A 71,512-nucleotide genomic window follows, 5' to 3' on the forward strand; every position below is an offset into this window, starting at 1 on the left:
TCCTGTCAATTGTTATTGAGAACCTGTCATCTCCCTGAAGAACACACAGTGGAACACACAAAAGCACACTCTACGGAATGATTTAAAACGGTATTATATAGCCTCCTCCAATTATAGTCAAGAGATGCTGTCAGCACCCGACTGAGTTCACATTTCCCACTCCTTTCTTCATGCAACTGCCACAAGTGACATGCAGTTGAAAAGCCCATCACACACGCATACACACAAGGGTGGGAAAGGGGCCATAGGGTCAAGTTCATTGCATAAACCACTTCTGCAGTCAGACCACCAGAAGGGATAGTAAACACAAAGCTATATGACCTCTATACAGTGTGTGTGTTCTATTGTGTACACTTCCTTTGGTATAGAAAGGACAAGATGTAAAGTATATTTGTGTTGACAGAAAACAGAGTCAAGCATCTAAAGGTTCTGGGTAGACTGAGGGCCTTGGCCCCCAAGGAGGATTCTACTACAGGTTACTTCAGGGCCTTTGCCTCCCACCAAGGTTTTAGTGTCTTTATTGGAAGAAATGACAAGGAAGTTTAACTAGGCATCAGTGTGACTCAACTATTCCAAGTTTGGTTACAATGTAAGCTAAAACAAGTTCAACATAGTAGCCACAGTTCAGTTCATTGGCTGTGAGGTGTTGACTATTTGTTTCAAAAAATAATATTGCCTGTTTCAGTTATATAATTCACTGTTACATTTATCAACATGAAACATAATGTTATGCGTTGCATTGGCAACTATTCTGTAATTGCTATCAGTAAATGTAGTTATACTTGCGGCCAATTAATTGCAGCAGGCTTTTAGCCTTTGCACATAAATTAATTCACTCGGCATTAACATGCCTGTCTGTCTGTGTCTGTGTGCATGCCGGAGCGCTAATGGATGTTGCCCAGCCCCACTGATTATAACAATGTTACCAAGTACTTCTTTATTGATGCAATGAGAAAACCTAGTGGCTGAACGACACACTGATATATTAGATGTATTCTTGACATAAAATCAGCTATTTCTGCCACTATACAAGCTCGCAATGAATGAGCAACATGTTGAAAGGCCACTCAAAATGGTTGTGTGTAGAAAAGCATTACGCCGCCCACACATGTTCAGCTCTGTGATTTTGTGGCTCATTTTGTCATTACCCATGTCAACACACCTTTCGCTCTTTGCCAATAATAATTGTAGGTCCTATCCTCCAAATAACTGTATGTTCCGTTGCCATTGCATAACTGCAACAACCTATTTTTAATATAACATTTTTCTCGCTGTTTCCGCCTCTGGAACATATAGTTATTGCGTTGTTTAACTACCTGAAGTTTCTTAAGAGGATGAAATAACTACTAATTACTTGTGCTCTCCCTACCCCACACACACACGCACTACTCCAACCCCAAACAGAGTCGCATTTCATTACAATAATCAATTATTTAAAAGGCCCCCTTTCATCTGGGCCCAAGCATCACAGATGTCACCAACGTCAATTGCCATTAACCCCCCTCCCTGCTTCCATCACGGTCAATTTCAGTAGAGGCATTCATTTTTAAAGCGGCTCTGTCATCCGGATTATAAAAGAGCAAGTCTCAATGCTGGTGGTAACATTGTTGAGCAGGTCCAAAAACTGGGTTGGTTTCAGGCTATGTAGCATTTTAGTTATTAAAACTAAGAACCATGTTTTAATGTGTGCAACCAAAGGGGACAAATTGTGGAACTAACTATTATGCACTATTTTCCCGTCTTGGGAACAATCTCAATGCACAACAGTGCATGTCATTTGGGTAAATTCTTTGACGTTAGCTGGCATGGGACTTTATAAAACTGCTTCTTTTGGCGTCTCGATGCCACAATATAACAGCAAGATCAGACTTGTAAAGTAAGCAGTTGGTTTGACTCAAAGAAACACAAAGTGCGCAGCGAGTGTAGCCTATTCATCAAAAAATGTAAACAATGAAACAATCCAGATTATGACATAGTCCCGCTGTCTCGCCGAAGATCAACTCAGGCCAGGGCCCACTCCTTTCTTCTTGTTCCTTACCTTTGTATCTCTCCAGAACATCTTCGTACGCCTGTGCGAATTCCTTTTCCTGGGAATGGTTGGTCGGCAGTAAACCCGGGATGAAGCCGGCCATGGTGCCTCTGTTACCGGTGGCCAGCAGCCTAATGGCCCACTCCAGCAGTAATCCAGGACGGTGGATCCGGGTCCTCTCCTCGCCAACACAGCTGTCAAATCCGTTTTGCCTTGAAAGCCACGGTGGATGTGCTGCTCCTCTCCGGTGTTTGCTTATGAATGTTGCGATTCGCAAGGCCAATTAATTGGTTGAAGCAAAAGTGAAGCGGCTCACTTGACAAGTCTAGTCATCCATAGTTTGCATGCAATATGTGTGAAAAAATAGCCAGCAGAAAGCTCCAACCTTGGTTTTATCCTATATAAAATAAATGTCTGTCTATGTGAATGTTATATCCTACCGATATTTAATTGAATATATCGACCCATTATTGTCCAATGTGTCCGCCAAACCGCAGGAGCATCGTTCGCCGTGTTCTTTGAACTCAACCCCTTCAGCTACCTTCCTACCCGGCGAATGTTTTTTATGTGTGTGCGTGAGCGCGCCCCTGAAGCGTGTCTGCGTAAAGGCAAGTGGGGGTCGTAGTGGGCTGGCTCATTCCGAAATCAGAAGAGAGGCTCCACTGAAATAGTATCTGGACGCCGGTTCGTATATCCCCTTTTGTCGATGTCTTTATTCAATGAAACCGATTTAGCTCCTCTGCGTGCTTCTTCCCAGCGCAATGGCCGCTTCTATAAAGTCACGGTTTGTATGCTGCGACTCTCCGCCTGCCTCTCTTCCTCCCTCTCTCTCCTCTCGCGCTCAGGTTTCTCTATTCTTCCTGCAGTGGCTGTCATCCATCCCTCTCTACCGGCCACGCCAGAAACCTACACCAGAGGAAATGTATCGCTGTAGGTCAATAGATGGCTGCCGTGGCACACATGTGCGTAAAGTAGGGTTGGAGCGCCCCTCGGTGGTATCCCGACCGGTGTAACGGCACCTCCTTTTACTTAAAAAGATGGCGTGTCCAGTAATCAGCTTTTAGGATAGTTGCTTTTGTCTTGGACTGAACCAATGCTGAGCCTGCCATCTAACGGCAATGGAATTTAATGCCATGCCAGTTGAGACCAGAAAAGGTCCACAGTTCCAACAACAATCCACACCCATCACAACCTTTCTTGCATGGAGACTAAAATCAAGATCGTAATTTAGGGCACTCCTATCCAATAAGTGCACACAATAAGGGGGCTGGCTGCACAGCTACCACCGCACATTATGTGTCAGGGTGCCACACCAGGACACACAGGTGAAGCCAATCATTCAATAAATACACAGAAACATCAATAGATATCAATGGGCTGGATCCATTGTCTCATATAATCTCAGGGTGATAAAGATCCATAACATCCCATAGGCCTAATCCTAGAAGTGGCTCATCTATAGCCTAGTATAATCAATGAAGGTAAGGGGATTTAGACAGGTGAGACTGATGTGTTGTGTCCGACATCCATAACATGGGAGGCTGTGTGTAGTAGACCTATGGGTGGGGCAGGACACGTCTGTGTGTATGGGGATCTCAGAAGTCCAGACAAACATGTCAGTAGAGGGATACCTGCCATAGAGCTTTCTCCAAGCCCTACCCTGACCAATACTGTACTGTCACAGTGCATCCTAGTCTGACCTGACATCAACCGGACATCATCTCTCCATAGCCATGAGCTGTTATGCATCATCAGCATTTCCTCAGTACTGTGAATAATATAGACATGACTAGTAGAAGAAGATCAACTTTATAATCCATCCGCAACTGATTGGTTCAGTCTGAATATTATGGAATACAAGAACATTACAAAATCAATAGGGATAAGAAATGATGAGAAATACTTATTTTTGTCCCCAACAGGTAGGAAGTGAGGCAAAGAGGGAGTGAGAAACGGAGAGAAATAAAGAGATGCTGAGTTCAGGCTAAATTATTCAGAGCAACTCCATGGAGATATTTTCTTTCTCTCATTCTTTTTTCTCAGACGTCTGTCAGTTTCTTACTGTCACCCCCCACTTCTTCTCTCTTTACAAACACACACACATCCAATTATCCACAGTCAGGAATGCTTTGCATGAATACAAACATACAAACTCACACAATGTAGCCCTTCAGCCATCAAACCTGGCAAGCAAACAGACACCACACACTGAGTCCAGTCGCACTGACTGAGTCTAGAGTTTCGGAAATGAAAGAAAAGCAGGACAGCGGATATTGTTGTTGACCGTCCATTGGCTCCCGCAGCAGTGCACACACACACACACACACACACACACACACACACACACATAGACACACACACATACTGTAAACACACACACACACAGATCACCACCAAAACAGACATATGATAGAGTAATATAGACAAAAAGAGTTGAGGAAGAGGTAATAGTGATGGGAATGAACTCAAGGAGGGTGATGTGACTCGGATGACATCCAGTTCACGTTATATCCGTAGATCCACTGACTGCTTGACCTCTGTTATCATTTTAAGGATGCAGTGTTTCTTCTTGTTGTATGTAGGCTATCCATTGATAGCTCCTGTACTTTGGAATACAGACACATAGCATAATCCTTTACAGGATATCTTTCCAGATGAACTTGGATTCACCCCAAATGGTTTGACATACAGTACTGTCTAATAAGATTCCCTCCATAAACAGTACTATCTTTACCATCATCAGATAATTAAAATAGCTGATACAGTCAAGACATAGGATATCCCACCAATCACATATATAGTGCCTTCAGAAAGTATTCACACCCCTTGACTTTTTCCACATTTTGTTGTGTTACATCATGGTTTAAATTGAGATTTTGTGTCACTGATCTACACACAATACCCCATGATGTCAAAGTGGAACTATGTTTTTAGAAATTTTTAGAAATTAATTACAAATGAAAAGCTGCAATGTCATGAGTCAATACATATTCAACTCTTTTGTTATGGCAAGCCTAAATAAGTTCTGGAGTAAACATGTGCTTAACAAGTCACATAGTAAGTTGCATAGACTCACTCTGTGTGCAATAATAGTGTGTAACTTGATTTTTAAATGACTACCCCATCTCTGTACCCCACACATACAATTATCTGTAAGGTCCCTCAGTCGAGCAGTGAATTTCAAGCACAGATTCAACCACAAAGACCAGGGAGGTTTTCCAATGTTTCGCAAAAAAGGGCACCTATCAGTAGATGGGTAAAAAAAAAAGCAGACATTGAAAATCTCTTTGAGCATGGTGCAGTTATTAACTACACTTTGGCTGGTGTATCAATACACACAGTCACTACAAAGATACAGGCCTCCTTCCTAACTCAGTTGCTGAGAGGAAGGAAACCGCTCAGGGATTTCAACATGAGGCCAATGGTGACTTTAAAACAGTTACAGAGTTGAATGGCTCAGTTGGTAGAGCATGGCGCTTGCAACGCCAGGGTTGTGTGTTTGATTCCCACGGGGGGCCAGTATGGAGAAGAAAAAATAAATAATTATGCACTCACTACTGTAAGTCGCTCTGGATAAGAGCGTCTGCTAAGTGACGTAAATGTCAATATGAGAAAACTGAGGATGGATCAACAACAATGTAGTTACTCCACAATACTAACATAAATTACAGAGTGAAAAGAAGGAAGCCTGTACAGAATACAAATATTCCAAAACATGCATCCTGTTTGCAATAAGGCACTAAAGTAATACTGCAAAAAATGTGGCAAATAAATTAACTTTTTTTCCTAAATACAAAGTGTTATGTTTGGGGCAAATCCAACACAACATATCACTGAGTACCACTCTTCATATTTTCATGTATGGTGGTGGCTGCATCATGTTATGGCTATGCTTGTAATCAGCAAGGACTAGGGTGTTTTTTAGGATAAAAATAAACGGAATAGAGCTAACCACAGGCAAAAACCTAGAGGAAAACTTGGTTCAGTTTGCTTTCCATCAGACAGTGGGAGACAAATTCACCTTTCAGTAGGGACATTTCTTTAAAACACAAGGCCAAATATACACTGGAGTTGCTTACCAAGACGTTATTGAAAGTTCCTGAGTGGCCTAGTTATATATTGGACTTGAAAATCTATGGCAAGACTTGAAAATGGCTGTCTAGCAATGATCAACAATGAACTTGACAGAGCTGGAATAATTTTTTAAAGAATAATGGGAGAAAAAAAACCCCCAGGTGATTCAGAATAACCAACTCATCAGCAAGCTTTGATTATTTGAATCAGCTGTGCACCCAGGGGGGGCCCCAGGACCGAGTTTGGGAAACCCTGCCTCAAGGCAAGTCTGCCAGGATCTTTAGAGAGGGACCAAAACATTATTTCCCCATTATAACCCCACCTGGTGGTCATAAGTGCCAACTACAACTTTCTATCTGACCCTGCGTGATAAAAGAAGCACTAATTAAACATGAAGAAATGTGCTCGAGTCATCTTTGTTTTATCACGCTGAGTCCAGCTGCAGAGAGTGAATGTGGCGTATGAGACATGCACACACACACACACACACACACACACACCACACACACACAGACATTCACACACAAACACACAATATGAGGCATGTTGCCTCACTACAGCAACCCAGTTTCAAAATCTTAGCCTATTGCATTTTTTTACGCACTGATTTAGCCCGCTAAGTGGCTAATTTGTCGCTAATGTTCCAAAGCACCTATTAGGGCAGAAGATTGAATCAGGTCTATTGCGAATACATATGGCCCCTTGGCTTGGGTTCTCAGGGTGTTCTGAGGTTGTGTGTATGGGGCCTCTGTTGACCTGTGTTTTAACTAGCCGACATAATTGACTTATAGCGAGGCATTCCGACTCCCTTTTCCCAGTCCAAATTGCTCAGATCCAGACTCAAGAGACAGATTCCAACATCTGTAAAATGTAATACTTCGAAGGCCCTCTCTTTCTCTATGTTTGCCTTCCACATATACTCTCTCGACCCTGTCTCTTTTTACATGTCTTCCTCCCATCCTCCCCCTGTTTGAACCTTGCCCCCTTTCTCTGTCTGCCCTCCTTCCATCTTCCTCTCTGTCCATTCTCTCTTTTTTCTTTTAAATGTGGATTCCTCTTTGGGTTCAGTATATCCCTCACTCTACCTTTCTCTGTGTCCTCCACAAACGCTCTTTCTTTTCTCCAACTTAAATTCAAATTCAAATGCTCACTCTCTCTGTTTCACTATTTGTTTTGGCTCCTTTATCTCGCTTTTCCAGTGTCTTTCCTGCTCCCTTCATAGCCATGGAAACCGGGAGACCGGGAGAGTGTGCATGCAGGTCGACATGGCAACAGGGGAATGGGGCCGAGCCAGGCTAGGAGCTGTCCTTTGCGATGCCTGGTGAAAAATGTTTGAGCAAGAGCTCAGGCAGGCAGTCGCCTAGACGCCTCAGTTCCATGCAGGCACCTTATGTCTGGGGCCTGAGTACATACTGTATGTACATACATTTCCCCCACCGCATTCACTCTGCCTCCACACACTCATTACACATGCACGTTTACACATAGGCTATACAAATCAGCAAATATCTAAATCCCTCAAGGGAAGAAAATAATTCATAACTCGATAAATAATCCACAATAGCAGGACATCTTTTTTTGAACTGTTTTGAAAAGTAGACAAATGTAGCCTATGTTCTATGTACCATGCAGATGTGCCTCAGCTGCTTCCAATTTCCACATGCCAATCTGTCACAAAACCTAATTTGTTCAAATTAATTACATTTAATCCAAATATATTCTAATTATAAAATGGCCAGACATGCTAATATAAACAGTCACAATTGCATTTAGACTAGTTTATATTGATTCTCACTTCATTCTCATCCTTCATCATCAATTGCATCCACAATGAAAACCAATATGAAATATAACAGTGCCTTGTCCCCTTGAATAAAGATGATATTCTGAACGCCACCACACAACAACTTTGCCTCAACGTTTGAGCCAAGACGTCAGTCAAAGGTCCTGCTGCCAATAGCGTGTTCCACTGTCAACGCTGAGCCAAAAACTCTCTCTCATAATCAAATTACAACAGTAAGACAGACACAGCCTTTTCTCTGCCCACTCATTCACACACACACACTCTCGCACGCATGCACACACACACTCACACATACACACTCAGCCCAAACCCTGGCAGGCTGGCACCACAACACATCAGGACAGCTGTGAATTCTTAAAACCAGGAGACGGTCAAATGACGGTCAAATGACCAGTATGGTGAAAACCTCAAAAACATGGTTTCAAATGAGAAACAAAAAGAAGACGCATGTCACCTGAAACGCATGTCACAACCGCTTCAAGTAAACAGGCAACCAAAAAAAGACCTGTTTGTAGCTTTAGCATGACAGTTTGGTTTTTCTCACACTCCTTTCTTCCTCCTTTCTCTTGACCTCTGACCATTAATTTGTTGAATGCCTCCTCTCTCCTTCACACTGGTTAGTATATACATAAGTGCAAACTGTTTAAGTATTAAACCTGTGTTTAAAACTTAACAGTGTTGAAACACTTTAAGTCTTCAAATGTTTTGTTTAAGTGGATTGCAGTTCACCAGTCCCAATTTAAATCTATTATTTTCGATGGCTCAGTCTGGATACCTGCTCGTTCTCTGCTTTCGAGTATGATCCATCTCTTTTAGTGCACGACAACCCCACTGGGCACACACTGGTTGAATCAACGTTGCTTCCACGTCATTTCAATTAAATAGACGTTGAATTTAAGTCTGTGCCCAGTGGGACACTGATTGTGTTTGTAAAGAGTAATGAAATTAACAGAAATAGCAGGCGAAGAGCAGTTTGCATGCCTGAAGAAACAAACCATACATAACCATTCCTTTTTCACTGTATCTCAGTCACTCCTTCCATCACAAACACTTTACTCCCTTATACAACCCAAGCTGGAACAATGACAGGTTCATTTATGATTTTTTTTTTGAAATCCTCAAGCCTGACAGATTATTTTCTCTGATATCTTTGTAGCGGTATTAGAACCCTTTAGTAAAAGTACAGTACACTCTGTTTAAAAATATATATGCCTAGTTGCTGCCAATTGGAGCGCTGCTATGATATATGGTTTTTTGCACTCCCAACCCACATCCACATTCATAAGGGTATAGTGGGATGGAGAGATATAGCCACATCCTCGCCACTCCCTCCCATACAGCACAATCATTACAAAGATACCTAGTTTTTGAATTAGATTAGACTTGACAATATTCCAATGTGTAATAAAATGCTTGACGTTGTAATGAAAACCATTGCCACACATTTGCCTTCTGTCTTCACCCACTGAAGGGGGACCATTATCAGTTCCCATCGCTGCAGGTATAACCTGCAGGTATACCCTCTGCAGGTGAGTGTTGTAGAAGTATATATTTCCCAAACGTCTTACCTGCAACACGCACCACTGCCCTCTCCGCCGGGTCCAGCACCGAGTCGTGGGTCTTCCTCTTCCTCCTCTCTCCTCTCTCATGTCTGGACGGTCGGTTCCAGGGTAGGGTGTCCCCAGGGGGGCCTTGGGGTCCGGACGGGCAGGGGGACAGGGAGCCCCCCGAGCGCTCGCTACGCAAAGACCGCTCGCTCCTCTCGCTAATGCAGGAGCGCTCGCTCAGTGTCTCCTCGTCCGAGGACTCCATCACGCCGGACGGCTGGAAGAAGAGAGGGACTGGAGTAAAACAGGAGGAGAAGAGATAGGGAAGAGAGTGGGGGAGGGGGAGAAATACAGTCAGGGCAAAAGGGGGGAAGAAAGAAAGGAGGAAAGAGGAGAGATAGGAAGTATGAGAGATAGGCAATGCTGTATAATTCATCATCCACAGTGTAATCTGGCATAGCTCACGAATAATGCAAGGCTTGTTGTAATGTCACGCCCTGACCTTGGAGATCCCTTTTATTCTCTAGTTGGTTAGGTCAGGGTGTGATTTGGGTGTCCATTCTAGGCTTTCTATTTATTTGTTGGCCGGGTGTGGTTCCCAATCAGAGGCAGCTGTCGATCGTTGTCTCTGATTGGGGATCATACTTAGGCAGCCTTTTTCCCACCTTAGTTTGTGGGATCTTGTTTCTGGTTAGTAGCTGTGTAGCCTGCAGAACTTTACGTTCGTTTGTATTTTGTTGTTTTGTCGGTGTTCATTTAAATACATTTATATGTTCGCCTACCACGCTGCACCTTGGTCCGAGCCATCTATCAACGAGCGTGACAGAAGATCCCACCACAAACGGACCAAGCAGCGTGGCTAGGAGGAGCAGACATCCTGGACACAGGTGGGGAAGACATTCTGGACATGGGAGGAGATATTGGCCGGAAAGGGACCCTGGGCGAAGGAGGAGACCCAGGCAGGAAGGGATCGCCTTCCATGGGAGCAGACGGAGGCAGCGAGAGAGGATCAACGGCAACTCCGAAGGTCACGACCACGACGGAAGCCTGAGAGGCAGCCCCAAATATTTTTTGGGGGAGGGCATACGGGGTGGTTGGCGGAGCCAGGTTTCAGACCAGAGTCAACTCCCCGCACTCGCGTTAAGGAGCGTGGGACCGTTCAGGCACCCTGTTATGCGGTGATACGCACTGTGTCTCCAGTGCGCATTCATGGCCCGGTGCGCTTGGTGCCCGCGCCCCGCACTTTCACTTGCCTAAAGTGAGCGTCCAGCCAGGACAGGTTGTGCCTGCTCCTCGCACCAAACCAGTGGTGCGTGTCTCCAGCCCGGTACGGCCCGTGCCTGCTCCTCGCACTATATTTAGGGTGCATGTTCCCAGCCCGGTACGGCCCGTGCCTGCTCCTCGCACCAGACCAGTGGTGTGTGTCCCCAGCCCGGTACGGCCTGTGCCTGCTCCTCGCACCAGACCAGTGGTGCGTGTCCCCAGCCCGGTACGACCCATGCTTGCTCCTCGCACCAAACCAGTGGTGCGTGTCCCCAGTCCGGTATGGCCCGTTCCAGCACCACGCACCCGACCTCCAGCGAGGGTCCTCTGCTCCACCCCGGTGCCAGAGCAGTCCGCTCCATCGGTGCCTAGTCCAGCTCCGGTCAGCTGCTCCAGTCCGGTGCCAGAGCAGTCCAGACAGGGCTTGCTGCATCGCGGGAGGACTGCCGAGCGGGAACCAGCCGTCAACCCCTCTCCAGGGTCGGGGCCTCCCACACCAGGGTCCAGACAGGGCTTGGTGCATCGCGGGAGGACTGCCGAGCAGGAACCAGCCGTCAACCCCTCTCCAGGGTCGGGGCCTCCCACACCAGGGTCCAGACAGGGCTTGGTGCATTGCGGGAGGACTGCCGGGCCGGAACCAGACGTTAACCCTCTCCAGGGTCGGGGCCTCCCACACCAGGGTCCATACAGGGCTTGGTGCATTGCGGGAGGACTGCCGGGCCGGAACCAGACGTTAACCCTCTCCAGGGTCGGGGCCTCCCACACCAGGGTCCAGACAGGGCTTGGTGCATCGTGGGAGGACTGAGAGGGGAAACATTGCGCTGGGGTTTAGACCGGACCGGGTGTGCAACAGGGAGGCAGGAAGGGAGAAGAGGTTAATACCTACGTCGCGCCTGAAGCCGGAGCCGCCACCGAGGCTAGATGCCCACCTGGACCCTCCCCTAATGAGTCAGGTTGTTGCGGCCGGAGTCCGCACCTTTGGGGGGGGGGGGGGGGGGGTACTGTCACGCCCTGACCTTGGAGATCCCTTTTATTCTCTAGTTGGTTAGGTCAGGGTGTGATTTGGGTGTCCATTCTAGGCTTTCTATTTCTTTGTTGGCCGGGTGTGGTTCCCAATCAGAGGCAGCTGTCGATCGTTGTCTCTGATTGGGGATCATACTTAGGCAGCCTTTTTCCCACCTTAGTTTGTGGGATCTTGTTTCTGGTTAGTAGCTGTGTAGCCTGCAGAACTTTACGTTCATTTGTATTTTGTTGTTTTGTCGGTGTTCATTTAAATAAATGAATATGTTCGCCTACCACGCTGCACCTTGGTCCGAGCCGTCTATCAACGAGCGTGACATGTAATTAGTTTAAGTCACCTTGGTTACAACACGATGTGGTAAATTAATGGTGATGACGATAGGGAGGATGGAGGAAGAATTAGGTTAACAGAACTGCCAGGTCTCAATGACACTTAATTAATTGAACGAGTTCAAAGTAATATGACAGCAGAAAACCATTACTCAACTTCAAGATGAAGATGATTGACATAGAGGCAAAGAGGATGGCTATCACAGCGTCACTGGAGCTGTTATGAAACTGCATCCCACTTCAATCAATAGTCAATTAAGGAGAAGGACAGGAAAAGGACGAAATCAGGTCAATCAAGCAACTTTCAAGCAACTATCAAGCAACTTTGGTGACAATCAAGACTTCAGAGCAGTATGACTTCCATTTCTCTACATTCATAATTGATGATTGACGGGTGGGTATTGGGGTCATGATGATGATGGGTCAACAGACACTGCTGCTGAGTCACTGAAGTAATGATGTGGAAAGACCCAAGGGACAGGTTGATCGAATACCCTCACTCCAGGTTCTATTAATACAGTCTGGGTCCTGGTCGATACTGGATTCTCTACTCGAGTCATTCAGAGAGAGGAGCTGAGGAGCACTGAGTTCTTCTGTGATCAGCTGCATGTGGATGGGACCCACGGGAGCATGGACTAGGGCTCTGTCCATCATATTGGGGATCAATACCACTCACCTCAGCACAGTGGTGTCTGCCGACTTTTAATGGGTTTTATTGTCTGAAGGCTGACCCTGGAACACCCCAGCCCATTCTATGCTAAATGACTGACACAATTTGATTCTGGTTTTGTTCAGCTATTTTTCAGACCAGTCCTTTGCAGTTTTACATCTCATGAGGGTCCTAGTTGACCACAAAACCACCATGGTTTTCAATTTTTATCTAAATAAGGAAAACTATTTTTAAAAGGAGTTTTGGCCTTCTATCCATAATCAGCCATTTGCAATTGACTGAAATCATACAAACTCCCTTACTACTACAGCTTTGGTTAGGTAGTGGAAATATTTCATTGATATGTGAGTAGTAAGTCAAACAAGCTAACTACTATTTCCATCTGTGGTAACTGTGGCGAATTTCCTTGTACTAGTCTAGCCCTGGGCAGAATGCCTACCCCACTTCCTCCAGCATGTCTCTGAGGTACCAGGAAGGGGTTAACCCTTCCCAGCATCCTCAGCGTGCCGTTGGATCACTCAGTTTCCCTGCTGCTGCCTGAGAGTGTTGGTTCTGAGGTGACCGGAGCCAGTGGTTTATAAATAGAGACAGAATGGGGGGTTCAAAGCCACGCTGTGTCATTATGCCTTCGTGTGGCGTCGCGTGAAAGGAAAAGACAGCTTTTGAAAGAAAAAGCTGAAAAGTCAGAAAAACAAATCATAATTCAATCATTTCCTTTCCAATACAGCCCCCTCCTTTCTCCCTCTCTCTGTCACAGTCCTCTTCCCTCTCTCTCTCGCTCTCTGTCTCTGTCTCAGTCCTCTTCTCTCTCGCTCTCTCTCTCCCCCTGGCAACAGCTGTTGGAGTTGGACCGTGTAAGGATACAGAACAGTTGACTAGATTGATTTATAAGTTGTAACTAGGCCTCCGGATTTGCATGGCCATGGATACAGGGTGTTCCCATCCACCGCCGAGACTGAGTGATTCCAAAACAGCATTCCTTCATAGTCTATGGACCGATTTACAGATTAACAGCTGTTGAAGCCTCATTGATAGTTGAACAGACAGCAGGGTTACCTAGGCATAAAGGCATATAATCCACATGGTTTTGTGTACGTGCATGAATGATCTTAGAGACAGTTGAGCGATCCTCATAGATATAGGCCCCCAGCTATGAGTAACACTGTCACACTGACTAGACTCTCAACCCTGACTCACTGGTGATCCAGACACGCTCCGATACAGAGAGCCACTGTCAAAAGTCACTGCCATTGAGGTGCTGCTGGAGTTGACTGTCTGAGGGAATGAACATGGGATGGAGAGAGAGAGGGAGAAAGGAGAGAGTGTGTGTACTCCATATGCAGGTTAGCGTTTTTCTTGTTCTGGAGGCAGCTCTGCAGAGTGGTCACGAGCTAGCACAGCCACAAAGTCATAAAATCTGATTTTAACCCTAACCTTAACCCAAATCTTAACCACACTGCTAACCCTAATGCCTAACCCTAACCTTAAATTAAGGTTAAATTATTTTATTTTTGAATGTTTACAATATAGCCAATTTTTACTTTGCAGCTGGCCTATCTAGGGGAAATCGCTCAGTTCTGCCTCCAGGACAAGTCTCATGGCAATAAACGTCAACCTGCACCGCGCATATGTGCGTGTGTGTGTGTGCGTGCGTGCGTGTGTGTATGAGTGAAACATCTATGATAATGAGACCATATGTCATCATCCGATCATCTCACCACAAGCAGTGATCAATATTTACAGAAAAGCAAACTACATTATCACTTTTACCAAGAGGATGCTCTCCTAAAAGATGCTGGGGTCAGGGATGGAAGCATGCATTGCTCTCATGGAAGTACTCAATTTATCCTCTGAGAAATCTGTTTTATCGGTTGTTCAAATAACCTTCAACCACAGCACTATATTGGTTGGTTTATCATACTGCACACACCGACTGTTATGTTGTGTAGCTACCGGTATAATGATGTTGTGGGACTATAATGATTATATCTCTCTGGTGTCCCAGCCTGTCATGACAAGACACACAGAGCATATCAAAGAGCTGTGGGACGAACGAGGCAATTCAGAGGCAAATGGCCAGATACGATCTAGTAGACAGACAGACAGACAGACAGACAGACAGGCAGGCAGGCAGCTGGCAGGAAGACAGCAGGAAGGACAGCAGATACAGACAGACAGACAGACAGACGGACAGTACTGACATACACTGTCTGACATTGCTTCTTTTTTTAGTTTTTTTACTGCAAAGCCAACACAGAACAGTTGAAGGTGCCACCTCAGTGACATTTTATTTCATATAGTTTCATGATGGTGGTTCCCCGAGTCTTGAATATTTAATGTAATAAGGGGGTGTGTCCATGGGCACTGCAGCTGAAAAGGTCGTGAGAGTAGTAGCCATAATCTTTGGCAACGAGTGTGAAGTGTCACACTGGAATAGGAGAAAAATATGACTATGGTTTAAAATGGAATATTGATGACTACTTGATTGTTTATTTACTTCGACTAGTGTGGGCTAGACAGACAAACTGACCGAGTGTTAGCTTATGATTTATGATCAACACAAGGCTGCTCACAACAGGGAAATACATATGACCATCTGGTGTGTGAATCAACGGGGGACCCCTGAATCTTGCTTTCACCCCTAGCACAGATTTTTGCTATTTTCCAGACAGCCTTTTGTGTGAGGAAGGCTGAACATAGACAACTTCGGTAAAAACAGACTATAAATGTAGAACGTTCATTGATGCCGCTCTAGGGATGTATTTCGATGAGTGCACGGTCCCCATGGTATTATCCCCTGTAATTAATGGACGATCAATGACATTATCGTAATCAGGGACACCTACTTCTATTCAGAAATCGAACATAAATTACAATAGCTTGAATAACCAGCATATGGCTATGGACTTAACGAAATTACAATAGACCATATGAATGTATGTTCTGTAGAAGAAGAGTTGATATCCGTTGTGAGGAAAAGAGTAGCAAGTGCTTTAATATGTAGCGGTAAGGGTATGCATTTGAGCATCGGTCCTATTTGGAAATGTCGTGGGGAGCGAAGGCAATGACCATACTGGAGCTCTTTGTCCACACTGCCTTCAAAACGGGCTAATAACATTTATCTGTTTGTGATGCCGGTGTTAACAAAATGCGTTTTGTGTCTTTCTCATTAGTAGAATAACATTGTTAGGCTATTGGACTTACACACCCTTCCAACCCCTTCTAATTTCTCATTTTCAAGCACAAAGCATCTAAACCAGGAGCAAGCATGGATAAAAATCGATTTTGATAGGCTATAATAAAACGATAGGCCTATGGGATACCTAATAATGTTGTTATCTAACCAAAATAATAACAATTCCCTATACATTTGTATGTATATCCTAATAGATTAATTAGACCAATAATTTTATGAATTACATAAAGATCAACTTATTACTATGCAATTAAGAACAGATATTGGACATCAGGCTATGGGAATAGATTTAGCACATCGGTAATAAAAATGCAACTGAAAACCAACCATAATACATGTATTATATCATATGTATTTCACAATCTCAGACGGCTGTCAATATGATTCAGATTACACATGCTTTGTTCCGCGACACCGAAACCTTACCAGAGAATAGCGGTCCCCAAGTCAGAGTATCCTATACGGTTAAAGAGACAGGGATGCTGTGGCTCGAGTCCCCCTCCTCACGACAACCTTCTCTCCTCTTTCGGACGCACGTTTAGATACAGACGGTCTGAACAGGGCTGCTACTCAGCCGTTTGTATGGTTTGTACCGAACCGGGACAAGGAAGAAATGAATACCACGACTGTGATTCGGTAATGGCTGTCTATTCCCCTCCTTCCTTCTCCCGTTCTTTCCTGTCTCTACAACCCCCCCTCGCTCCCTCCCTCACTTTCGCCAACTTTCTCTCTCCTTCTCTCTCCTGACCTCATATAAATGGTAGGCTATTTCACGGGTTTAACAATTAACCCATAGCTATTGGAGATGTTTATTGTCGCGAAAATGGAATTTCGGTGTGTTCCAACTTCTAACGTCATCTGGGGCTCAGCTGAACGATTCGTGCACGGGCAACTGTCACGACGCACGCAATTTTTGGGAAGAAAGGGGCGTTTACATTTGAGGATGCATAGCAAACACGAAATAGCTGTGTTTAGCTACAACTTTTGCAATAGGTTTTGCTGTCTTTGCATGTGATCATATTAATCCTTAATCCTTTGATCTATCATCCATGTTCTCCCATTTCTCCTGACCCCTCCTCCCCCCATCTCCAATATGGATTTATGTAACTAAATAAATACATATTTTCTGAGTTTTGTAGGTTAGTTTGTAGTTGCAGGACCTTCCCAGTCCTACAGGACAGGCCAGCTTGTCCGACCGGGAAAATAGCTTGTAAGAATGGTCCTCCCTCCATCCGCCGAGCGGTCAGAGAACGCAACGGAATGCTGTCCGACAGTTCAGGATTAACTAAACTCGCTGCTGATGTTTTAATCAAACAAAGGCTAAGTGAAATTCTGTGTGACTGGCCAAATGAAAAGCAGTGCAAGTTTGCAACCTAGACTGGAGACTTGCTTCAGAAGGTAGTATAACTTTGGTCTGTAAAAAGTAACAACATTAGACTGCTTAAATTTACTGATAGGCCTATAATAAAGTCTCCTTTAAAATCCCCTTTAAGTTAATCAAAATAAGGGAAGAACACATTTCTGTAATTGGCAATAAAACAGGTCAACTGCAAGGCAATAAAGCAGCACAATAGGCCTATAGTTTTGTAAAATAAAATGCAGTGCTAACTAGACAGGCCAAAATCCCCTAACCCAAAAACTTTATTAAAACCTTGTGATGACTAGCCTAGATCTAGCCCATTTGTTGCTTTTCACCTTGTCCCACGGCCTAGATATAATGTAACCGCCAGACTCTGACGTGATTCAGAACAGTAACACTTTGGCGGGAGTCAGGACATGAGGCAATCTTTTGGCACATATGAAAAATCCATCTCTGGTATCTCTTCATAAAACATTTTTTAAAAGATCCTTGTGATTAAGGCAGAGGCTAACATCACTCCATAATACTTAATTTTCCACTGTATATCAGCAAGTAATAAACCCTTTATTTTTTGTTGCCACTAAACACATGACGGACATCACTAACTTTTGTCAACCTTGTAACAGAAGTCTATCTACTTTAAATGTAATTTGACATGATTAGGTAGATGGGAGGTTTTGTAGTTATTACTTGGCTTTCGGCGCCACCTTGTGGTGACATGGAGAATCTCGTAATCTTATAAGGGCTAGTGAAACACTTGGTAATTGAATGAGAGTGTCAGAGGGCATCCATTCATATTTAGCTTTCATCAGGAGAAGCGGTCCCTTGGGAGCATTTCTCAACTAATCCATGGACTCTGTTATTTACCAGAATTAGGTCATAGGGTTTAGAGTTGAGTGCATTTCAGATTTCATTAACCCCCCCACTTCCAAAACAAGGCTGGTTTATGGAGAGTTGTTATATCAATAAGATATTTCTTATTATGTAATTTCTTTACACATGTACAAATATTTACACATGTACTCATGTTTATTTTTTTCAAGAAGATGAATTATTCACAAAGTATTTACACCCCTTGACTTTTTCCACATTTTGATGTGTTACAGCCTGAATTTTTAAAATGTTTTTTTGTCACTGGCCTACACACAATGCCCCATAATGTCAAAGTGGAATTATGTTTTTCGACATTTTTACAAATTAATTAAAAATGAAAAGCTGAAATGTCTCAAGTCAATATGTTTTCAACCCCTTTGTTATGGTAAGCCTAAATAAGTTCAGGAGTAAAAATGTGCTTACCAACTCACAAGTTGCATGGACTCACTGTGTGCAATAATTGTCTTTAACATGATTTTTGAACGACTTCCTCATCGCTGTACCCCCCCCACACACACACACACACACAATTATATGTAAGGTCCCTCAATTGAGCAGTGAATTTCAAACACATATAAACTCAGCAAAAAAAGAAATGTCCCCTTTTCAGGACCCTGTCTTTCAAAGATAATTCGTAAAAATCAAAATAATTACACAGATCTTCATTGTAAAGGGTTTAAACACTGTTTCCCATGCTTGTTCAATGAAACATAAACAATTAATGAACATGCACCTGTGGAATGGTCGTTAAGACACTTAACAGCTTACAGACGGTAGGCAATTAAGGTCACAGTTATGAAAACTTAGGACACTAAAGAGGCCTTTCTACTAACTCTGAAAAACACCAAAAGAAAGATGCCCAGGGTGCCTGCTCATCTGCGTGAACGTGCGTTAGGCATGCTGCAAGGAGGCATGAGGACTGCAGATGTGGCCAGGGCAATAATATGCAATGTCCGTACTGTGAGACGCCTAAGACAGCGCTACAGGGAGACAGGACGGACAGCTGATCGTCCTCGCAGTGGCAGACCACGTGTAACAACACCTGCACAGGATCGGTACATCCGAACATCACACCTGCGGGACAGGTACAGGATGGCAACAACAACTGCCCGAGTTACACCAGGAATGCACAATCCCTCCATCAGTGCTCAGACTGTCCGCAATAGGCTGAGAGAGGCTGGACTGAGGGCTTGTAGGCCTGTTGTAAAGCAGGTCCTCACCAGACATCACCGGCAACAACGTCGCCAATCGGCACAAACCCACCGTCGCTGGACCAGACAGGACTGGCAAAAAGTGCTCTTCACTGACGAGTCGCGGTTTTGTCTCACCAGGGGTGATGGTCGGATTCGCGTTTATCGTCGAAGGAATGAGCGTTACACCCGAGGCCTGTACTCTGGAGCGGGATCGATTTGGAGGTGGAGGGTCCGGCATGGTCTGGGGCGGTGTGTCACAGCATCATCGGACTGAGCTTGTCATTGCAGGCAATCTCAACGCTGTGCGTTACAGGGAAGACATCCTCCTCCCTCATGTGGTACCCTTCCTGCAGGCTCATCCTGACATGACCCTCCAGCATGACAATGCCACCAGCCATACTGCTCATTCTGTGCGTGATTTCCTGCAAGACAGGAATGTCAGTGTTCTGCCATTGCTAGCGAAGAGCCCGGATCTCAATCCCATTGAGCACGTCTGGGACCTGTTGGATCGGAGGGTGAGGGCTAGGGCCATTCCCCCCAGAAATGTCCGGGAACTTGCAGGTGCCTTGGTGGAAGAGTGGGGTAACATCTCACAGCAAGAACTGGCAAATCTGGTGCAGTCCATGAGGAGGAGATGCACTGCAGTACTTAATGCAGCTGGTGGCCACACCAGATACTGACTGTTACTTTTGACCCCCCCTTTGTTCAGGGACACATTATTCAATTTCTGTTAGTCACATGTCTGTGGAACTTGTTCAGTTTATGTCTCAGGTGTTGAATCTTGTTATGTTCATACAAATATTTACACATGTTAAGTTTGCTGAAAATAAACGCAGGTGACAGTGAGAGGACGTTTCTTTTTTTGCTGAGTTTACAACCACAAACTCCAGGGAAGTTTTCCAATGTCTCGCAAAGAAAGGCACCTATTGGTAGATGCGTAACAATACAAAAAGCTGACATTGAATATCCCTTTGAGCATGGGGAAGTTATTAATTACACTTTGGATGGTGTATCAATACACCCAGTCACTACAAAGATACTTGGTTGCTGGAGAGGAAGAAAACCGCTCAGGGATTTCACCATGAGGCCAATGGTGACTTTAAAACAGTTACAGAGTTTAATGGCTGTGACATGAGAAAACTGAGGATGGATCAACAACATTGTAGTTACTTCACAATACTAACCTAATTGACAGAGAGAAAAGAAGGAAGCCTGTAAAGAATACAAATATGCCAAAACATGTAACCTGTTTGCAACAAGGCACTAAAGGAATAATGCAAACAATGTGGCAAAGCAATTCATTTTTTGTCCTGAATACAAAGTGATATGATATGGGCACCCGAGTGGCGCAGCGGTCTAAGGCACCACATCTCAGTGCCAGAGGCGTCACTACAGACCCTGGTTAGATTCCAGGCTGTAACACAATCCGGCCGAATTTGGGAGGTCCATAGGGGTGCGCACAATTGGCCCAGCATCATCCGGGTTTGGCCAGGGTAGGCCGTCATTGTAAACAATAATTTGTTCTCAACTGACTTGCCTAGTTAAATAAAGGTGAAATAAAACAATATACAAGAAAAATACAAAAAATTATGTTTGGGGCAAATCCAATACAACACATTACTGAGTCCCACTCTCCATATCTTCAAGCATAGCGGTGGCTGCATCATGTTATGGGTATACTTGAAATCGTTAAAGACTGGGGAGTTTTTCAGGATAAAAAAAAAACATAATGGAGGTAAGCACAGGCAAAATCCTAGAGGAAGACCTGGTTCAGTCTGCTTTCTATCAGAAACTGGGAGATTAATTCATCTTTCAGCAGGACAATAACCTAAAACACAAAGGCCAAATCTACACTGGAGTTGCTTACCAAGACGACTGAATGTTCTTGAGTGGCCGAGTTAGATTTTCAAGTAGATATAAGTCAAAACTATGGCAAGACGTGAAAATGGTTGTCTAGCAATGATCAACAACCAATTTGACAGAGCTTGAAGAATTTTGAAAATAATAAATGGGCAAATGTTGCACAATCCAGGTGTGGAAAGCTCTTAGAGACTTACCCAGAAAGACACAGCTGTAAAGGTGCTTCAACAAAGTAGACTCAGGTGTGTGAATACTTATGAGGTATCTATTTCATTTGTAATACATTTGCAACAATATTTAAAAACATATTTTCTCTTTGTCATTATGGGGTATTGTGCGTAGATGGGTGAGAAAAAAATATATTGAATCCATTTTGAAATCAGGCTGTAACAACAAAATGTGGAATAAGTCAAGGGGTTGGAATACTTTCTGAAGGTACTCTACAGGTATGTGAAGAAAATATTCTCACTACTCTCAGGTCTGTAGTCCTGTAGTACTTCACCTGTAGCTATTTTTGTCCCAAAACAAGTAGGCTAATTTGAAATCATTATGTCAGTCTCAATCTGGGGTTGTAAATAATGAATACATTCACGCTCAGAAAATATTTTCTTGTATTGTGTAGTTAGTATGGTATTACAGATAATTGAATAAAATCTGTAGTATTAACACATTCCAAACCAAGATCATAAATATAGTGAACATCAAACTTAAACCTAAGTGCACATTTTATAAATCACCTTCACATTTCTGTCCCTTTCTTCCAATCATCTCTCCCTACACTGTACCTAAAAATGGTGAAAGAGGAAGTCAATATACAACATTCACAGTCAATAATATTTATTTGCAAACTTGTACAGGGGTAGACACGAACAATAAAGTGATATCTGAATAAAAATTATTATACACAAGTTGGGGACACACCTTGTGGTCAACAAGGTCAAATGGGGTCAAGGCCTGTCATCAGCCTGAGCGCCAGTGTGGTGAGCTGGGGTCTGGTAGCTGCCCTCCTTCACCATCTTGTCCCGCTGCTTACGGATCTCATATAGCCTCTTGTGCTACAGACACAGAAAGAGAGAGAGAGACGCACGGAGAGTGAGAGAGATATCCACGTCAGACACTTACTGCACATTCAGAGGGAGTATTGAGAGAGGCTGTCAAACTTTTTTTGGGGGGGCGCAAGCTCAAAACTTCTTAGAGGTATTTGTGTGTTTTTTCAGCTCATTGCTGATCAAAATCACAATTATCTTCATTGATCAACTCAATGTATTTTTAACAACAAAAACAGTCAAACAACAAAAGCATTTCCTATAAGTCTTGACAACAATAATTTGCTCATAATTTGGTAATCAACATCAAAGCTTTCTCCTTCTCCAACTATTCATGAAGTCAACAGAAAAAGGTAGAGCTGGACAGGATGGACTAGGGGTGTGAATGTTTAAACATCAAAGGTTTAAAGGAAATTGGGATCCTTAACGTTAAGAAAAATCCCTTACCGAAAGACTACGTTTTTTTAAACGTAGATGCAGAAAGTAAACAGCATAGTGGGTCAATTTCCACAACAATAAGAGCGTTGAAGAGCAAGGCTCAACTTCTCTGCTGTTTTGGTGCCCTGGCTACCACGATGTGAACAGCGCGAAGCGATGTACATGTGCAGATACGGTGTGAGAAGTGTTGCATCTTGTTCATCTCAACATCCTAGGCTATTCATTGATGACTTGCCCTGCTTTACTGAAGATGCGAGACATTGCAAGCCAAGAATTGCGAGATACAGCTTTTGATTACCGATAGATGGGCCTAGTGCACGGTTCTGACTGTCTGCCTGGTGGCCGACCTGCCTATACTGTGCCCTTCCCTCTCTCTCCGCCATTCTCTTGCTAGCTCGCTATGAAAGATGCGAGTGTTTGTGTTCTCGGAAGTACGGCAACTAATCAGTCTCCTCCAAAAATACTGAATCTTAGGAGTCGATTCCGCTACGAATCTTGACACTCAGAAATAGGAGTCGACACCGGGAGTCGACGTGCAAGGAATCAATTATTTTGGAGTCGACTCTACACTACTATGTCATCGTCGTTAACAGTTGGAAAAATGGCAGAGAAAGGCAAGCAACAGCAGCAAAGTCCTGTATGGCAATACTTTGAGAAGTTAAATGAGAAGGAAATGCAAACTTTACAAGGTGGAATTGAGGTACAGTAATGGTAGTACAGGTGCAATGCTTAACCTTCTGAAAGGGACGCACCGTGAGACCTAGACCGTTGCTGGCAGCAGTGCAGCTGCATTGTGAATTCACGTGGAATTGTATGAATTGGAAAACCAATAAAAAAATATGTTTATTTAAACTTTAAGAACATGTTTCTATTTGTCACATCCCTAGGATGGACACCCAGGTAGGATGACAAGCAGTTATTTTATCAAAGACATGGACATCAACTGACAACTCTTCAACAGGTCTTGGTTGATGAAATCATAAGTGTTTATTGGGAAAGGACATGAAACCCACACACAATCTATCTTCACAGTTCACACACACACTCTTCAGCTCAGATATCCTACACTCACCGTCTTCTCTCTGTGCATGCACTCATAGAAGTCCTCAAACTCGAGCTTGCACTCCTTCTTGGCACGGGTCTGACCAATGCCATCTGCACACTCGATCCACTCCTTCTCAAAGGCGTGGCAGCGCGGCGCCCGTTTGTATGGTTGCTCTCCACCCTGGATCAACATCCATTTGTCCATGTTGATGCCCAACTTCCCCTGGAGGTCGATGAACGGCATGATGCTGCAGGAGGTGGGGGGGGGGGGAGAAGAGCAAGGGTGATGCTGAAGGTTTCTGAATTTGTCCAATAAAAACTATCTTTTTAGTTGCAAAACTGTTTCCGTTTGGAGTAAATTGTTTCCGTTGCAAAACGTTTTACAACTGTTTGCTAACGTTACGTCTTCGGCTAATGAATACACCCAATGTGTTGGAGGTGGATGAAATCTGTATGACATTTCTCATTGGTATAGAGCGCCCTCTAGCTGTACATTATTGTTCATATAACTGGAGGCATCAATATCAATTCAGGAACAATAGCTAAATGTTCAGTAAAATTAGCTAACTAACGTTACTAGCTCTCGTGAACCCAGGGGGCCATACCCAGCCATATGCGCTAGCATTACAGTACATGAATGGGAAAGCTAGTTAAAGTGGAGCTGACAGCGTTTTAACTACTTTGCAGATATGAAACAGACAGACAGTCATAATATCAGTAAAACATATTCCCAGTTCATAAGAGGTTTTAAAAATAGGTTCTATTTGACTCAACATTCCACGACGTACACTATATGACCAAAAGTATGTGGACACCTGCTCGTCAACATCTCATTCCAAAATCATGGGCATTAATATGGAGTAGATCCCCTACTTGCTACTATAACAGCCTCCACTCTTCTGGGAAGGCTTTCAACTAGATGTTGGAACATTGCTGCGGGGACTTGCTTCCATTCAGTCACAAGAGCATTAGTGAGGTCGAGCTCTGATGTTGGGTGATTAGGCCTGGCTCGCAATCGGCGTTCCAATTCATCCCAAAGGTGTTCGATGGAGTTGAGGTCAGGGCTCTGTGCAGGCCAGTCAAGTTCTTCCACACTGATCTCGACAAACCATTTCTGTATGGACCTTGCTTTGTGCACGGGGGCATTGTCATGCTGAAACAGGAAAGGGCCTTCCCCAAACTGTTGCCACAATGTTGGAAGCACAGAATTGTCTAGAATGTCATTGTATGCTGTACCGTTCAGATTTCCCTTCACTGGAACTACAGCAACAGACCATTATTCCTCCTCCACCTAACTTTACAGTTGGCACTATGCATTGGGGCAGGTAGCGTTCTCCTGGCATCCGCCAAACCCAGATTCGTCCGTCAGACTGCCAGATGGTGAAGCATGATTCATCACCCCAGACAACGCGTTTCCACACTTGGTTGCTCCTAGACGTTTCCACTTCACAATAACAGCAATTACAGTTGACCAGGGCAGCTCTAGCAGAGCAGAAATTTGACGAACTGACTTGTTGATAAGGTGGCATCCTATGACGGTACCACGTTGAAAGTCACTGAGCTCTTCAGCAAGGCCAGTCTACTGCCAATGTTTGTCTGTGGAGATTGCATGGCAGTGTGCTCAATTTATGTAATGTTCCTTCGTTAGATTTGAGCTCATCTTGCTCTGGCTAGCATTAGTTGTTGATCTTGTTGTTGATGTGCATAACTGAGGGAGAGAGAGAGCCTACTTTTTCATGGTTGTTCTATCAATAGGACTGTAAAGTTCCCAAATGTAAGAGGACTCCCATGGTATTGACATATTTGAAGAAATCCATTCAGGTATATTTTGTGGCTTTTGGCGAATGCGTTCTTATGATCTAAAGTCACGCTGTGTCCAGTTCAAAGTGAATGATGGCAGGTCTGTGTGGCAAATGGCTTGTTTGCATAAAGGCCTACTGTAGCTCTGATTGGCTATCACCGGTCTGCTTAGACTCTGTTTTTATTTACTGCAGTGTCTATTAATTGTCCAAACGTGGTCCTCTGTAGCTCAATTGGTAGAGCATGGTGCTTGTAACGCCAGGGTAGTGGGTTCGATCCCCGGGACCACCCATACCTAAAAATGTATGCACACATTACTGTAAGTCGCTTTGGATGAAAGCGTCTGCTAAATGGCATATTATTATTATTATTATTATAAACGCACGGCTGCTTTCCCACTATATTGCTATAGAATTTTCACAAATGCCTTAGTATTTGTAATTCCCAAACATTTAAGAATTTATGAAAACGTTAAAATGACCATATCTAAGTAGCCGTTTGTCAGAACATGTTTTTAAAAGTGTCATATTCTTCCTGGGGGTGTATATGAACAGAATTTAGTCAGATGTCATGTTGCTAAAATGCTGTCAGTTCCACTTTAACGTTTGATTGCTAGCTAGCTAGCTAACTAGCCAAGGGGGCAACGTTGCAATGTGACATTCATACAAGCCCATTATCTATCTAGCTAGCTAGTATTATTAACGTCGTTAATTATAGCTATGGTAGCTAGCAATTTTAGCAACCATGCACTTATTTCACTGTCTAGCTAACTGTTTAGCAAGCTAGCTGTTTTGATAAACGGACATACTGACGTTAGCTAAACGCTAGCTAGTTAGCTTGCTAACGACAACACAGGCCGTTCGCGCTGTGTGGTGACTCGCTAAACAATTTTCCCCACCTTGTTGTTGAGCAAGCATGTACAATAATATGTTAGGGTTGACTGGTCAAACGTTATATAAATATGGTATACATGTCATTATTTACCGTGTTTTGGAGAAGTCACTTTAACCTTCTGTTTAGCGAGGCTAAGCCTGAAATCAGATGGTCGCTTGGCAACCTAGCCTATATTTACGACACTACTGTAAATATCCTATGGAAATGTCTCAACCGACTGGACACAATCGTATTTGACTGTAACATTACTATGACTAGTGTTGGGGAAGCTACACAGAACATTTTGTTCACCAAGCTACCAATTACTTAACACTGGAAGAAATTAAGCTACACTAAAGCTACCTTTAAGAAACTGAAGTTACTTTGAAAAAGTAGTTAACTACATCCAGCCTACTTCGTGATAAATTATATCTAAATCTAAAATGTAATAGACTACAAATTGTAATAACAGATCACTCTGGAGTCAGACGTTAACAAAATGTGTATTTTAACCTATTAAATTACTAGTTGAACTACAGTAAATGTAGTTCACTACTCCCCAACACTGACTATGACCAAGTATGTTATGCATAAAGACTTTGATTCGTAATTAAAATCTAAGATAAAATATTTTCTCGCTATGTGTGTGTGTGCTTCATACCCTTTTCCCCACGAATAACCACAGTAAGACAATATTGGTGCAACAGAAAATGTGTTTATTTTCCCAAAATATGTCCACAATGTCTTTCACAGTCCTGTGTGTTCGGCCGCCTACAGGGGCTTACAAAACAGTGCCAGGAGATACACATTTATATATAATACTTTTATATTGCTATTTACAGTATATATTTATAACTATTTTATCCACATCCAGTGGCGACCCGTCATTCAGGGCTGAGCCCCACCTGTTTTGAGCCCCACCTGTTGCCTGTTTTGCATGTTATTTTGGCATTAATACGTGTAACATATCAGTTTGCAAACAATGTAAAAAATAAAATAAAAATCTTTGAGTTAATAAAGCCCCATACAAACATGGTCTCTTTTTTGTTTTCTTGAGTAAGGTAGCTCCAAAATGCAGAGGTTGCAGCCTAGCTCAGTGCTTTCTGTGGTGGAGGTGCAGCCAGCGGAAAATACAGAGCGTAGGGGTTGGTAATGTTCTCTAGTTGCACCGTGATTGGCTCAGTGTTCTGTCACTCATGGGGACACTACCTCACCGCAAAATCTACGGGTAGAGCTCGAAAATTCAAGCCCCTCGGGTGCGGCCATAGAGTTACATAAGAAGTGCCCATCCAAGAAGGCTCAAGGACATCAAATCACATTATATCTACCGTAGCTTTGATTGGACTGATCATGTCAACATCATACTTTCAAAATCTTAGCTAACAAGCTAGACAAGCAGTCATCATCATGAATCACGTCAACGATCTACTGGCAAATCCTTTTCAATCCTTGTCATATAAAGAGAAATTATAGATAAAACATATCGGTGCTCATCGGCCATTGGACATGAACATTACACAACAAGTTTGGAAATCGCAAATTCAACAATGAGTGGTTTGGAAGGAATCAGTGGCTAACTGCAAGCGTTGCAAAGCAATCACTAGCCTGCTATTCAGTGGAGTGGGTGTGTGGTCCAAATCTGGGTTTAAGGGTCTCTTTTCCAAGCTTAAAAGGATAAACATTCATCCTGTCAATCCAGCATGACTTCTGCCGCGTTCAAAACCACTGGAAACTCGGAAATCTCAGACTTCAGTGAGTTCAAGACAACTGGGAACTCCGACTGGGAGAATACGCTTTGAACGGTCATCCAACTCGGAATTCTTTCTAGAGCTCCGACCTGAAGATCACTGATGTTTTCTCTCCGACTTCCCATAAATCCAGAGAATGCCAGACTTTGATGACAAAGTGTGATGACAAAATTTGCCCACAAGGACCGCCATGCCACCTTCCTGTTCAAGTGAGCACAGCACAAAAAGGCGAGTCAAAAAAGGAATTGTATGCTCCTGCATAAATTATGTAATATGCCAGGGAGATATGTTGTGTAGTAAGTGGTTAGTAGCCCATGTGCCTCACCCTAATAATTTGGTCCCTTTCCACCTCATAACTTAGCCTACTGTTCGGACTTGGTTGTGCACATGTAGCCTATAGCCTGTTTTAGAGAAATGTAATCATCAAATATTGTAAGAGCTTTCATTGTCTGCTTATATGCCCCCTTTATTTATCCTATGGATCTAACTTGGCGTACAGGGAGAATACTGTAAGAACGGCCCATGTTCTGAATTCTGTCGCTGTACATTTCAAAAGTGCTGAACAAATAGTTATATTGACTACGTCCGTCCTAGCTCGCTCATTGTCTTACTCGCAATTACAGATTGCCTCTGATCTGCTCGTCGTCCCCTTATGCCATAGTTTGTACATCTCAATTGTCAGTAGAAACCACATTTGTTTAAGCAAGTCAGCCATATCAGCTATGTTTTTTAAAAGGCAGTAAATGAGGCTGAATGCTGTTTTGCTGCCAGACAAGGCTCTGCTGATAGCCAGGTGTAGCAGTGGTAAGGATTCACTCCATGGTGCTGAAAAGAAAGCTCTGCTGTTGGGACAGCTTTATGTAGGCCCTAACAGTTTGTGGGCACCGTTTGTCACCATTATAGTGCAACAAATCTATTGTTTAGTGTTGTGTAGTAGCTTTGCTGGCATGCATCTAAAACATTTTTTTCTGAGTTTGCCCCACCAAGATGTACATGCTAAAATCGCCACTGTCCACATCTATGTGTGTTATTAAGGGTAAATCCTCCTTTCATATTTAGGAAGTTCTGTTTCAATCCGTGGTACATTCATGTGGTTTCTCATAGGCAGAAATAAGCCAAAACTGAATTACATCAACAGACCATACTAAGCGCTGGCCAATCGTATGATTCAACCCAATAAAGGTTATTTGAAATGAAACAATGTTCCCATATAGAGATCTCTCATGATGTCTATAATAAATGGGGATATCTTTAAGAACTGAAATTGAAGCACATGGTTGGTAAACAGCTAAAATAAGCTCTAGGAATTATTCTAGAAGAAATAACAATGAGTCTGCAAAATGTTGTTACACTGTAAAAAGGTTTCTGATAATCAACATTTGGCTATGATTGTACAAGTATGATTTTATGCAATGGACGAAAACTTGCCAATGAATAGCAAAAAAATATGAATATTTAAATAAAGTGCACAAGTGCTCATTCATAAATTCACTCGATAGTGGGACAAACAAATACAATCACAAGAAGTCCTTCCATTCTACTATTGCTTTCTACTGAAAATGTATATTGTGTCTTTGTCTTTATAGTCTTTGTGATTGAGTAGCACACACTTTCAATCTCTCATACACATTCACTCACACTCTCTCTCTCAAACACACACACACACACACACACACACAACTATTCGAGTGGGTTAGACAGCTAGCATGTCAGAAAGCCAGTGTGTTCGTCAGTGAGTGCGTCATCACTGTCTGTAAGGCAGGCATTCAGTCATTCAAGTGGAACGGTCTGCTGGTTAAGTATTTGTCTATCTTCCACGACATCGACTCTCGTTAACCCCTAATTTCTTCTTCTTCTCTGTGCAGGTGAGATTCAAGTGCAGATCGCCTCTAAAAGTCATGTGTCTGTACAAACTACTGTAAACTCCACCAGTGTATTAGGTACGTACTCTGCTTGTAGGCCTATACACCCATACAAAACGCAGTTCATGCAGACTCATGCACACAGCAAATTCAAGACCATTCAAGATCATTCAATTATAAATAGAAAAAAATAGGAAATCAAGCCAACAAAGTCCAGTACAAATGCCACACTCACACATCCCTAAAAATATCCCCTTCCATAGTACAAACCCCATTCCCCACAATCCTTCACTCATTGGTGTGCTTGGTGACATTTCACCTTGTTTCCTATTTTTTAGCAGTATTTCTTGTGGCAAATTTGTATGGCAATTTGCTTAAGTAGCCAAGGCATTTTTGCACCAAGTAAACTAAAATCGTTGTATTAAATCTCAGAGAGGTAGAACCCTGCCAATTCTCTGCAAGGAGAACGACATGTTGATAGAATGACAGACAGACATGTAGATAGGTGTTGTCTGCAGGTAAGACTTGTTGTAAAAAATAAAAATAAAGAAGCAAAAAAATTACTGAAAAGCTAAATCAATCAATGGAGAAAAGCTAAAACAAAAACATTTTGGGTTTGTGCAATCTCTGAGAGCACTCAAAGTCAGTCGGACTCTTAAACATGGAGGATGACGTTATCCGGGGGACAGTGCAGGCTGTCAGAGGTGACAAGGGGTCTGCAGGTGTCCTGGGGTTGAGGGGGCCGGCAGCTCTTGGGATGAGGCGAGTCACAGTCGTCTGACGTCAGCTCGGCGATGTCATCTGATTGGGTGTCGGACATCTCCAGGTCGCTGCGGATGCTCTCGGGCTGGGCCAGAGTGACATCGCGAAGCCCCTCCCTGAGCGACGCCCCTGGCGACAGGCCTAGAGCTGAGCCAAACAGAGCCCCGCCCCTTCTGGAGCTGCAGTCCTGAGGCTCCTCCCCCCCTGAGCCGGGGCATGCTGCCATAGCAGCAGGGGGCATGTTTAGGTCTTCCTCACTGGTCAGGCAGAGGTGGCTGGGTTTAGTCTCGATGTCCACCTGGATCTCCAGGTTATTACAGTCCCTAGGAGAACAAAGGAGAACAAAGACGTTTAGATTCACTAGTCACCATATCATCTGCTGTATCCAATGTCACCTTGCCTACCATTATAAGTTTAACTCAAAGCGGATTTTAAAACATCTGTCGGGAACTAAATCAATGGCTAAAATAAATATTTCTGAACCACTAAGTGCTGCCTGCATACCACACAGACTAAAGACAAGTCAGATTCAAGAGAGATTCGAGGAAATCAAGGAGTTGCATCAGAGACAACAACAACATGAGACCGACAGAAACTGTTTGAGACTAGATGGAAAATTAAGGAGGAGGAGCAGATTTTCTCAAAATCATGTGTGTGTGTGTAAGAGAGGGGGAGATTGTGACACTCACCTGTCAGGGAGTGTGTAGGAGGAGATAATGGAGCCTGCCATGCCCCGGGTGCTGGCACAGTCACTACCTGCTCCCAGACTACCTGTCTCTCTCTGGGCACCGTCCTTCCCCAGCTCCCCTCCCTGGAGCTCCAACCTGGAACAACACAAAACATGATTATTACATGGTTATACCAACAACAGTTATTACAGTGTTTAACATATGCCACATTATATTTACTCAGCAAAAACATTTACAGCAGCGGTTATAAGAGCAGTCCTCATACAACCAAGATACATAACTTTCAAAGGGACAACAACAACTGTAGTTAGTTCGTTTAAGGCTTACTTGGCCCCTGTTTATACTGTCTCTCTGCTTCCAATACACAACATTCCCCTCCATAAGACGTACAGAACTGGTTCTCTTCCCTGCTGGGCCCCCGCCATACCTGTTGTATTTGCCAGTCCTGGCTCCAAGGGCGCCCCCGGCCAAAGTGTTGAAGTGGGGGGTGTCCCCCAGGACCCCGGGGGCCACAGAGAGGCCATCGCTGGGGGAGGTGGTGCTGATGCCACTGGCTGCCCCCTCCAGGCTGCTCTCACCCAGGCTGGGGGACTTGAGGGCCCGCCACGCATCAGCCACTGGGGGGACAATTATTTTATATTTTTATTTGATGCATGATGAGATATTTATCAATTCAATTCCATTCAATATTTCTTGTCTCAATTCATTTGCAGTTTAATGACGTTTGTAACATAAAAGAGAGACATACATGTAGGTAAGAGTCATTTTACAGTATTAAGTCTATTAAGGCAAAAATGATAGCTCTTGAAGTCATGCTCACCTGTGATTGGGCCGTCGTCCTCGTCAAAGTCGATCCGCATGCCACGCCCCTTTCCTCTGCTGACGCCACAGCCTCCTCCGCGGCACAGAGATATGGGCACAACTCCATAGACATACGCCAACATGATGGGCACACCAATACCCACACTGACAGCTGCGATCACAGGAGCTGTGATGATTGACAGGGCCACTCCCCCTGTGATGGCCAGGTTCCTCCTGTGGCGATTGGTCTTCATCCCATCATAATGGGCGTGAATCTATCACAAAACAAAAGATAGATATTAGTGAAGGTGAAGTGAAGTTATACTGTAGATACACATCCTGAACTTTCACAACGGTCAAACAATGTAGCCTGGTCCCAGATCTGTTTGTGCTGTTTTGTACAACACCCATAGGTGTTTGCAAAACAGCACAAACCGATCTGGGACCAGGCTAGCAAAAAAGGGCTGTTGCAGCTGAAACGTCTGTACTGTGATTCAGATAAAATTAATATTATAGAGCACTTGGGAGAAGTAGGTCATATGTCGTGTAAGGGGATTTCTTCCTTTTTTCACACTTATATTAGTATATTAGTACCACCATCAGAGCTACTTTACCTAGGCCTATTACAGCCTTAAACCTCTGGTTGTGAGTGGGTGGTAGGGAGTTGGCTGAGTACAACTGGTAATACTCTGAAAGGTATTTCTACAGCTGGGAAGGCTTAGGGGCCTGGAACAATAAAGTGTGTGTTGGAGGGCTATATAGTACAGCATTCAAATGGGCTTAAATTCAAACTCGCAGTTATACTGTATTTCCACAAGGGTGCGCCAAAGAGATATCCTTCAAATTAGGTAATTCTGCAATTCTATTATGACACACCATTTCTTCACAATTATGTTGTTTCCGAAGAACAGTTGTAGCATCATACCAAAACTAAAGAAGAGTTTCCTATGGTTTGAAAGCTTATCTATTTCAGGAATTGTATTTCTCAATTACTGGAATATACGCAGGAAATGAAAGTACCACCATGAAAGTAAACATCATATTGAAACTAACTCAATTTCTAAGAACAGCACTGTCGCATTTAATTTCTACAATGGATTGCTTTTCTAAACTCATTTTAATGTCTATGCACTGACAGTAAACCACTCTAAATAAGATAATCTGCTAAATGACTGAGTGTAGGCCTAAATGTGAGGGGGGGGGGGGGGGGGGGTTCAGTAAGGGGTTGCCCACCTTGCGCCCCACATAGACGGGGAGGCCAATGACCATGGCAGGCACAGCGATACCAGCGATGAGGGTGATGCCCACTGGGGCTCCGATCAGAGTGCCCAGCTGCCACAGGATCTTCTTCTTACGAGTCCATGGCTTCTTTCCCCAGAACGTACACCCTGATGGACTGAGAGAAAGAAGAGAGAGATAGATGGAGGGAGGGATATTGAGGGAGAGAGAAAAAAGGAAAAAAGGGAAAGAATGAAATGGGTAGAAAATACAGAGAGAGCGAGAGAGAGATTGTGAAAGAGAGAAAAAGGAGGAATGAAGAGAAAAATATATAGAAAGCAAGGGGGAGAAATAGGTGAAGAGCAAGGGTGGGGGGGTAGACAGAAGACTGATTAGTTCTGGGTCCAAGTTCAGGATGCACCACAGCAACAGAGGAGTGGAGGTGAGGTAAGGCTGTATCATTATGAATTCAGAGGCCGCTGCTAAATGTCACACAGCATTGAGACATGCATCACTGCCTGTTATCCACTATTACAGCATGCTCATATGATGTAAGATGTGTTAGACAGAATCTGTGGAAATGTTCATTCATTTTACTGTATGAATATATACTGAACAAAAATATAAACGCAACATGTAAATTGTTGGTCCCTTGTTTCAAGAGCTGAAATAAAAAAATCCCAGAATTCTCTCAAATTTTGTGCACAAATTTGTTTAAATCCCTGTTAGTGAACATTTCTCCTTTGCCAAGATAATTCATCCACCTGACAGGTGTGGCATATCAAGAAGCTGATTAAACAGCATGATCATTACACAGGTGCACCTTCTGTTGGGGACAATAAAAGGCCACTCTAAAATGTGCAGTTTTGTCACACAACACAATGCCACAGATGTCTCAAGTTGAGGGAGTGTGCAATTGGCATGCTGACTACAGGAATGTCCACCAGAGCTGTTGCCAGATAATTATATGTTAATTTCTCTACCATAAGCCGCCTCCAACGTCGTTTTAGAGAACCAACCGCAAACCAGGTGTAACCACGCCAGCACAGGACCTCCACATTCGGCTTATTCACCTGTGGGATCGTCTGAGACCAGCCACCCGAACAGCTAATGAAACTGAAGAGTATTTCGGTCTGTAAAAAAGCCCTTTTGTGGGGAAAAACTAATTCGCTGGGCCTGGCTCCCCAGGGCATAGGCCCCTACCCAGTCATGTGAAATCCATAGATTAGGGCCTAATTTTTGTATTTAAATTGACTGATTTCCTTATATGAACTGCATTTATATATTTTTCAGTATATTTGGTGTAGCCTTCTTATCAAAACAATAAAACGTTTAATTCAGTTATGTTTTGTGTCAGTATTTGCTTTGATCTTAACTAATTCCATAAAATGTGTAGGTATTTCTTCTTTAAAATAATTTCTGGAAGAATAAAAAGAAGCACCAGTCTAGCCCCAGTAATGACAATCATGCTTAAAAATTGGGTGGATGTCATGTAGGCCTAAACCTAATGTAGCAGGCATAATTGAAAGAGTTCCCACATCCGGTTTTCAACGGAAAAAGAAGCTAGGTTGAATTAGCTGTATCCCTGAAAACCGGATGCATCCGGTTGTTGGCAACTCCGCTAAGGGTGGGTAGGCCTATACCAATTTTTGGCACATGGAAAGTAGTCTACTACTACATTACATACATCTATGTTGACGTGAACTGCCATAGTCTTGAGAGTTACCTGAGGTAGTGCAGGTCAGAGATCTCCTTCATGCAGAGCCAGCAAAACTCACAGCCACACACTGCACAGGTCATGTGGTTACAGCTGCCGTCATTCATCTTGATTATGTAGGCACCACATCGTGGGCAGGGCTTGATATCATCAGCTAGAGATAAGAGAGAGAGAGTGGGTAGGTTGATTAGTGGGAGTAGGATTCAGGACGACGTTGATCTGAGGTCAATTTTATGGTTTCCCGTTAGGATATGGGGAGGGTAAGCTGATTCTAGACCTGTGCCTAAAAGGGACTTCTACTTTTACCAGAGACAGAGGAGGATTGGTTTGGAGACATTGACTGCCAACAGCTAGTATAAGAGACAGGCTGAGACATAAGAGGTTGTGGTAAGGGCTAATTTATACAGACTTATTGTTCTGTCCTTTGGAACCTGAGAGGAGGTCTAAAAATTGCTTTATGAGAAGAGGGTGACTAATATAGAGACATAACAATAACATTATGAAGAGTCATCAAAGCACTTACCGGGCCCGTGCTCCTGCATGTAGCTGGGTGAGTGGTTGCTATGCGTGTGCAGGAAGAGTGACCTTTGCTGGCGGGCCGAGTCACAGGTCTGGTTGGGGTGCCACGCCTGCTTGCAGTGGTAACAGAACTCAGCCAAGCAGCCCTCTCTACGACACACCAGCCTGGGGCAGCTGGCACAGCCCGAAGCGATCACTGCAAACCTGGCAGAGGGAGAAAGAGGGAGATGTTCGATTTTCAGAAAACCTTTATTGGGCACAATTCGGCTAATGTGAAATCAATGGCAAAGTGAAAACTACATCAGTGCACTGAAAGAGAGAGAGGGAGACAATGGGAGGGAACACAACAGCCTTGGAGGAAATTGGGAGTCACTATCAAGTGGTTAAGGTAAAATGTAAATACACTGTAGCTGGACAAATGGCTACATTTACTGAGCCGTGAAAGAGTTAAGGAAAAAGAGAGGAAGGAGAAATAGGCAAAAGGTGATTTCAGGCTGTCTGGAGTAACCTCAACAAAGGGCATGAGGGGAAACGACCAAGAGCTAAACTTCATAGCATATTATCATCATTGTATAACCTGATCTCAGAGCATTTAGTGTTATTCTGTATGTAAATCCAAGACACTCAATTTAGTATGATATGTTCGTTTCGTATGGTATGTATTAATTTCTAGATGTCCATCACCCATTTCGTATGATATGTTACGAATTTCGATTCTTATTATACATGTTATGAATTTGCAAAGCATGTTACGAATTTGCAAAACATATGATTTGTTAAGAATTCTAGCTAGGTGGCTAACGTTAGCTAGCTGGCTAACATTATCTAGGCTAGGGGTTAGGGTTAAGTTTAGGCGTTAGGTTAAAGGGTTAAGGTTAGGGTGGGGGGGGGGGGGGGGGGGGGGGGGGTAGATCGACTTTAATATTGCAGATTGCGGCTTCCATCAATGTAATTATCTGCATAATTTCCAATCCCCCATATATTTTTGGCCTAAATATATTTTCCTTTATTATTTTCCCCTAACCCTATCACACCTCCCCTAATTGGAGTAAACTAATGGACAACAACACTTAGGCTTCTACTTCCTGCTTATACATACTATATAAATTGTACGGCCACAGTGTATTTTACAATAGTTATCTTTTGTTTATTTTTAATCCCATCCTTCAGTTACCCTCAATCCATCCCCTCTATCTCTGAACACCATTCAGTTTTGATTTCTATTTGCCATATATTTTTAACTGTGCTGTTTCATAAAACTTCTGAACCTATGTACATTTTACGGACACAGTATATTTTACATTAGTAATCTTGTTGTTTTTAGTCCCACCCTTCAGCTCCACTCAACCCCTCCCCTCTATCTCTGAACACCATCCAGTTTAGAGTTTTATTTGTCATATATTCGTTTTTACCTTAAGTAACCATCGGTCTTATGTAACTACACCAAACGTAACATATCATACTAATTTGAGTGTCCCGGATTTACGTTTACTATGTTACATCTAGTCTATGAGACGAGGCTGATCTACGATACCATACACAAACGTCTCAATACCAGTGGAGGCTGCTGAGGGGAGGACGGCTCATAATAATGGCTGGAACAGCGCAAATGGAATGGCATCAAACACATGGAAACCATGTGTTTGATGTATTTGATACCATTCCACCTATTCCGCTCCAGCCATTACCATGAGCCCGTCCTCCCCAATTAAGGTGCTACCAACCTCCTGTGCTCAATACAGTAAGCAGGCTGCCTCATCACTATGAGAGGGAAGGCAGGGTTGTTATCTTTTCTAGGATGTAACAAGATCATTAAGTACTGTATGTAAAGATGAAATGGTATTTAATCTACTATAACACTATTAGTGAGTGACAGTGTTCAAAGACAGACTGCGCAAAACTGAATTTTATTTGAAAGTTACTCTTTCTCATCAGAAAACAATGCTAAAAATGACATACGACCCGTCGCACAACTATTGCTTTGAATGTAGGTCTACTGGTATTCAAGCTGAGCACTCAATCTTATTGACCACCACTCTCTTAAAGTCCTCCAGCATTGACAAACCAGATGTCAAATACTGAAACTGTTGAAACCCTCCTCTGTCTCTTTCAAAACCTCAAACTAGGGGTAAATGTTTACACTGCTATGGTTTTTCCCCTTTCACACAGTTCCTAGCAGCCCATTAAATCCAGTTTGAGCTGCTTTCTTTCCCAATGACTTTGTTTGTTTATTCAAACTGGCAACATGTCTTCAAGCCTAAGCTCAGGGACTTGTTGCAACAGAGCAGAGACACAAGTTGACAAGGCAGCCTTTCCCCGTAGGAACATTCCATGTTAACGCTGCATTTGATTGGTCGGTTCTGCTGCGGTGGAGCACGATAATGACTGACATCATGGCTTTGACCGGAGGCAATCTGAGGAGCACAATGCTGACAAGCTGCACGTTCGGAGCAAATGCACTCTGACAGCCACATCTAGTGTCCAAGATTTCATTGCTTTAAATGGTGTGAAATTGCTTTGTTTTCCACCAGGCTATCATTACAGTACAAATGTAATACAGATACAAAAGTGAGATAGACAGAACCCTCAGAAACACACATTCCCTGTCTGTGACTCTGTACACACACACTCAGTCCAGTGAGTGTGTAATGATCCCTTTAATTATAGAAATCCCAACCTCTCTGTTACCCCTGGCAACCTCTATGCCATATCACTAGTCACCATAGCAACTGACAGCCTGCGGAGCGACCGGTGGACCTATCGCTGCTCTGATTGGTTGTCTCCCACTGTCAATCAGGCAGAGTGAGGTCTGATTGGGGAATGGAGAGGGAACTGACCGATGAGACGAAAGGACAATGAAGTTCAAGAGTTAAAGGAGACGTTCACAAAAATAATAGATTGAGTGTGTGTGTGTGTGTTTGTTTGTGTCTTTGTTTGTATACACTACCAGTCAAAGGTTTGGACACACCTACTCATTCAAGGGTTTTTCTTTATTTTTACTATTTTTTACTTTGTAGAATAATAGTGAAGACATCAAATCTATGAAATAACACATCTGGAATCATGTTGTAACCAAAAAAGTGTTAAACAAATAAAAATATATTTAAGAAAGAAAGAAAGAAAGAAAGAAAGAAAGAAAGAAAGAAAGAAAGAAAGAAAGAAAGAAAGAAAGAAAGAAAGAAAGAAAGAAAGAAAGAAAGAAAGAAAGAAAGAAAGAAAGAAAGAAAGAAAGAAAGAAAGAAAGAAAGAAAGAAAGAAAGAAAGAAAGAAAGAAAGAAAGAAAGAAAGAAAGAAAGAAAGAAAGAAAGAAAGAAAGAAAGAAAGAAAGAAAAGAAAGGAGAGAGCGATTGAGACAAATATATCCCAGAGACTCCATTGCAAAGAGACAATCCAGGCCACTTTACTATGACCATGGCCACATATTCCTTATCTATGACAATGTAGTTAGTACCATTATGACATACATGTGTATGGAATCTGCACTCTTCAAGTGGGTCAATGATGAGACATATACGCGCGTGCGCACACACACACACACACACACAATGTACTGCTTTGGAAACCTCCACTCTAGTTGACCCAAACCGCACTAGACCATTCCATGGTAGGACTGTAGGGAGGAAGTGGTAGTGCAGTGAGTCACTCAGGTCTCTTTAGAATGTAGGTCATCTATAGTCCAGCCCACTGTCTTGGTTCTTCCCCTCTGTCTGACAGGATTCACATTACCAAACAGATAAGTTTCCTTTGAATAGAACACCATCATCTGTGCTTTCCCTCCCACAGACACATGAATGCATGTGTCACACACACACACACACACACACACACAGACACACACCCTTGCGTGTGGCACACACACACAAACATGCTCATACCAGTTCATTAGACATTTCCCCATATCACATTAAAACGATCAGCCTCCGAGCATTGTCATTCCCCTTGTAACCACAAAATAGTCAAAAATTCTAACCTACTTAGAGAATTGTAGGCTATAAACCTTTCCTCTCATCCTCACTTTTGTCACCTCTGCCAGAACCAATAAAGCTTGTTATAACACTGTAGGTCATTCCAGTTTACGACAATCAGCCTCTGACTTATGATATAATTGACAGAACACTGCTTTGAAAGCATGAATCTGCTAAAAAAAAGGTTATGGTTAGGGCTAATGGTAGAGGTTTGGTAAAGGTAAGGGTTAAGTTCAGGGTTAGGGGTTGAAATCCTATTTGTGGTCAGAAAGCGCTTTAAGGTACTTCCGCCCCTTCTAGCATGGCTAGACAGTGATGACTCTATAGAGTTAGGGTTAAGGTTCAGGTTTACACTCAGTTTAAGATTAAGGTTAAGGCCAGGCAACAATGAGAGTTGATTCTTACCCGCAGTCGGGCGCAGGACACCAGCGGCAGTCCGGGTCGGAGGCCAGGCAGCGTCGCAGAAGGAACTCCTCATACTTCTCCAGCAGCGCTGCGTCGCCCAAGATGTCCGCCACCTGATGAGGTGCCAGTCGCTCCGAGCACTCGGGGCAGCGGAGGTGGACGCGGCTCTCTGTGATCTCGATGCGCAGGTACTGGCGCAGGCAGCACAGGCAGGAGCGGTGGCTGCATCCCAGCAACTCGGGGAGCTGTTCGGGGGGCTGGTGCACCAGGCACAGGGGGCACTCCAGGAAGTCTGCTGGAGGAGAGGCGCTGGAGGTGGTGGAGCTGGAGGACTGGGGCGGACCCAGGGAGGTCCGGCTGGAAGAGAGGTGCTCTGCTGGGGTGGAGGTGTGAGCGGTGGCTGGGCCCTGGGGAACGTCCGTCGCGGTGGTGGTAGGGGCTGGGTTAGGTGTGGGGGTGGAAGGGCCTACGGGGGGAACAACAGGGGTGAGTTGCTGTTGTTGATGGTGTTGGTTGTGGAGCTGAGATAAAGGGGTAGCCGCACCTGCTTTGGCGCTCCGGGAACCCCGTTTGCTGTGGAAGAGGCTGTGGAAGGAGATGCGTCCTTGCCGTTTTCCCGATGCCCGGCATTTGGGGTTGGGAATGCCGCTCACCGAGGAGTGGGGGGATTCCGAGTCCTTTTCTGATCCCATTTTCCCAGAAAGTGACACACGGTTGCTTCTTTCCTTTTCCGCTCTTATTATAGTCTTATAGCTTTTCTCACACACAGGGGTACTTGTCCTCGGGTGAAACCAGAACGGAATGTCACTGATACCCAGTTGGAAACCCTTTTTCCCTTCCTCTTGAACCCACAAATGGAACAATAAGCGAGAAGACGAAAGAGAAAGAAAAAGAAACAAATAGCCAAATTCCCCTTCCCTCCCTCTGGCTTTCACACCTCACACTCAGCTCCAAATCAAGAAATGTGAGAAAAGTAACAGGTGTGCTTTCGTCCAAACGGACATGTGAGTCCAAAATTACAATAAACTGTTACTGTAAACCACAAAGAGGAGAATGACTACAACCGGAAACGTCACTGTCACTTCTCAGTAAATGTTTCTCAATTCAAACGAGGAGACATTTTTTTTTAGAGGAACGTTATAGGATGTATACAACAACTTCTTGGAGGTTTTTCAAAATGTCTTAAATCCTTCTTGGTGGTTGCTCCGGTCAGAATGTCTTCTGTAGTCCTTTTATCTCTCTTTTTCTTCTCCTCTTCTCTTCTGTGTGTCTCTCTCACGCTCTCAATCGACCGTCTGTGAGGAGGAAGAAGAGAACAGGAAGTTAACAGCGCAGAGAGCACAGGGAGCATGCTCAGTATGACACACCTCTCCTTCCTTCCTCATTCTCTCTCTCTCGCTGTTAATATTTCACAATTAACTCTTGGTGCAGATAGTCAGGAAGAATAAATGAAATACACTATGCACACACATACACACCTGGCATAATCACTGATAAAGACATGCTCATTGACTCACACTTACTCATAAGATACAGCCATTTGGAAAGCGAAATACTACTTTTTTGAACTTACTAATGATATAATATAATATGCCATTTAGCAGACACTTTTATCCAAAGCGACTTACAGTCATGTGTGCATAAATTTTTACGTATGGGTGGTCCCGGGGATCGAACCCACTACCCTGGCGTTACAAGCGCCATGCTCTACCAATTCAGCTACAGAGGACCACAAACACTTCCTTGAAGGGGAAGCGAACGTATTCATCAGTCCAATTACATTCTATATTATTTATCCTCTAATTCCTTCTCTCTCATCTGCTCTTCTCCTTTGTCCCTCTCTCACACACACACACACAGTTGAGAGCTGCTCTCCACTTCACATTGCGCTTCTACTGCTGTTGCCATGACGATGCTCACTAGGAGCCGAGCAAACAGCGACCCACTCAGTGAATGTGGCACTTATGTACACACTGACACACACACACACACACACACACACACACATACACATATATACTCCTCATTTACTCATACATATAATGCAGACACTGGTAATTACAGCACTGCTTTATGTATGTGTGTATTGATACAGTGTTATAGGTGAGTGTGTGTGTGTATGCAGAAAACAATGTTATGCTAAGGGAAAGGGCAAGAGAGAATGAGAGGGAGAGTTATGAGGGTTGATATTCAGAATCTGTGCCACTCTTTCTAAGCTAGCCTATATACACCCACCTTCTAAGCACAGAATGAGTCATAAGAGCGTCATAACTGTGTCCTGGCCTGGTTTCCTCCTCCTAAAGTATGCCTGGCATCTGGACTACAGGTCTATGACAGGTCTATGACAAGGCAAATCTGATTATGATTACAGTATCAGCCTTTGAGTGCAGGAGGCTGAGAGACAGACACAGACAGAGGATCAACCAGTATGTGCACTGAGTCATAAAACATCAGACTTCAGCCCTTGTTGACAGAAGGTTATAGGGGAAAGGGCTGGGCTGACATAGATACTGCATATAGCTAGCCATGATTGATTGAAATACTATTGGGTCAGTGATTGACAGATAGCAGCACCAATCAATAAGAGAGATTTTGGCTGAAAGAACTGGATGTTGTCTGTTTGTTTGCTCTCTTGCCTTGCACAACCCTTCATAACAGCCAATAACCACAGTTAATATAGGTTGACCCACAGCGATAGCGTTAGACAAAGGCTACAGGCTATCACCACAGGTTGTGTTGAAAGAAGAACATTGAACTATATTGATGAAACTGCAGTAGATTTCCACCACGTTACAGACGCACACACACACGCGCGCTGAGGTGGAAAGAAACATTCTATGTTATCCCAGCAGCAGTGCAGTAACCATTGTGCCTCTTCCCTCCCTGATCTGCTTGGCTGGCGGGGTGAAGTGAAGGGCCACTGTTGAATCACGGATAGCTACGGAGTATAAAAAGTACGGCAATTTATATACACTATATATACAAAAGTATGTGGACACCCCTTCAAATGAGTGGATTCGGCTATTTCAGCCACACCCGTTGCTGACAGGTGTATAAAATCGAGCACACAGCCATGCAATCTCCATTGACAAACATTGGCAGTAGAATGGCTTTACTGAAGGGCTCAGTGACTTTCAACGTGGCACTGTCATAGGATGCCACCTTTCCAACTAGTCAGTTCGTCAAATTTCTGCTCTGCTAGAACTGCCCGGTCAACTGTAAGTGCTGTTATTGTGAAGTGGAAACGTCTAGGAGTAACAACGGCTCTGCCGCGAAGTGGTAGGCCACACAAGCTCACAGAACGGGACTGCCGAGTGCTGAAGCGCGTAGCGCATAAAAATCGTCTGTCCTCGGTTGCAACACTCACTACCGAGTTCCAAACTGCCTCTGGAAGCAACGTCAGCACAATAACTGTACGTCGGGAGCTTCATGAAATGGGTTTCCATGGCCTAAGATCACCATGCACAATGCTAAGCGTCGGCTGGAGTGGTGTAAAGCTCGCCACCATTGTACTCTGGAGCAGCGGAAACGCGTTCTCTGGAGTGATGAATCACGCTTCACCATCTGGCAGTCCGAAGGATGAATCTGGTTTTGGCTGATGCCAGGAGCACTGACCTCAATCCCATCAAACACCTTTTGGATGAATTCGAACACAGACTGCGAGCCAGGCCTAATCGCCCAACATCAGTGCCCTACCTCACTAATGCTCGTGGCTGAATGGAAGCAAGTCCCCGCAGCAATGTTCCAACATCTAGTGGAAAGCCTTCCCATATGAGTGGAGGCTGTTATAGCTGCAAAGGGGGGACCAACTCCATATTAATGCCCATGATTTTGGAATGAGATGTTCGACTTTTGTCATGTAGTCAGCAGAGATGGTAATAGCCCTCTCATCATACACTCTTAGAACAAAGGGTTCCAAAAGGGTCTTCAGCTGTCCCTATAGGAGAATCCTTTATGGTTCCAGGGAGTACCTTTTTTGGTTCCACGTAGAACCCTTTTGGTTCCACGTAGAACCCTTTTGGATTTCATGTCAAACCCTTTTGGATTCCATGTAGAACCCTCTAGTGATAGGGGGAACAAACAGATAGTTACATATCGGGATATTATTTCTGACGATATATCAAATCGTACCATTCTGACAATATCGCAAAATTATTTTTGCACTAGTTTGCTGTACCTGCAACAAAATTCCAATATTTTTCCTTCATAGCTTGTTCTCCATCTTCTTTTTAAATAGGGAGCCAATTCGTTTTCAGCACTTTTATTTCCATGACTGATCAAAACTCGTTTTCTCATGGCTCTCTCCTGTCCCTCTGCAGCAGCAATATGTTTGGAACATCGAATCGCAATAAAATAACAGTACTGAATCGTAATACATATAGAATCGTGAGAATCGCAATACATAACGTATCGGCACCTAAGTAGTGATAATATCGTATCGTGAGGTTCCTGGCAATTCCGAGCCCCAGAACCCTCTGTGGAAAGGGTCCTATATATGGAACCAAAAAAGGTTCTACCTGGAATCTAAAAGGGTTCTTCAAAGGGTTATCCTATGGGTACAGCCGAATAACCCTTTTAAGTTCTAGATAGCACCTTTTTTTCTAAGACTGTACCCTCAGGATGGCACTATCCCCTACTCTCCAATGATGAAACATAATTGCCATTTGTGTGCGTGGTGTAAGGTTCTGTGTGTGTGTGTGTGTGTGTGTGTGTGTGTGTGTGTGTGTGTGTGCGTGGATGATAGCTTTCTATAGCCCTGCGTGAGTGCCTTTTTATGTCTACATGACTCTGTAAGTCGCCATACACACAAGTGTGTGTGTGTGTGTGTGTGTGTGTGTGTGCGTGCGTGCGTGTTTGTGGCAAAATAGATTGTCCCTGGAAACTGTGTAAAAGTGTCCTAGACTGACTGTCAGAAAATAATTCTGTTCATATGTCTCCTATGAGATTCCTTTTCAGAGGTAAAGGAAAATGCGTGATTCTGTGAAAGTCAAGAGAAAAGGCCTTTATGAAAATGCCCTTTTTTCCTTTGGTAACAAATGAGATGTTAAAAAGCATAAAGAAATTCCTCATCTGGTTCAAAAACTCTCCTTCGATCTATACTGAACAAAAATATAAAACGCAACATGCAACAATTTAAAAGATTTTACTTAGTTACAGTTCATATGAAATTAGGCCCTAATCTATGCATTTCACATGACTAGGAATACAGATATGCATCTGTTGGTCACAGATACAGTACCTTAAAAAATAAGTAGGGGTGTGGATCAGAAAACCAGTCAGTATCTGGTGTGACCACCATTTTCCTCATGCAGCGCGACATCTCTTTCATATAGAGTTGATCAGGCTGTTGCTTGTGGCCTGTGGAACATTGTCCCACTACTCTTCAATGGCTGTGCGAAGTTGCTGGATATTGGCGGGAACTGGAACATGATGTCGTACACGTCGATCCAGAGCATCCCAAACATGCACACTGGGTGACGTCTGGTGAGTATGCAGGCCATGGAAGAACTGGGACATTTTCCACTTCTAGGAATTGTGTACAGATCCTTACGACATGGGGCCGTGCATTATCATGCTGAAACGTGAGGTGATGGTGGCAGATGAATGGCACGACAATATGCCTCAGGATCTCGTCACGGTATCTCTGTGCATTCACATTGCCATCAATAAAATGCAATTGTGTTCGTTGTCCGTAGCTTATGCCTGCCCATACCATAACCACACCGCCGCCATGGGGAACTCTGTTCACAACGTTGACGTCAGCAAAACGCTTGCCCACACAACGCCATACATGTGGTCTGCGGTTGTAAGGCCGGTTGGACGTGCCAAATTCTCTAAAATGACATTAGAGGCGGCTTATGGTAGATAAATTAACATTAAATTATCTGGCAGCAGCTCTGGTGGACATTCCTGCAAGGCAGCATGCCAATTGCACACTCGCTCTCTCAAAAAACTTGCGACATCTGTGGCATTGTGTTGTGTGACAAAACTGCACATTTTAGAGTGGCCTTTTATTGTCCCCAGCACAAGGTGCACCTGTGTAATGATCATGCTGTTTAATCAGCTTCTTGATATGGCACACCGGTCAGGTGGATGGTTTATCTTGGCAAAGGAGAAAAGCTCACTAACAGGGATGTGAAGAAATTTGTCCACAAAACTTGAGAGAAATAAGCTTTTTGTGTGTATGGAACATTTCTGAGATCTTTTATTTCAGCTCATGAAACATGGGACCAACACTTCACATGTTGCGTTTATATTTTTGTTCAGTGTAGGTATGACAGCTGCCTCTATACATGCACTCAGATACTGTTCTGTATATATGGCATTATAGAACCTTCATTACATGAACAAATGTGTAGTCTCTGGAATTAAGAATGTATTCTTGTCAAGTAACTGTCACGATCGTCGGATATAGAGGACCAAGGCGCAGCGTGGAAGGTGAACATACTTATTTATTAAATGATACACGAACAAAACAACAAATCGATACGTGACGTCCACAGGTGCAAAACACAAACCAACACGGAACAAGATCCCACAAACACTGTGGGAAAACCACCTGACTAAATATGGTTCCCAATCAGAGACAACCAGCAACAGCTGATACTCGTTGCCTCTGATTGAGAACCACTCTGGCCAACATAGATATACAAAAACTAGACTAGACACAACGAGCACAAAACATAAACTCTACACACCCTGGCTCAACTTAAAAGAGTCCCTAGAGCCAGGGCGTGACAGTACCCCCCCCTAAAGGCGCGGACTGCGACCGCGCCTAAACATCACCGAACAGGGGAGGGCTGGGTGGGTATTCCTCCTTGGAGGCGGTTCCGGCTCCGGGCTTGACCACCACCCTCTACTAACCCCCCCGTAGTGCCCCTGGTCTGGTCTAGCCCCACTGGCTGGAGCTGGACTGGACTTCGGTGGAGCGGATTGCTCAGGCTCCGGTGTGGAGCAGCTGACCGGTACCTGACCAGGCACCGGTGAAACGGGCACGGGCTGGCAATGCGCACCACAGGTTTGGTGCGGGGAGCAGGAACAGGCCGGACCAGGCTGGCGACGAGCACCATTGCCTTGGTGCGGGGAGCAGGAACAGGCCGGGCCGGGCTGGCGACGCGCACCACTAGCTTGGTGCGGGGTGCAGGAACAGGCCGGACCGGGCTGGCGATGCGCACCACAGGTTTGGTGCGAGGGGCAGGAACAGGCCGGGCCGGGCTGGCAACGCGCACCATAGGCTTGGCGCGATGGACAGGAACAGGCCGGACCGTACTGGGAACACACACCACTGGCCTTACACGGGGATCAGGAACGGGCCGGACCGGACTGGCAACACACTTCAGTACCTCTCGGCAACACACTTCAGTACCTCTCGCCGTGCCTCTACATTTTCCTTCCCTCTATACACCAATGGCTCCCGTAACCCGGTGGCCTTCTCTCCTCGTCCACCAACTCGCCCCTTATCTGCCTCCAGTGGCCCCGTCGTCCCTGCCATGTGCCCCCCCCTAAAAATTTATTGGGGGTGCCCCTCGCCTGTCCGGTTGGTGCCGCTTCTCCTCTCCTGCCTGGGCACGCTGCTTGGTCCTGTATTGGTGGGATCTTCTGTCACGATCGTCGGATATAGAGGACCAAGGCGCAGCGTGGAAGGTGAACATACTTATTTATTAAATGATACACGAACAAAACAACAAATCGATACGTGACGTCCACAGGTGCAAAACACAAACCAACACAGAACAAGATCCCACAAACACTGTGGGAAAACCACCTGACTAAATATGGTTCCCAATCAGAGACAACCAGCAACAGCTGATACTCGTTGCCTCTGATTGAGAACCACTCTGGCCAACATAGATATACAAAAACTAGACTAGACACAACGAGCACAAAACATAAACTCTACACACCCTGGCTCAACTTAAAAGAGTCCCTAGAGCCAGGGCGTGACAGTAACAATATATTTGGAAGGGTTTTGATAGTTTAAGCATCTAGTATCCAGAGGTTAGACCTTTTAGGATAATTTTAGTGTGATATAAAATGAATGTAGCCCCTACATGACTTGGGAGAGAGAGAGAGAGACAGAGAGACAGAAATAGAAAGAGGGATGAGTGAGGAGGCATGGCAGGTGGGCATGGACAGGCTGAAGACTCAGTGGTCTAGATTCTGTGCACACTCTTTGTCCCTCACTTGTCCTCCCACTCGACTGCTGCTCGCTCACACACACACAATCTCTCGCTGTGATGTACAATTACACTAATGACATTTTATTTTGCCTCTAAGCAGCTCTAGTTTCTTGTCTTCTGCATGAAAAACCTCTCAGACAAGTCAGATATTGTTATGCTTGCTGCTGCCCTGTGAGTCAACTGTATGCAGAGCCTCTCATCCTCTTGACAGAGACATTACTCTTCTTGGACATTAAGTGGGGCCAGTTTGTTCTTTCAGTTTGTTTGGCCTAGTCTCAGCAATTCTGTCTGCGGAAGACACTGAAACCGTACAGTCTAAGCACTTTAGGATCCTCCATCCTTCCCAGGGGCCCTTTGAACCTACATACTGCATCTATGCACACACTTACTGTAAGTCAATTAGGTATAATACAGGTGTGCCACTGAAAGACCTGATAGTTGTTACACAAGCCACCGCTGAGTCAGAGCTGAATTGCTGCTTTAGCAGAGCTGTTTCGGGGTTACATTGTACAAGCCTCTGCAAATACATTATGCAAAATGAAGACAATAAAAGCATGCGTCTATTTTTGCCCAGGGACTTCCAACCAAAGTCAAAGGGAAGACTGGGGACGTCCCTATTATACTTTTGTGCTATATTTCACTTTGGCTACTTTGATTACTATGCTTTATGAAATAAATATTTTGTGTGTGTGTGTGTAAATGTCATATTATTCAGGGATATAGTTGATATTCAGCGATATGGTTGACAAACTAACACAAAGGGTGCATAGTAAGGTACTGATAGAGTACTATACTCCAGAAGGCCTAAGTAATTGAAGCTCACCACCACACAAACAATCCGACTCATGTCACTGTGTGGTTGTTTACAAAGAATGACAAACAGAGGGGTTGGCAGACGGGCTGGTAAGCTAATTAGCTGGTTTGTAGTGATACTTCCTAAACCCTCTGTAAGCCCTGAGCTGTAACTGAGGACTGAGGCCTGTGTCTCTGGGCTGAGTCTTTGGGTAGAGCAGGTGGTCTCTGTGAACTCAGGTTTACTGGTTTAACAGACTAAATCCATTAGAGCAGAAGGGCGCAATAACGAAGGTGGTGGCCGCAGCTTGAGGCAGTGAGATGCCCCTCAGTGTGTCCTTCTCTTTTTCTTTCTTTCTCTTCTGGCAGGAGCTAATATAGAGGGAGGTAACAGAGTGAACTGCCCCTGTGGCTATGACACAGTTACACCTCTCTCTCAACCTCTCCTTCGCTCTCTCCCTTTTGTTCCTTCTCGTTCTTTCTCTCTCTCCCGCTTGTTCTTTCTCTCTCTCCCCCTCTCGTTCCTCCTCTCTCTCCCTCTCGTTCCTCCTCTCTCTGTGACAAGGCCATCGCCGTGTCTCGCTTGCGTGCTAGAAGGGCTGGGCAGGCCAAGGCTGCCTCCAAACACCAGGCCAGTTGAGTCATGTCGTGATGTGATGAGACTACGTGATAACTGGGTTAAAAATGAAACTTGTCCTTCTGTTCAGCTAAAAGCGCCATTATCTGGTTACCTACTGATTCATAGTGTTTGGAGGCCATTTGGAGCCCTCCCACACTATCAGTTTTATAAGGTAATGGAAGATGTGGGAGTTTTAAGTTGAGAGCCAGAGACAGTTGTTGGCCATTCTGTGGAAGCACCTAGAGAAACCAGACTTTGCGTTTCCTCTGAATTTACCTCAGAACTGAAGCTGGCAGAGATGAGTTCGTCTGAGGTGGTCAGTCAGTCTCGCATCCCTTTTCAAACAAAATGAAGCAACAGGAATACCCCCATTCCAAGCACTCGAACGCACACGACACACACCCGCATACGTATACACCCAGTCATACACACATTGACACATCGTCAAACAAAAACACACACACTTATGTCTTGCATAAGAGATACACACGTATGAATGCCCCTCTGATTCAGTGAGTGAAAAGGGAGAGTCAGGCTATGAGGTTCTATAATTACAGGAGCGTTCAGGAGGCAAACTGCTGAGTTGTTGAATGTTTAATGTGAAGCCTGGAGGCGTCACAGTGGCAGAGAGTACGCCCAGGTCCCAGCCCAGCAGCCATAGCCCCCTGAGCTCCAATCCACCAACACAGACCAGTGTCTACCAACCAACCAGTGGGTATGAAAGACAGGGAGGGGCCGGGTAGTTCGAGGGAGAAAGAGAATGAGGGAGAAGGAGTTGAGACATGTCAATGAGGACAGTGCATGTGAGTGGAGAGGAGATAGATACAGTATGTCACATAGGCCTAGTATGGTTGACTGTTAGGGTGACAACCTGAAGCTTGTGGTTAAAGTTACGGCCTTAACAAACTATGATTATGAGAATAGTTCTACTATATGGGACCAGAGACTACTAATGACGTCAGTATTTCTAATACATAGAGGTAATATAGTTGTGGGGTAGTGAGTATTGACTTTCCTATTAGTTGTTGAGGACAGACGGTAACTAGAGCAAGCAACTGGATACCATGCTTTCATGGTTGCATGTCGTCACTTCTTTCCTCTCTCAATGGAATTATATTAATATCCTGGCCTCAATCATTCTTTCGGGACAAACAGGGGAGCGGTGGGACAAGGAACGAATGAGTGAAAGAGAGAGGGGGTGAGAGAGGAGGAAATTGAGAATGAGAGGGCATTCGACATGACAGGCATTTTGGAATAGAGATGTCAAAGAATGCTCTGAGCTAAACAGTAGCTCACCACTTCATATAGGCTACTGTACCAACATGCATGTACATAAACACAGACGTACACACAGTAGTTATGTACTGTGGTACTCTATCATCAGCCTTGACTCACTGTTAGATTACTGTGCAATTGTTTTATACTAAAAAATGAGGAACAGTCAGAACATGCCCAATAATATGGGACCTATACACTATATATACACAAAAGGTATGTGGACCCTCCTTCAAATTAGTGGATTCGGCTATTTCAACCATACCCATTGCTGACAGGTGTATAAAATCGAGCACACTGCCATGCAATCTCCATAGACAAACATTGGCAGTAGAATGACCTTACTGAAGAGCTCAGTGACTTTCAACGTTGCACTGTCATAGGATGCCACCTTTCCAACAAGTCAGTTCATCACATTTCTGCCATGCTAGAGTTGTCCCGGTCAACTGTAAGTGCTGTGTTGTTAAGTGGAAACGTCTAGGAGCAACAACGGCTCAGCCGTAAAATGGTAGGCCACTTCAGTTGAAACACTTCATGAAATGGGTTTCCATGGCCGAGCAGCCGCACACAAGCCTAAGATCACCATGTGCAATGCCAAGCGTCGGCTGGAGTGGTGTAAAGCCATTGGACATTGGAGCAGTGGAAACGCGTTCTCTGGAGTGATGAATCACACTTCTGCATCTGGCAGTCCGACGGACGAATCCCTTAGTTCCAGTGAAGGGAAATCTGAATACTACAGCATACAACGACATTCTAGACGATTCTGTGCTTCCAACTTTGTGCCAACAGTCTGGGGAAAGGCCTTTTCCTGTTTCACCATGACAATGCCCCCGTGCACAAAGCGAGATCCATACAGAAATGGTTTGTCGAGATCGGTGTGGAAGAACTTGACTGGCCTGCACAGAGCCCTGACCTCAACCGCAAATCCCTGCAGCAATGTTCCAACATCTAGTGGAAAGCCTTCCCAGAAGAGTGGAGGCTGTTATAGCAGTAAAGGGGGGACCAACTCCATATTAATGCCCATGATTTTGGAATTGGATGTTAGATGAGCAGGTGTCCACATACTTTTGGTCATGTAGTGTACCTTTGGCTGTTCATATAAACTGACCAGGTAACAAACTGTAACACTTCCGTTAGCGATAGGTTACTAACCTTAATGTAGCCTAACAAGACGCATGATGAAAATGCTTAACATGTTGCAATTTGTGTCAAGGCCCAATACGGCTGACTTTTCTTACCTCGGGGTGGTATGAGACCGTTTTCTAGTACCCGTTGTGAGTGTTCACCCGTGAGCGGTGATGGCAGTGATCGCTTGCTTTGGGCGTGTTGAAATCATCTTCATGTCTAGGCTATTTCATCTCAGCCTCCTATACGGGACCTGACACACCATTCCTAAAATATCAATGGCCTATATCTTGGCGTATAGTTTGAATATAAAATACAGCTGGGACCCCGTCCCCTCTTTGGAGCGCAACAGAATAATATAATCTTCGCAGCTTGCTTCTTCGCTTTCTGATGGAGGAAAAACCCAGTCCGTTACGCTACCAACAGAGAACACGGAACCCCACCCGTCCGTAATGACGTCACCTTTGGAAGCTCAAAACGCATTTACCGGGTGTGGAAATAACCTGGTAAACAAAGCGAAACTGATGTCAATATTTTGTTTCTGTGGAATGAAATCACATGGAACTTGCTCAACATTATTATTTTGTTTAGAGTTCCCATAAATCATTTGAAGTCAAATCCTAAAGATCCTGCCCACCACAATCGATCAGATATGGGAAATGCAGCCTAATAAATTTCATCTAACTTTACAGATATGATTGAGTGCTGGAGCAATGTACTTGGATCCATGTCCTCAAATTACATCTTTCAGTGTCTATAATACTTTATCAGAAATGTTCCTGACCAGGTAACCTGATGAGGAAAAACTTCTAGCCCTATTACACATTTGAAAAGTATGAACATTAGCCACTAAGGCTAATGCAAACAAATCTATTATGTTCTATAAAGCCATCTGCCCAATATGCAAAGTAAACCATGACTCAATGGTTTAATGGCAGTTGAGTGTTATATTAGTAGCAAGCAATATTATATTAGTAGTAATCAGCACAAAGGGAGGCTATAAAATGATGTCATGATTGTAGAACAGCTTCTCTTTTCTTTATTAGAAGGGTAATATAATCAAAGTCAATTCCGAGATGGCTCCACTTATTCCTTGTAGAATGCACTGCATTAAACTGAACCAGATTTCCAAATGAAGTGCTACAGTACAACATTTCCTCCTTCCCCTCCCTCCCTTGTTTCCATTGCAAGGATTGGAGAAGCAGGGATTCAAACAGCTGAAAAAAGAAAGAAGAGTCTCAGGTGAATTTAAACATAGGAGAAATGTGCACAAAAATGTTTTGGGTCATTCAAAGCTGCAAGAGGCAAAACATTTAGCTACAGACACAAGTTGCTCCCTTAGACATATACGGGTCCTTGTGCGTGTTCAACTTAACAATCCTGTCCATCTATAGTGCAATTAGGCTTCCAACATCCATTTCTAAAACTTTACGCGTTATTCATTAACATTAAACAATCAAAAGTGTCAGCCGTTAGGCTTTACATAAAAGTTTAAATGAACAGTGAACTACAATGTGACTTAGCAGTACATTAACAATCATTTACCAGTAGCAAACTGGACTACAGGAACTAAAGCAACATTCAATGCAGTGGTGTCATTGTTTTGATACTTTTAACATTATTTAGTCAAGCTAGAAAAATTCCCACAGCAAGCCTAATGGCCAATATAGCTTCACACAATACAACTGCTATTGTTTTCTGACTACCCTGAGAACATCTTGCATTCACATTCAGAGGAGAAGAGTCAGAGTCTACAGAGGGGAGACAAAAACCTAGAAAGAAAAACGGAAAGGTCAAAAGAGTCAACATGTAGCCTATTCACAGAGTGGGATAGAAATAGTACCAACAGGAACAGAAAATAGTGTCGTTGGTTAACAGGAACTAAATCTACATTGGTATGACAGGTATTTTTGGTTTGTGGCTATGCTCTAGAAAAGTGGCATGCTTTCACTTTCTTTAACCAAAAGAACATCAATGCATACATAAGGTGTCAAAGTAGAAGAGTCAATAGATTCATAATGAATTCCTGAGTAGACTGACATTGTACAACATTAGCATTAGCTATCCCTGTCATCTATCACAGGACATATTACATTCAGATTAACTAATACATTCTTAATCACATTCCCTACTGTTTGCTCAATTTAATCCAAGTACAGGGACCATCAATGAAGCTACATTATATAGACATATTATATACACGTGTATATAGCAAAGTTATCATTACTTATTGTGTATTTATTGTGTTATTATTTATATTTTTTCTCTCTGCATTGTTGGGAAGGGCCCATAAGTAAGCATTTCACTGTTAGTTTACACCTGTTCACGAAGAATGTGACAAAGAAACATGTATTTGATTACCACTGATATGTATTCCTGACCCAAGGGGACATTACACTTATCTTATACACTCCATTATAACCATCTATTCAAGTCTCTGTAGTTTCCAGGAGAAGTGTGTTCAAGTCCCAGTAGTGGAGAGCATTCAAGTACAAGGGAGAGACACCCCACCACAGAATGAAGAAAGTGGAGAGCAGAGACGAAGAGGGGGAGGAGAGCGGAGCACAGACTAGTCTTGAGAGTGAAGGAAAGACTAAGGAGGAGAGTTGGAAAGCTAGACGAAAGGAGCACGGACGAGAGTCCTGAGAGTGAGGAGAGGTGGAGGGAGCTTAGACGAAGAGCACCAGGTCTTTACAGGTGGCGGCTGTGGCCGAGGAGAAGGCGGCGAGGATGGAGGCGAAGACTACATCGGGGGACTGGGCGGCGTCGACTGCCTTGTGCAGGCCGCGGGCGCTGTAGTACTTGACCAGGGGTACCGTCTGCCTGTGGTAGGCCTCCAGCCGTGAGCCCAGTGTCGACGCATTGTCATCGCTGCGGCGCATCAGCGGCTCCCCTGTCACCTGATGGGGGACAGAGAACAACATTAGGAGTCATGAGTGAAAAGGGCCATTTTGTTTTCTTTCTCTTGTCAGTTCTTTTTCCCCCCTTCCTCCCTACACCTTAAAGAGTTCAAAGATCTGAAAGAATTGGATAGGTGTAGGAAATATGGTGATGGCTCCCCCTAGCACTCAAGTTGGGCAAATGCATCTTCTGCCATATTAAATTATCTCCTAATCCAGTCCTGTCGGATCTATGATGATCACAGAAGGGCTTGTGAAGGTTTTCCAAGCCAGTAGGACTGAGCTACCTCTCTGGGTACACCACAGAGATGTAGCCCCTCTTGCATGTGTTTTGAAAGCCATCTCTGTGCTGAGCATCTGAAACGGTCCCATGTGGCTCAGTTGGTTGAGCATTGCGCTTGCAACGCCAGGGTTGTGGGTTCGATTCCCACGGGGGACCAGTATGGAGAAAAATAAGTATGAAATGTATGCACTCACTACTGTAAGTCGCTCTGGATAAACGCGTCTGCTAAATGACTCAAATGAAACAAGCGCTCAAAGCCACTAGCACTGAGAAACTCCTGGCCAAGGGAGTGTGTTTCACAACACTTGTGAAAGACTGTTCGCAAATGAGCCACTGCTTTCTTCATATTACAAACAGAGACACTTGTTAAAAGTGTATGTTTGCCCACAAACACTTTGAGCACTCACACACACTTTTGAAGTGCAAGTTGACCCAGAAACACATTTGAACACCCATGGTTAGCAGATTGGGATCTACAATAGAAGTAGGATATCCAGACTCAGGAACGGGGACGTCCATCGACAAGATACTTACGTCATCCTTCATGGGATCTTTGGGTGGGTTGAACTCCTCGTGGTAGGAGCGACCGCTAGGCTGGTGAATTAGTCTGAGGGGGAGAGGAGAAGGTTAGTGGGCCATTTCAACAATACTCCTGTCCTCCGTCAAAGCCACCCACACTGCCCTTGGCCCACTTCAGAGCCTACTTCAAAGGCTTACACTATATCCCATCATGGCCACACAAAGAACCCCTTTTGACATGCTGATGTCACCATTTGAATGGACTATAGGTACATCATTACCTCTGTATGAAGCCGTGTCCTCAATACAGAGCATTGTTTGTTGTGGATGAGGGAGGTATGGCTCTGCAACATTATTTGTCCAACAAATGGTCGATAATAACTAGCTCAGACCACAGGGCACCGCAGAATATTTGGTCCTACCTGCCACAGATCCTGCGCACCAGTAGGGAGTCATCGACAGAGAACTCAATCACAGAGTCCAGCTTCTCTGTGCGCTTCTCCAGCAAGTCATCCAGCTAGGAGAGAGAGGGAGTCATGAAACATGGGAGCAGGTAGGAAACAGGTTCATATGCTCAGTGGTATAGTGGAGGGTAAACGCAGTTTACGCACCTATTTCATGTTGCGTAACAGTTTACCTATCTTTTTTTTTACCACTACATCACTGCATATGCTTGATTAACAGCAAGACAAACTTTTGCTCTGGGGATTGACAGAAAAATGGAGTCAGGCGCCAACCAATCCTCACCATCTCTGCTTGTTTCACTGTGCGGGGGAATCCATCCAATAGGAACCCCTTCTTACAGGGAGGCGTGTCCAGGTTCTTTTCTATGAGTTCTACCACCATCTCATCACTGACCTATGAGTAATTTGACAGTTCACCGAGTGATGAGCAGTGAAACAAAATGCATGAGAACACACAATTGGGACAGAGGCCCAAGTAAACCGGTCTCTGATTACCACTAAGCTACAGCACCAGTGACACAAAAACAGATTCATTCCTATTAAATGAGCACACAGAGACATGTTCAGAACTAACATATGAACACACTACACATCTTACCAGTTTCCCGGCATCCATGGTCTCCTTGAGCCTCTTGCCGAGCTCAGAGCCAGACGCCACCATGGCCCTCAGCATGTCCCCCGTGGCCAGATGACACACGCAGTATTGCTCCGCCAACCGAGGAGCCTGGGAGGAGAGAGGGAGGGTATTGGCATAAAGTCTAATGTTATAAGGGCAACAAGTGTAGCATTTATGTAGTCACGTCTCATGTTTAAAAATCGTAACTTGACAACTCTGAAGAGAAGAGTATGGCAAAGCATTTACGCCTCCCAACCTGTCAAACTATTACAACAGGTGGGAGCCCTTCAAAGCATTAAAGTCATGCTGAATATTAAATGGCTGGCTGTCATCCATGTTTTTGGCACAGTCGAAGCACAAAATCCCTTCAGCTACTGAACAACAAAGCCTCCACCCATGATATGAGACTAATGTCTGAATGTGTGTGGGGAGGGTGTGGGACACTTTTGGAAAAGTAAAAAGAAGTGGGTTGAATAATTAACTCCATAGCACATGCTGTGCAGTACAGTAATTTCAAGGCCACAATCATGTTGCTATTTTGTTTTTACATTTCAACAGAGTGATGTTCAGGTTGCTCCACAACTGAGAGAAAGACCAAACCCTCAGGAGACTGACTAAATACTTGGAATTTCCAAGCCAGACCAAAGGTATGCGTCTTAAAGCCCCCTACAGTAATTTTACCAGCCTGTGCAATTTTTTTTTAAACAAATAAAACACTTTTATTCAGTACACACTGAGTTTTTTTACAAGGCTATGCTGTGCAGCTATCCAGCCACTATAGGCATGAAAGAAGTCTGGATACAGGACTGCAAGGAAGTACATTAGTCCCCAACTATGGTCGTGGGAAGCTGCAGGGTGTTCCAGCTTTTGTTCCAGCCCAAACACAACTGACAAAATTACCTCTAACAAAACCTTGCACAACCTGTTGCTCTCCTGGACCAGAGACCCCCAGATATTAAATAATAACTACAATGAGCTTATTGACAGGGAAGTCAAAAGAGTCTATACGTTTTCATTGAACATGGTTAGATCAAGTGAAAGTAGTTGGCTCTGGCCAGCTGGAGAGTATGATTAGCATACAGTCACCTAATGTGACATTGAAAGTTAGTTGAAAGGGCCGTCTTATCTCTAGGACCCTTCACACAAACGGTTGGCATGCGACTCCAGAGACGAGTACCACACTGACTGTGTGCCAAGGTGTTGCAAGTTCACAATCAAACTGGCCAGCACCAGATAGTGGGAGGCAAGAGGGAAATAGTAACATTCCACTTGACAGACGCTCATAACTAGTTAACAAGCTATTTACAACTTTTATGATACTTCCTTATTCGTCTGATCTAGTTACTCAATTCATTACACGCGACTTGGTAAAGCTGGCAGAGATGGCCATCTATGCAAGCCAATTCAGAATGAGCTTCAGGACAAGGTGTATAAAGTTAGTTGGCAGTGTCGGCCAAGCGATCTCCCATTCCTGCACTTCCTAAGCAAGCTAGCAAGTTAGCATAATTCACTCACCTGTGTTCCTTTCCCAGCACCAGGGGGTCCGAGCAGGATTGCCCGAATTCCCTTTTTTACGTTGGACACCGCTTCATTCAGTTGCGTGTTGGGGGCCATATTCACTTTAATCGTCCTTGTGCCACTTTCCTTATCCGCCAACTCGCCCAAGAAAGGAAGTGTCACCGCCTTCTTCCTGTCTGTTTACTGCTTCTTCTTCTTCTTCATTGGGGTTTATCGGCGGTTGGCATCCAACGTTACGGTGCATTACCGCCACCTACTGTACTGGAGTGTGGGCCAGAGAAAGGGAGAATCTAAATCCTACCTACCAGACCCGTTGCTCTTAAAAAAAGATAACAAAATATTTGAAACTATATCTAATGACGTTCTACTCAATATAGTATTTAAACTATTTTCCTCTATCCCCTTCTCCCTCATACTAGATCGTATCCTCTCTATTTCCCTCTGATACTGCCCACACTGTAGCAATACATGCTCCTGACAAAATTCACACTTTCCTGTTGGATGCTTTCCTATCACATTTAAATGTCTTATTCAACTGGCTGTGTCCCTTCCTGCCGTCCTCCGCTCCCCGACTTTCCTCTGTACCTCCCGAGTGGCGCAGTGGTCTAAGGCACTGCATCGCAGTGCTAGCTGTGCCAATAGAGATCCTGGTTCGAATCCAGTCTCTGTCGTAGCCGGCCGCGACCTGGTGACCCATGGGGCGGCGCACAAGTCGTCCAGGGTAGGGGAGGGAATGGCCGGCAGGGATGTAGCTCAGTTGGTAGTTGGTTCGATTCCCACGGGTATGAAAGAAAAATAATAATAATGTATGCTGTCGCTCTGGATAAGAGCGTCTGCTAAATGACTAAAAATGTACTTGCAATAAATGCCGTCCCTTATTATCTCTGCACCATCACTGTATATATCAGTCTAAAGCAGGTATTGTTTGCTACGTGAGCTAAAGGACAGGAGACTCATTAACACTGCACATGAGTCAAAGCTGTATATACAGCCAGATGACCTGTAATACGTTTCCTGACTTCCACCCCACATCCCTGCACTACAAATGTTGACCCAGTACGTCCTGTCCTTGGATCTTTTGAACCATCTGTGTAAATGGCCACAAAATCCTGATACACAGTATCCAGACGTCTCTTAAAGAAATCAGCTGGATCAACACCCTCCCTATCTTTCTGTAGTCTCTCCAACACTTCTAGATCAACTACTGGAGGCGGGAGTAGCCATGCTGGATTTACAGAAATAGCTACCGTTGGACTAAACTCCCTTCCATACTGTCCCTTCGCCTGGGTATTACCCACCCACCCAAAGCTCGTGTTCTGTCTTCGCTCATGTTCCCAGCATGCCTGTAAAATTCCTTTCGCAGGATGAGACACCCCATGTCCTTGTAGGTTGACGCAATAACTCATTGTCAGCTACTATCCTGTCTGTTTAGGATGAAACATCTACTATCCTGTCTGTTTAGGATGAAAGCCCTCTCTATCAGAAAATACTTCCATCACATTGGCGATTAGATGGCTCAGTCCAGCGTCCTACACGCTGATTTGCTGAAATAGTAAACTCGTTTCTTGATATAACATCCAGGTTTTGCTTATGCAATTATTAATCTTCTTTGGTCAGGGATCATAAAAAATAAAGGAACATTGTTATTAGTTACATAATCCTCTATCATTATTATTATTATTATTATTATTATTATTATTATTATTATTATTATGAATGAATGAATAATTAATTAATATTATTATGATTGTTTCATCTGTCGGGAAGAATTACAAGTACTGAATGATGTGTCCAGAGATGGCAGAAGAGGCTCGGGGACTGTTCTTAACCACTGCCATGATGTGGTGGCTTTTTGTGCGCTTTTCAGCAGCGGTGGCATCACTCAGGTGGGTGCTACATGTTCGGCAATGGAGGACCAGTACCTACGGAGAAGCCGGTCCTTTGGAGGAACTGACGATCCGAGAAGCAGATGTGGTGCTCTGACGAAGCGCTCCGGGCCTGTTTGTCAGAATGTCTTTGTTTCTCTCTGGCTGTACCGTCGATGCCCCTTCCATGAAGGTACACTGCCTTCCCAATCCAAACTGCCTTAACTCCCTGCCTTTAATATGAAGCCAAATAGAGACGTTCAATCTTCATCTCTACCATATCAATTTTAATTTGTTGTTTTTTTGTTTTGCTTTTTATGTGCTTTGAGATTATTTTCTGTAATGAAAAGCGCTATACAAGTTAAATAAATAATACTATCAATTAATAATATTGTTATTGTTATTTGTGTCTAAATATAGGCGTTTGTTAGATGCTCACTCTATAATGAAATTAATGAGTAGTCAAATGGTAGGAAACTATTAGCTGTGGAAGTTATTCAATCATGTTCAATGTCCCATCCGCCTACAGCAGTTTAAGAAATGTCTAAATGGCTTCCTTGGGACTTCCCAACTCTGACGTCACCCCATTAAAGTTTACATTTAAATAGTTATGGTAAAGTTTAGGGTTAAGTACGGATTATGGTTAAGGTTAGGGTAGGGGTTAAGGTTAGGGTTAAGGGTAGGGATGTCCCAAGGATCCCTGATAGCACTAACACTGTTTATGCACACTACACTGTGAGATCAGTCATTACATGATCAAATTCATATCCAATGAAGATAGGGCTGATTAGATGGTAAAGATGGAATTATGGATTAGATGGAAAGACTGAGAGTTGTCATAATGTCCACACAGTGTCCACAGTGTGTCCTCATCATGTGCCATCGATGTACCAGTCCAGGACATTTGACTTGAACAAATGTTCACACCAAACTTGATATCCTTATGTTGTCTCTACTGACCAAGTATTGATGAAGAAGCTTTTACTACTGTAATAAATTACAAATGGCACATATGTATTTGTAGGCAAACCCCTAATTAAAGGTTGTTCAAATAACAATTTTCCAACTAACAAGAAAACCAACAAACTTCTATTAAAACCACAGTAAACTAAGAGCATTTCGACCCAAAAAAAGAGAATATTAATCAAACTAATAACATTCCAAGTGCCTCATGTAGTTCAGCTACATGTCAATAAGAGATAGAGCTGTGTGGATGTAATTGATGACCAATGATACGAATTGGCCTACCACTTATTAATTCATAGTGATAGCTAGTTTGTTAGTTGAATGAATGCCACAAACAGAGAAAAGAGAAGTCTTGTCATTGCGGAACTTTTATTTTTAACATCCTCCTTCCGTCTATTTTGTGTGTCTATTTTGGATTGATGTAATACGTGTCTGGTAGGAGTGTTTAGGATCAGTAACCACCTCGACCCACTGAAAGACAGACAATTACACAATAGCTAATTATGTCTGAAGGAATAGTGTACACTGATGTGAAGTTCGAAAAGCAACAAAGGACTGAAAGAAAAAATGCTGGTATGTTCTAAACTAAAATATGTCACTCAAAAATGTTTTTTTTACAGGATGTGAAGAATGTTCAACAAAAAGCTTCTATCTGCATCAATATCTATCTAATGTTAAAGAGGCAATCTGGGATTGGTAAATACATTTGAAGACTTTTAAATTAATGATATATAGACATTGATTCTTGAAGAATATTACTTATAAATGCCTCATGAGCTTAGTTCAACTGTATTATCCCATCTAACTGTAAGTCGCTCTGGATAAGAGCGTCTGCTAAATGACTAAAATGTAATGTAAATGTAGAACCCCAAATGTAAGCCCGTTTTACTACATTGTTTGTACACAATGTAATTGTAAACAAACACTGTATAGCCTCAAAACATGGTTAAAACTATCATTTTGATCTCATGGTCATCCAGCCCCACCTCCCAGCTATTTACCAAAAAAGACCCAGATTGCCCCTTTAAAATTATATTGATAATGTATTGACTTTATTTGACAACGCATATTGATAACCTATTTCAAAACATGTTCACTAAGACAAAAATGACTTCCCACTGAAATGACATGGAAACAACGTTGATTGAACCCGTTTTTGCCCAGCGGGTTACATCACAAAGAGATTTTAGGGATTTCAATTGCTACTTTGTAGGTATATTCAAAGGGTTTGCGAGAAACATATTTTTAGCTGGTTGGCATAAAATATTTTAAGCACGCCTCATGTTTTATCAGTGTTCCGTGCCGATTCTTTTACATTAACAAATTGAGTGCGAAAAATGCTGGTTCTTGAAAAGCCAATGTGATGAGAGGAGTTTTGTCTCGTGCTCACACTTTCATGGTTGCATTTCAGCAACAGCATCAACAGCGAATGATACCACATACTCTGAAATCTCAATTTCCAGAACCGGACGCAACCAGCCATCTACCGACCCTAATGGTAAGTGCGTGTGTGGGTGAGTGCCTGCGTGTGTGCTTACGTGTGTGTGCAGTGAATGTGTACGTGGTTGTGTGGGTCAGATGAAGTCAGTGCAAAATGCAAGCTAGACAAAACAATGAGGACGTTTTCTTTCAGGCAACTGAAAATATCTCAACAACATATGGGTGAGAAAAAAAGTTGACACCATGCAGAACAGAATCTAATTGAGCTTTTTCATCATCCTTGTCTCCATAGCCTCAAAAACCATGTTCCTTGTTCCACGAGTCATCCGTTTTCAACATGTTTTGATGATTTCATGTCTAACTTACAATAAAATTAAGTAGAAAGTCTAATAGGTTGATGTGAGTCTGATTCATATTCTTTCTCTGTCTCCTCAGGTGGTGACCCTGATTCTCAGGAGGGGTCAAAGGTCAGTGCAGGTGGATGTGACCCTGTCAGAGTGGTTCTGGTGACTCTCTGTGTTCTTCTGATGGGTGCTGTCATTGGACTTGGGTTCCTGTGTGAGTGACCTAGATAGTGGAGGTGGCTAATCTAAAGCAGACTCTATAACGGAGACAGAGTCAAAGAGGCTCTTGTCCAGAGCTATGAATATAGAGAAATATCTAGGCACATTTTTAGCACAAGAGCTGGAAAACCCCCAAAGTACTGCTTCAAATGAATAAATGTTTTATGCCAGGTCATTGTCTAATATCTGTAACAACGTAATTGATAGAAGATCCCGTAGAAAAATGTTGGTGAATAAAATCAATAGCTATTTGTAATACTTTTCACAATCAACTAGTATTACATTATTAAGCAGAAGAATGTTGGGGTCAGATTCCTGCAGTTTAAAATGTATGTATTTTTGCAATCAGATATCAGCAACCCGCAAACCAAAAACACAGAGCTCCAAATTCTGCAAGCGGCTTACGATCGAAATCTCACAGGTTTGGAGAAAGGTTTGACAGCCGGTAAGTTTAAGTTGACACAAAACATTTTTTCCCAGCGGTTTTCTAATTTAACTGTTGTTTATATGCAGATGGATGTAGGGAACTTGAGTCAGAGTTGTTATCTTTTGGCAACTAGCTTTAACGATCAAAAACAGAGAGCTTCTCTGTAAGTACTATAGAGTAGACCCATAGTGGAAGAGTCTAGAGCAGGAGTCCCAAACTGCCTGGTCACATATGCAGCTGGATAGGACAGCTAGAGGGAAGTTGGGTCAAACTCATTAACGTACATTCCAAATGTGTATTTTTCACACAGATACAACTTGCCCACAAACCCAGTGCAGCGCTCTTCAAAATCTCAAAGACTCGATTGAAATGAATCTTACAGCAGTTGAGCTTTGGATCATATGCCTCATGCTAAGATGAATACTAAACAGTGCAACATTTCCATTGACATTTTCATCCCTATAAAAAGTGTATCAGAAAAGAGAGTTTGTATGTTATGGGCTTTACCATCTCAGTTATGAGGAAATTATTGAAGCAAAAATGTCAAATCTGATTTAACCAGAAGAGAGTAGTGGAAGTCTGAGTTACAAAATGTGACTAGGTTTTTTCTTTATTCTCAACTGTTTTGAAACATAATCAAGACTTGATTGAGCAGAGAACTCCATCAACTTGCCGTACAATCACAGATACTATGCACAAATGTCCCAATAAATAGTGGCACAAGATTCAGTCATAACTAAAAGTGCTTTGTGACATAGGCCTGTGTTTTATATTATAGAATGAACTCAAATGAATTAAGGAATTGGAATTAATATAAGAAATTCCATGGTAAAAAAGCAACTGGAAGTCACTTCAAACCAAATTGTATTGCCTAGGTTTCAGTCTTTTTTTTTCTTTTTTCAGCTTTTTTCTTATCCCAATGTCACCACTTAGGCTGGTGAAGTATGTGCACAGTAAATCAATGTGCTTTCATGTCAGTATGGATCTTATACAATCAGTAACACAAATAAATAAATACTATTCATATAGTATGTTACAAATACTTGATTTTGATAAGGGACTGTAGACAAAGACATGTAGATCACCAGTCTGGGGTTATTTCTGTTTTCTCCCTCCACAGATGATAAGTGTGCTGATGGCTGGATGGATTATGGGAAAAAGTGCTATTATTTTTCCGATGGTAAACTGACCTGGGTTGAGAGTCGGGATAAGTGTGTCTCCATGGGGGGACACCTGGTCATCATAGACAGCGAAGAAGAGCAGGTAGTTATGACTATTGAATGGGAATTAAATAATACATTGCATCTGTCCATCCATATCATCTTTCATTAATTAAGGCTGTGGTCAGATATAGATTTTGTATCCACAAATTACAGACTGAGCCAATTGGTTTAAAAGGTCTCAAAGTGCTTTACATTTTATTATGAGGGCTCAATACCATGTCAGTCTAATGAAAAAAATGAACTATAAAGCACATGCATTTAAACGTGCAATCTACAATAATTCAAGTACACCAAGTACACCATGTTTGACTGTTTTTAAAGGGATAATTCAACCATTACATAATTTTGTATTTGTTGCCTTATAAGGCTAAACTGAAATTAGTCTATGGACAAGGAGAGATTGCAAAGCACGCTTTTGTTTTGTATACCTCGCTTTTGTCACCAACCGCTAACTTTAGCATTATATAACCAAAACCAATAAAATAAAATGTACCCTAAATTAGCATGCTTTAAATATTATGATAAATCATGTGGACCTAACATCAAACAGTCCTTGAGCTTTTTAGTCATTGCACTTTAGGTTCCACAAAAGCATGGATTACTGTTCTTAGATTTACTCGTCTTGTCCATAGACTGCTATCTATCAGGGTAAGGAAACATTTGGGTGAACTATCCTTTAAAACCATAGTAGCACTCTAATATAATTTGTCAATCAATGTTCCTGGTGAAGACGTTCTTAGATAATACAGTTGGTGCTAAAATGAGTGTTGGTGAAGACAAGTTCTGGATCGGACTGACAGACAAAATTGAAGAGGGAAAGTGGTTATGGGTGGACAACACACCTCTGGATCCAAATAAAAGGTCAGAAGTTATTTTGAATACATTTCCAATAGTAATACATTCATGAAAGCATGATCATTCAGTATTGCTTCTACAGTATCAGAGTTTTGAGATGTGTTCTCATAATTGACAAAACACTAAAATACATGTGAAATCATGAGGATTCCCAAACAATGCAGTTAATATGAGGACATGGATGGCTGAATGAAATATAATGTAATTCCTCTGATTATGTGTTATCTTACGTCTACCCTAGCTTCTGGTCTGTTTTTCGAAATGTCAACACAGAGCCTGATGACTGGCAAGGAGACAACGGAATAAATACAGACGGGGAAGACTGTGCTAGAATGGGAGAAAAACATGGTACTCATAATGAAAAGAGTTGGTTTGATGTCAGCTGTGGTATGCCACACAGAAGAATATGTGAGACAATGGCAATTGCATGATACAGTATCTGTGTGAAACTAAAAAAATTATTGAATTTTGCTCTGAACACAAAAGTATCTTTACGTATATTTTTGATGACATTTATAAGAAGAAGAAAGGAGAAACTGTATTGGTAAATGTACTACAGTAGATTACTGTTGATGTTTACAGACTGCTTGTTATCTACAATATGTTTATGCTTTATGCGTTTTATGCTATAATGTAAAACAAACCAAATCTACAACTGAGCCCAACAAAAAACATGTCAGATATCTTCAGTTCAGCATTTTCATTATTAAAGGAAAACTCCACCCAAAAACGATCTTTTGGTATTTATTTCATTAGTCCATTGTTGATAGAAGTTAGGTTCAAATCAAATCAAATCAAATTTTATTGGCCACATGCGCCGAATACAACAGGTGCAGACATTACAGTGAAATGCTTACTTACAGCCCTTAACCAACAGTGCATTTATTTTTAACAAAAAAGTAAAAATAAAACAACAACAAAAAAAGTGTTGAGAAAAAAAGAGCAGAAGTGTCAGGACCCGGTGCGAGAAACAGTCACTAATAATTGTCAGAACCCAGAAGATGAGGCAGACACAGCAGTACTAGAGATGGTGGTTTAATAAAGAACAAAAATCCTCAGGCAAAGAAACTAAATCCACACTGTCCAAAAATAAAGCCAAGAGGCACAAAGAGGAAAACCTCCAAAAAACAAAGAAACTCCACAAAGTGGTAAAAAACCCACCAGAGAAATATCCATATAACACAAGGCTTGGGCTGGGGCTGGGTGCTAACTTACAAACACTGAGCAAGGAACTGAGGAACACACAGGGTTTAAATACTAACAAGGGAATGACCTACAGGTGCAAACAATAATTAGATCAAGAAAAAACAAAAGGTACAAAAAAGGTGCAATGGGGACATCTAGTGACCAAAACCCGAACAGTCATGGCCAAAACCTGACAGAATCCCCCTCCTAGGAACGGCTCCTGACGTTCCTACCAGCCTTCTCAGGGTGGAGGGCCCTGAACTGACGAATGAGGTCAGGGTCCAGTATGTCCTTGGCAGGAACCCAGGAGCGCTCCTCGGGACCGTAGCCTTCCCAGTCCACCAGATACTGCCAGGACCGCTGCACCCGGCGGGAATCCAGTATCCGGTGGACGGTATAAGCCGACTGGCCACCGATGACACGGGGCGGAGGGGGAGGTCTGCCTGCCGGAATAAGGGGAGAAAAAACAACAGGTTTTAATAAAGAAATGTGAAATGTTGGATTGATCTTAAGGGATCTGGGTAAGTGCAGGCGAAAAGTAACGGGATTGACTCTCCTGGCAATCTTAAAGGGACCGATGAACCTCTGGGACAGCTTGCGAGACTCCACCCGTAGCGGTAGGTTCTTAGTTGAGAGCCATACTCTCTGGCCGGGGTACAGGGTAGGACCGGGACGGCGACCTCTGTTAGCTTGTCGTTGGTACTGCTGAGAGGAACGCAGAAGATTAAGACGTGCCTTCTTCCACGTAAGCCGACAGCGTCTGATGAACCTCGAGGCTGAAGGCACTCTGACTTCTGCCTCCTGGTCCGGGAACAATAGAGGTGCATAGCCAAACTGACACTCATGCGGGGACATACCAGTGGAGGAGGAGCACAAGGTGTTGTGCGCGTACTCGGCCCAAACAATGAAGGATGACCAAGTGGACGGGTTGTTGGAAACCATGCATCTGAGGGTGGTTTCCAGCTCCTGATTCATCCTCTCAGTTTGGCCATTGGACTCCGGATGGTACCCGGAAGATAAACTGGCCGTGGCCCCTATGAGTTGGCAGAAGGCCTTCCAAAACCTTGAGGCGAACTGGGGACCTCTGTCGGAAACCATATCTTGCGGGATCCCAAAGACTCGGAACACATGGTTAATCACCAACTCAGCTGTTTCCTTGGCAGAAGGTAATTTGGTCAAAGGAACAAACCTGGCCGCCTTAGAAAACCTGTCGATGATGACTAGGATCGTAGTATTACCATGGGACGGAGGAAGGCCAGTAATAAAGTCCAATGAGATATGGGACCAGGGTCGGTGGGGAATAGATAGAGGGTGAAGGAGTCCTTGAGGGCGAAGGTGAGAAGATTTTCCCTGGCAGCACACGGAACAGGCCTTGATGAAAGTGGCAACGTCTTCCTTCATGGTGGGCCACCAGAACTTACGCTGGATGAACTCCAAGGTCCGGCCTATGCCCGGGTGACAGGTGAGGCGAGAGGAGTGCCCCCACCGAAGGACTTGGGACCTTGCTGCCTTGGGAACAAACAACCGATTAGCAGGACCTCCACCAGGGCCCGGTTCGATGGCTTGAGCTTGTTTCACGGTATCCTCCACTTGCCACGAGATCGGAGCCACGATCTTAGCGGCCGGAAGGACAGTCATGTCAGTATCTTCTCGAATGGCAGGAGAGTAGATTCGTGACAAGGCGTCCGGTTTGAGATTCTTCGACCCGGGTCTATAGGTGAGGATAAACTGAAATCGGCTGAAGAAAAGAGACCATCGAGCTTGTCTGGCGTTCAACCGCTTCGCCTGCTGGATATACTCCAGATTCTTGTGGTCCGTAAGCACTTGAAACGGTTGAGAAGCCCCCTCGAGCCAGTGTCTCCATTCCTTCAATGCCATCTTAACCGCTAGGAGTTCACGGTCCCCCACATCGTAATTCCTCTCGGCCGGGGTAAGCCGGTGAGAGAAGAAGGCGCAAGGATGAAGCTTCTTGTCTTCACCCCTCTGAGACAGGACAGCTCCAACCCCAACCTCTGATGCGTCTACCTCCACCACAAAAGGTTCCTCCGCCGTTGGTAGTGTCAGGATGGGAGCAGAGAGGATGCGCTGCTTGAGTCCTTGGAAGGCCGTCTCAGCTTCTCTCCCCCACAGAAACCTTGTGTTGCCACCCTTGGTTACCGCCGAGAGAGGGGCTGCCACCGAGCTGAAGTTCTTGATGAACTTGCGGTAAAAGTTGGTGAAGCCCAGGAAACGTTGAACTTCCTTAACGGACTTGGGGGTGGGCCAATCCGCTACCGCCTCTACCTTCTTGGGGTCCATCTGGACTCGTCCGGGTTCCACAATAAATCCCAGGAATTGTACTCGAGAGGAATGGAATTCACACTTCTCCGGCTTAACGTACAAATGGCTGTCTAGGAGGCGTTTGAGCACTTGTCTGACATGCTTAGTGTGTTCTTGAAGGGAGCTCGAAAAGATGAGGATGTCATCCAAGTACACAAACACGAAGATGTTAAGCATATCCCTAAGCACATCGTTTATGAGCGCTTGGAACACAGCCGGAGCGTTGGTCAGGCCGAAGGGCATCACCGAGTATTCGTAGTGACCAGTAGGCGTGTTGAAAGCGGTCTTCCACTCGTCCCCGGGTTTGATCCGCACAAGATGGTATGCGTTCCGAAGGTCAAGCTTAGTGAAGACAACTGCTTCCTGGAGCAGCTCAAAGGCTGTGGCCATAAGAGGTAGCGGGTAGCGGTTACGGACAGTTATGGCATTGAGTCCCCGGTAGTCGATGCAAGGTCGTAATCCGCCGTCTTTCTTGGCCACAAAGAAAAACCCTGCTCCCGCCGGCGAGGTAGATGGACGCATGAGGCCTGCTGTCAGAGCGTCCTTGATGTAGGTATCCATAGCAGCTCGTTCGGGTGGAGAAAGGGAAAAGATCCGACCCCTGGGAGGGCAGGTCCCCGGCAACAGGTCGATGGTGCAATCGTAAGGTCTATGGGGTGGTAGTTTGGTGGCCCTCTGTTTGCTAAATACCAGTTTGAGGTCATGGTAACACTCGGGAACTCGGGACAAGTCGATGGATTCTAGAGACTCGGAAGGAGAACTCTGGGAACTCGGGAAGATACAAGTGGCTTGGCACGTGGGACCCCACTGCTTGATAGTGCCCACAGACCAGTCGATGTGAGGGTTATGGCTGTGAAGCCAGGGATAGCCAAGGACGAGAGGAAACTCGGAACAGGCGATCAGATGAAAGTTCATCACTTCCTTGTGTTGGGAAACTGAAAGTCGTAAGGGGGTAGTGGCACGAGTGACAAGTCCAGATCCCAAAGGACTTCTATCCAACGTAGTAACCCTTATGGGGTCACTTAGAGGTTCAGAAGGAACGCCATTCTCCTTCGCCCAGATCCCATCCATGAAGTTACCTGCGGCTCCAGAGTCTACCAAGGCTTGAAGAGAAACCTCGTGGTCGTCCCAGGAAAGGGTAACAGGAATGAGCAGGCGGGAGTTGGATGGATGGGAGGAGGTTATGTTTCCCGTTACAGTCCTCCCAGGCCTGCACGGGAGAGTGCGTTTCCCTGGAGCCCGGGACACGTGGAGCGGAAATGGCCCGGTTTGCCGCAATATAGACAGCATCGCTCCCTCATCCGGCGGTCTCTCTCAGCCTGGGAGATGCGTCCAACCTGCATGGGTTCTGGTGGAGCCAGCGAGGATAAAGGTGGAGACTCGGAGTTGGAACCGATAGGAACTAGGGTGAGCGGTCTATGGTTTTGTTCTCTCTCTCTCAGACGCTGGTCTATGCGTGAAGCCAACTTGATAAGGGACTCGAGGTTGTCCGGTGGTTCCCGAGTGGCCAGTTCATCTTGGATGGTGTCAGAAAGACCCTTCAAAAAACACACTGTGAGCGCCTCGTCGTTCCAGCCACTTGCTGCTGCCACAGTGCGGAACTGGATGGCATAGTCCGTCACGCTGCGCCGACCTTGGCGGAGAGTCAGGAGCTGTTTGGCTGAGTCAGGGCCGTTGGTAGGACCTTGAAACACTCGCTTGAATTCTTCAGCAAAGGCAGAGTAGCTGGCACAGCAGGGACTTTGGGCATCCCACACAGCAGTAGCCCAGGCTAGAGCCTTTTCCGACAGCAGGGTGATGATATATGCTATCTTGGACCGGTCGGTGGGAAACGACGATGGTTGCAGCTCAAAGGAGAGAGAACATTGGGTGAAAAACCCCTTACAAACACTTGGATCCCCTGAGAACCGTTGGGGAGGCGGCAGACGAGGTTCCGCCAGGGGATTAACTGCCAGGGGCCCTTGAATCGGATGAACTGGAGCAGAAGCGGTTGCCGGGGAAAGTCGATCCGAAATCTGCTTTATTGAAGTCAGCATCTCTGACAGAAGTTGAGAATGTCTAGCCATTAAGGCCTCTTGCTGAACCAGAGCAGCTTCGTGGCGTTGGACAGTCCCCTCATGGTGGGACAGCATGGGAAAAAAATCCTGGGTACTGGCTGCCTCTGGGTTCATAATAATGGCTCAGTGTTTCTGTCAGGACCCGGTGCGAGAAACAGTCACTAATAATTGTCAGAACCCAGAAGATGAGGCAGACACAGCAGTACTAGAGATGG

At 44.0% G+C, this 71,512-nt stretch overlaps 4 protein-coding genes across 7 annotated transcripts in view; all 4 read right to left on the minus strand.

Moving 5' to 3' along the window:
• Nucleotides 1-2,132, minus strand: part of macf1a (microtubule actin crosslinking factor 1a) — a gene marked incomplete at its 5' end in the record, with an annotated part of 244,075 nt that extends 241,943 nt beyond the window's left edge. Inside the window, one exon of the mRNA XM_084152246.1 lies at nucleotides 2,039-2,132. Within this exon, the coding sequence (XP_084008372.1) occupies nucleotides 2,039-2,132 (94 nt within the window). The remainder of the gene's footprint in view (nucleotides 1-2,038) is intronic.
• A 19,804-nt stretch (nucleotides 2,133-21,936) lies between these two features.
• LOC311109487 (NADH dehydrogenase [ubiquinone] iron-sulfur protein 5-like) lies at nucleotides 21,937-26,620 on the minus strand. 2 transcript variants are annotated; one of them, XM_084152407.1, is made up of 4 exons: nucleotides 26,532-26,620; nucleotides 23,776-23,995; nucleotides 22,141-22,274; nucleotides 21,937-22,004 (listed from the first exon to the last, which is right to left on the minus strand). In XM_084152407.1, exons 2-3 carry the CDS (start codon nucleotides 23,989-23,991, stop codon nucleotides 22,167-22,169), a joined length of 324 nt encoding a protein of 107 aa, XP_084008533.1. In that variant the 5' UTR covers nucleotides 23,992-23,995; nucleotides 26,532-26,620; the 3' UTR covers nucleotides 21,937-22,004; nucleotides 22,141-22,166. The 2 variants fall into 2 exon arrangements, with proteins under 2 accessions (XP_084008533.1, XP_084008532.1); XM_084152406.1 differs by lacking the exon at nucleotides 21,937-22,004 and having other exon boundaries at nucleotides 22,040-22,274.
• A 495-nt stretch (nucleotides 26,621-27,115) lies between these two features.
• On the minus strand, nucleotides 27,116-52,498 carry LOC311109418 (E3 ubiquitin-protein ligase RNF19B-like). Of its 2 annotated transcripts, XM_084152296.1 has the most exons (10): nucleotides 52,211-52,498; nucleotides 40,651-41,401; nucleotides 40,107-40,572; nucleotides 35,741-35,940; nucleotides 35,227-35,371; nucleotides 33,516-33,678; nucleotides 32,302-32,557; nucleotides 31,909-32,098; nucleotides 31,482-31,616; nucleotides 27,116-31,115 (listed from the first exon to the last, which is right to left on the minus strand). In XM_084152296.1, the coding sequence occupies exons 2-10, from the start codon at nucleotides 40,796-40,798 to the stop codon at nucleotides 30,686-30,688; spliced, it is 2,133 nt and encodes a 710-aa protein (XP_084008422.1). In that variant the 5' UTR covers nucleotides 40,799-41,401; nucleotides 52,211-52,498; the 3' UTR covers nucleotides 27,116-30,685. The 2 variants fall into 2 exon arrangements, with proteins under 2 accessions (XP_084008422.1, XP_084008421.1); XM_084152295.1 differs by having other exon boundaries at nucleotides 40,107-41,401.
• Nucleotides 52,499-53,102: 604 nt separating this feature from the next.
• LOC311111922 (adenylate kinase 2, mitochondrial) lies at nucleotides 53,103-58,576 on the minus strand. 2 transcript variants are annotated; one of them, XM_084154846.1, is made up of 7 exons: nucleotides 58,395-58,576; nucleotides 56,862-56,987; nucleotides 56,547-56,657; nucleotides 56,222-56,316; nucleotides 55,815-55,887; nucleotides 54,793-54,997; nucleotides 53,103-53,314 (listed from the first exon to the last, which is right to left on the minus strand). In XM_084154846.1, the coding sequence occupies exons 1-7, from the start codon at nucleotides 58,491-58,493 to the stop codon at nucleotides 53,307-53,309; spliced, it is 717 nt and encodes a 238-aa protein (XP_084010972.1). In that variant the 5' UTR covers nucleotides 58,494-58,576; the 3' UTR covers nucleotides 53,103-53,306. The 2 variants fall into 2 exon arrangements, with proteins under 2 accessions (XP_084010972.1, XP_084010971.1); XM_084154845.1 differs by lacking the exon at nucleotides 53,103-53,314 and having other exon boundaries at nucleotides 54,219-54,997; nucleotides 58,395-58,553.
• Nucleotides 58,577-71,512: the final 12,936 nt, after the last annotated feature.

This window comes from Coregonus lavaretus, assembly GCF_964263955.1.
Source record: "Coregonus lavaretus genome assembly, chromosome: 3".
Taxonomy (NCBI): Eukaryota; Metazoa; Chordata; class Actinopteri; order Salmoniformes; family Salmonidae; genus Coregonus; species Coregonus lavaretus.

What these genes read in the sequence shown, in the direction of transcription:
- LOC311109418 (XM_084152295.1), bottom strand. Translation starts at nt 40,798, where the DNA reads ATGGGATCAGAAAAGGACTCGGAATCCCCCCACTCCTCGGTGAGCGGC. An exon ending in CATGCAGGAGCACGGGCCCG is followed by an intron (nt 35,372 to 35,740) that starts GTAAGTGCTTTG and finishes TCTTATCTCTAG; the next exon opens with CTGATGATATCAAGCCCTGC. An exon ending in AGGACTGGCAAATACAACAG is followed by an intron (nt 31,617 to 31,908) that starts GTATGGCGGGGG and finishes GTGTTGTTCCAG; the next exon opens with GTTGGAGCTCCAGGGAGGGG.
- LOC311111922 (XM_084154845.1), bottom strand. Translation starts at nt 58,493, where the DNA reads ATGGCCCCCAACACGCAACTGAATGAAGCGGTGTCCAACGTAAAAAAG. An exon ending in CAGTGAAACAAGCAGAGATG is followed by an intron (nt 56,317 to 56,546) that starts GTGAGGATTGGT and finishes TCTCTCTCCTAG; the next exon opens with CTGGATGACTTGCTGGAGAA. An exon ending in GTGCGCAGGATCTGTGGCAG is followed by an intron (nt 55,888 to 56,221) that starts GTAGGACCAAAT and finishes TCTCCCCCTCAG; the next exon opens with ACTAATTCACCAGCCTAGCG.
- LOC311109487 (XM_084152407.1), bottom strand. Translation starts at nt 23,991, where the DNA reads ATGCCGTTCATCGACCTCCAGGGGAAGTTGGGCATCAACATGGACAAA. An exon ending in GCATGCACAGAGAGAAGACG is followed by an intron (nt 22,275 to 23,775) that starts GTGAGTGTAGGA and finishes CTGTGTCTGTAG; the next exon opens with CACAAGAGGCTATATGAGAT.